This window comes from Carcharhinus amblyrhynchos, chromosome 17 (assembly GCF_965287045.1).
Source record: "Carcharhinus amblyrhynchos chromosome 17, sCarAmb.v2.hapA, whole genome shotgun sequence".
Lineage (NCBI taxonomy): Eukaryota > Metazoa > Chordata > Chondrichthyes > Carcharhiniformes > Carcharhinidae > Carcharhinus > Carcharhinus amblyrhynchos.
In genome coordinates, this window is record NC_137340.1 from 13,374,835 (window position 1) to 13,446,923 (window position 72,089).

General features: G+C 45.4%; 2 protein-coding genes, 1 non-coding gene and 2 pseudogenes across 4 annotated transcripts in view; 4 read left to right on the forward strand and 1 right to left on the reverse strand.

The window, feature by feature from the left end:
- The window catches only part of LOC145354181 (interferon-induced protein with tetratricopeptide repeats 5-like), a 5,058-nt gene extending 1,756 nt beyond the window's left edge, over window positions 1-3,302 (forward strand). Inside the window, exon 2 of the mRNA XM_080205255.1 lies at window positions 987-3,302. Coding sequence (XP_080061381.1) covers window positions 987-2,469 — 1,483 coding nt within the window. The 3' untranslated portion in view covers window positions 2,470-3,302. The remainder of the gene's footprint in view (window positions 1-986) is intronic.
- A 21,383-nt stretch (window positions 3,303-24,685) lies between these two features.
- On the forward strand, window positions 24,686-43,915 carry LOC145354565 (interferon-induced protein with tetratricopeptide repeats 5-like; annotated as a pseudogene). Its single transcript, XR_013888863.1, has 2 exons — window positions 24,686-24,770; window positions 42,395-43,915. The product of XR_013888863.1 is annotated as an interferon-induced protein with tetratricopeptide repeats 5-like (transcript).
- LOC145354274 (protein IFIT1 homolog B-like) lies at window positions 27,686-31,173 on the forward strand (annotated as a pseudogene).
- LOC145354614 (U2 spliceosomal RNA) lies at window positions 41,460-41,651 on the reverse strand. Its single transcript, XR_013888882.1, has one exon. It is a non-coding gene; the product is annotated as a U2 spliceosomal RNA (small nuclear RNA).
- Window positions 43,916-60,116: 16,201 nt separating the features above from the next.
- The window catches only part of LOC145354333 (antiviral innate immune response effector IFIT1-like), a 15,480-nt gene continuing 3,507 nt past the window's right edge, over window positions 60,117-72,089 (forward strand). The window contains exon 1 of the mRNA XM_080205503.1: window positions 60,117-60,197. Within this exon, the coding sequence (XP_080061629.1) occupies window positions 60,193-60,197 (5 nt within the window). The 5' untranslated portion in view covers window positions 60,117-60,192. The remainder of the gene's footprint in view (window positions 60,198-72,089) is intronic.

Genomic DNA, 72,089 nt, shown 5'->3' on the forward strand with positions numbered 1-72,089 from the left:
ACTCCCCCATCTCTTTTGTTTCCTCCTCTGTCTCATCTAAAACAACAATAATCTGAAATGCTAAGCTGCCAATCCGGTCCCTCCGTCAACCATTTCACTGTGATAGCAACAATATCATAATTCCATGCATTAATCCAGGCCACAGGTTCATCCCACTTAGTCGTAGGATCCCTACAGTACAGAAGGAGGCCGTACTCTCCACAACCCAAGCCAGGCCCTATTCCCGTAACCCCACTAGGGTCAATTTAGCATGGTCAATCAACCTATCCCACACATCTTTGGAGTGTGGGAGGAAACGGGAGATCCCGGAGGAAACCCACACAAACATGGGGAGGACGTGCAAATTCCACACAGACAGTGACCAAGGCCATAATTGAACCTGGGTCACTGTTGCTGTGGGGCAGCAATGCTGACCACTGTGCCACCATGCCACACTTACCTGTTGTACTTCTTGCTTTGAAGCAAGTTCAGCCCAAGCCTCCAGTCCTCCTGAGCTCAGAGTCCTCTCCCTACTGCTCTTTCTCTTAACTATATTTGAACTAGTCCCAAGCACATCCCAGTCTCTGTACATACTGACCTGCTCCAGGTCACATCCTCCTAAAATAGTACCACAAGCCTGTGGTGAACAGGTCCTAACTGGGACATTACAGTAATGGGTCTGCTCAGGGACCTGCTTTACAAAGGGCTCAGGATATGAATTCTATCTGGTAAAGTCATTACCAATCACCCAGGAACTAATACTCTACACATCCTACTGGGAGGTCAGTCAGAGATTCCCCATGTAAGGCTTGGGGTTTATCACAGTTATCAAGTAAATCCCTTCACTTTGCTGGGAGGTTTTGCTGAGATAATCATTGTGGGACCAGAGGTTTCAGGGACATTGAGTCCCAGAGTCAGGAGCAGCTCTTAGATAATAAAACTGGATGGAGGAGCTGGGAAATGGATCAGTGTGAGATGGATTTTGACGATTTTTGTTTCTGTTGCAGTGACCAAGAGAAGGATTTGTTGAAAGTGAAGCTCGATCAGCTTCAATGTCACTTCACGTGGGCGCCACAGAAAGAAAACATTGACTTGGACGATTTGAAGCAAAGACTGAAAGACTCAATACAGCTCGATGTGACATATAAAGACAAATCTTACAACCAACTCGCTTTTGTAAACTGTCTGCAAGGAAACTGTGAGGAGGCGATTCAAAACTTACAGGAAGCTGAAAAGATTCTGAGGGAGAATCATGAAGATGAATTTGAAAAAAGAATCATCGTCACCTATGGAAACCGTGCCTGGGTCAATTATCACATGGGACAACTGACAGAGGCTCAGTCCTACCTCGACAAACTGGAGAGGATCTGTCAACAATTTCCTGATGCCTCTCGGTATACAGCAATGATACCTGAAGTGTACGGGGAGAAGGGTTGGTCACTGCTGAGCTCTGCTGCTCAATATTATGAAGAGGCAAAGGAGTGTTTTATAAAGGCTCTGGAGGAAGATCCAGATAATATCGATTGGAATCTTGGGCACGCGACTGCTCTGTCTCGTCTGGAAACATTTTCTGGAACCCCAGAGAGTTACAAACCCATTCAATCAATCAAGCAGTTCAGACGTGTGCTGGAGCTCGATCCGGATCATGCTGAAGCCATGGTGCTGCTGGCTCTAAAACTACAACAGCGTAATCAAACTGAGGAAGCACTTGAATTAGTTGAAAAAGCATTGCAGAAATGTCCTGGTTTTCCATATGTGCATTGTTATGCTGCCAAATTTTACAGATTAAAAAGCGATGTGGAAAAAGCTTTGGATCTGTTGAAGAAAGTATTAGAAATTACCCCAAACTCAACGATCTTACACCATCAAATTGGTGTGTGTTACAGAAAGAAACTTTTGTCACTGAACAAAAATTCACCCAGCAAAAGACCGAGTGATCCTGCTTCTGAACAGAGAGCTAAACTGATTGAACTGTGTAAGTATCATTTTAAAAAGGCCTTTGAAACTCGCCCATTAACATCTATTAGACCACAGCTGGATTATGCCAGAATGTGTTCATTAGATGAAGACTATGCAGAAGCAGAGGGGATATACAATAATTTACTGAAATTGGAAGGAATACGTCCAGAAAATAGGCAAGAAATATGCACAGATTTTGGATTATTTGAATTGAATGAGAAGAAATCAGAGTCAAAAGCTATCACCCATTTTCTGGAGGGAATGAAAGTTAATTATAACTCAACAGAAAAGACAAAGTGCCGTGATAACTTGAAGATAATTGCAGAAAGACAACTTCGCAGGAATGGCAGAGACAGCGAGGCCTATCGTGTTCTTGGTTTAATGAACCAACTGGATGGGAAGAAGCGCGAGGCTATTGAAAACTTTGAAAAAGCCTCGGAGTTGGATCCTGACAATGAAGAATATCTAAGTGCTCTTTGTGAATTACGCCTTTCTATCAAGGCCGACAATGACTGTCCCAACAAAAGCTAAACCAAAAGATGAATGAACACTCTCAAATCTAAAGACAGCTTCACATGTATGGGCAGTATGGTGGCACAGTGGTTAGCACTGCTGCCTCACAGCGCCAGGGACCAAGGTTCGATTCCAGGCTCAGGTCACTGTCTGCGTGCACATTCTCCGTAACTGTGTGGGTTTCCTCTGTCTGCTCCAGTTTCCTCCCACAGAACAAAAATGTGTGGGTTAGGTGGATTGGCCACGCTAAATTGACCCCAGTGTCAGGGAGGACTAGCTAGAGTAAATGTATGGGAATGGGGCCTGGGTGGGATTGTGGTGGGTGCATCCTTGATAGGCTAAATGGCCTCTTTCTGCATTTCAGAATTCTATGATTTATGAATGTAATCCACTTCGCTTATATTCTGCTTAGAATGGAGTCTGTTGCTCATGTGTATAATTTTCAAATAAACTCATTGTAATTATTCTAAATCTCTGTGCTTCATTCGGAAACATTGACCACGCTGGTGAATTCACCAAATAATATTTGTTTCTGTCTCCCAAGTGTTGTTGCTGTGTGTGGAAAGATGTAGAGAGAGGGAAGACTAAAGGATATGAAATAGGTTAAAATGGGCTAAAAATAACTAAACACAATGGCAGCAGGTTCTGATTTTCTAACAGAGATTTCAATTCTATAATCAGAATTTAGGTGTTGAAGCAGCCAATACAATGAAAGGCTGGCTGAGACTGGATTTGTGTGATTGGTGTGTGTGAATGCTGACAGTTTGGTTCGTACAGTTCACATTGTATATAAGTGATTTTGAAGAGGAAAATAAAACATTGTGCCCAAATTTGCAGATGATACAACGCTGGGTGAGCTGTGGGGAGGATGCAGAGTTGCCTCAGCGTGATTCGGACAGGCTGCGTGTGTGGGCATGTGCATGGCAGATGCAGCATAATGTGGATAAATGTGAGGTTATTCACATAGGAAGACAGATCGTTACTTGAATGAGTGTAAATTGAGAGAGGTAAACACTCAACGAGTCCCTGAAGCCCACATGCATCAGTCGCTGAAAGTAAGCATGCAGGTTCAGCAGGCAGTAAAGACGACAGTGTGCTGGCCTTCACAGCAAGAAGATGTGAATATCGGGATAGAGATGTTTTTCTGCAATTGTATAGGGCTTTGGTGAGGCCACACCTAGACTATTGTGTGCAGTTTTGAAGTGCTTGAGGAAGGATATCCTTGATATAGAGGGAGTATAGCGAAGGTTTTCCAGGCTGATTCCTGGGATCATATGAGGACAGACTCAGTCGGTACGGATTATATTCACTGGTGTTTAGAAGAGTGATAGGGGATCTTATAGAAATTATAAAATTCTAACAGGGTTAGACAGGGTAGATTCAGAAAGAATGTTCCCAATATTGGGGGAGTCCAGAACTAGGAGTCATAGATTGAGGATGAGGGGTAAACCTTTTAGAACTGTGGTCAGGAGGAATTTCTTGTTGCATGTGTGAATCCACAACCACAGAAAGTAGCTGAGGCCATAGATAAAGCTCATGGGGCGAAAGGGATACTGGGGAAAGGGGGATCAGGATATTGAATTTGATGTTCAGCCATGATCATTTGAATGGCAGAGCAGCTCGAGGGGCTGAATGGCCTACTCCTGCTTCTAGTTTCTATGAATCTGATTTGAATACATTTAAATAGATTTGCATGTTATTAACCGGTCCCCTCGCCATATATTAACCTCCCGCCGTATATGTCAGCGCCACTTACTACAGGTGCACCAGACATGAGCCTGTGATGGGGGGGCCTCTCTGGAGGTGTGAAAGTAAATGTTGCCCATGGGGAGAGGAACATGGCTAGGTAGTTACCTGGCAACGGCCCCTGGCATTGCACTGTGACACAGATTGGCACTGCCTAGTTGTCACTGTGCCAACCTGGCAGTGCCAACCTACACCAAGGGTCGCACCTTGTGGAGGAGGAGGGAATTCATTTAGAATTGATTTATAGGCCGGGAGCTGAAGGATGATCAGGGAATGCCGGCAATGGCCATGGGGGAGCTGTGGGGTGCAGTTGGGGGTGGGGGTGGGGGGTGGGGGAGAGGAAGTGGGTGCCAGCTCCAACTGGAGGGGGGCAGGGGTCATTATTCAGGAGGGGGCAGGTGGAAAGTGCCGATGATTGATGGGGTTGTGGGGGGGATGATGAGGGTAGAAAGGAGCTGATGACTGTGGGGATGGGGAGAGAAGTGGAGAGTTGGGGGGTTCCAGCTCCAATCACAGGCTGAGAAGCAAATTTATTCCACTTCTGATCAGGGCACTCTTTAAACGTGGAGCCCGGTTTGCAGTGCAGCCGGTGTGTTGATGCCCATCCCCACCACCACCGCCGCATCCCCCAGGCCCCCACCCCCACCCCCACCCCATCCACCACCACCACCACCACCACCCACCACCACGCAGCATGACAATGTGAAACATGTCCAGCTGGCTTTGTTTTGATAGCGTGGTAAAATCTGGAGAGAAAACTGACCTGTTTCTCTGTTGTAAAGGCATTGACATGACATCACGTCAGCGCGGTGTCAACTCCCATTGGAACCAATACTCTGCCAAATTCTGATAAGTTTGTCCCCGTTGCTTCTATTCCTTGGAACTATTCTTGTAAACTTCTTCTATATTCTCTCCAATTCCTGTGGTGTAGTGCCTAGAAGTGTGCAAAATATTCCAGTTGACGTCCAACTAGTGTCTTGTACAAGTTCAGCCTAAAATCCTTGGTCTTGTACTCTATGCCCCTATTAATAAAGCCCAGAATACTGTACACTTTTTTTTAACTGCTCTCTCCATCTGTCCTGTCACCTTCAATTATCTGTGTGCAAATACACCTAGGTCCCTCTGCTCCTGCACCTCTTTAAGAATTTTATCCCCAATCTACACAGTCTCTCTCCATGTTCTTATTTCCAAAATGCAGCTCATCACACTCCTCCACATTGAAAACCACCTGTCACCTATATGCCCACTCAACCAATATCTTTATGTCCTTTCGAAGTTCTGCGCCATCTTCTTCACAGTTTACAATACTTCATGGGGGCGATTCTCCCGACTTGCTGCAGTGCTGGAGAGACATAACCGGAAGCTTCCCATTGGGCGTCATGGCCTCCTTGTATCTCCGGGCCCCGGATTTCTGGTGGTGTCAACTCTGCGCCGGGAATTGGTGCAAACTACTTTAAATATTAAGATCAGAATTTTAATCTCATTAGTGGGCCCGGGGCTGAAGTCTCAAGGCCCACAAGTCTCTTCCCTCCGACCAGGAGTGGTTCACTCCAGTGACAACAGCTCTCCACTAACAGGGAGGTCGGGGCTGGCCCAGAGACATCCGGGAGGCCAGCGTTCAGAGGGTTGGAGGGCCAGCTTTTGTATCTCATCCAGTCTTGGTGTTTTGTTAACTTTTGGTACTGTCAGTCTATTCGACACTTCCTCCTCATTAATTTTGAACCTTTTTAGGGACAGAGTTTACCCATCTTTCACCAGGCCCTGGGCAATATCTTGCTCCTTGATAATGACAGATACAAAGTGTTCACTTAATACCTCAGCCACACCCCCAGCCTCCATGTGTCTTTTAGGTACCTAATCATTGAATTATAATAGTTCCTAAAGTGCAGAAGGAAGCCATTTGGCCCATCATCTCTGAGCCATCTCTGACAGACCTTCCCACCCAAACCCAACTCCCGCCCCATCCTCATAATCCCATTCATTTACCCCGCTAATCCTCTGAATTTATACATCTTTGGACACTAAGGGACAATTTAGCATGGCCAATCTTTGGACTGTGGGAGGACCTGGAAGTAACCCACACAGGCACGGGGAGGTTGTATAAATTCCACACAGCCACCCAAGACTAGAATGGAATGGAACCTGAGTCCCTGGCACTGTGAGACAGCAGTGCCAACTATTGTGGCACCGTGCTGCCCATTGGCCTTACTCCTCCTTTTACCACCTTTTACACCTTAAATGTCTATAGAAAACTTTGGGATTCCCTGATATGTTCACTGCCAGTCTTTTGTCATAATCTTTGCTTCTCCAATGTGTTTTTTCACCTCTGAATCTTTTGTATTGCTTTAGTTTTCAGGTGTATTTTCTACCTGACACCAGTCACAAGTACACCTTTTCTTTCTTATCTTAATTTCTATCTCCTTTTTTTATCCAGGGAGAACTAGATCAGCTTGCCTTACATTTACCTTTTAAGTGAATATACCTTGACTGGGTTCAGAACATTTCTGATTGAAGGTAGCTCATTGATCAGCTACAATGTATCCTGCCAATCTTTCATTCCGGTCTACTTTCCCATTAAAAGGTCAGAAGTGGGAATGTCCACTGATGACTTCACAATGTTCAACATCACTTGCAAATCCTTGGAAACTCCATGTCTGAATGCAGCAAGACCTGGACAATACACAGGCTTAGGCTGACAAGTGGCAAGTAACATTTGCAGCATACAAGTGCCAGGCAATGACCATCTCCAGTAAGGATAATTTAATCATTGCCTTGTGACATTCAATGGCATCACCATTGCTAAACTCCCATGATCCTGGGGCTTAACCTTGACCAGAAATTGAACTGGGCCAGCCATATAAATACTATGGCTACAACAATGGGTCAGACATTAAGAATCCTGCACAAGTAATTCACCTCCTGACTCCCCAAATCTTGTCCACCATCTGCAAGGTACATGTCAGGAGTGTAAGGGAATACCCTCCACTTGCCTGAATAAGTGCAGCTCCAACAATATCCAAGAGGGTAAACACCATCCAGGACAAAGCAGCCTGCTTGATTGCTACCCCTCCCACAAACAGTCACTCACAAACACCCACCACCGATGACAGTGGCATCAGTGTTTATCATCTACAAGATGCACTGCAGGAACTCACTAAGGCTCCTTAGACAGCATCTTCCAAACCTGCAACCTCTTCCATCTAGAAAGTCCAGAGTAGCAAATACCTGGGAACACCATCAGCTGGAGGTTCCCATCCAAGCAACACACCATCCTGACTTTGAAGTCTATCGCCATTCCTTCACTGTCCCTGGGTCAAAATCCTGGAATTCCTAGCACTGTGGGTGTACATACACCACATGGGCTGCAGCAACTCAAGGCGGCAATTCATCACCACCTTCTCAAGGGCAATCAAGGATGGGTATTAAGTGGTGCTCTGGCCAGCAATAGTCCCATCCAATGAATGAATTTTTTTAAATGCTGCACTTATTGATTAAGTGAATAGGTCACAACGTGGTAGAATAAAAACAGAGAAATATGGGATCACTCCAGCTGACGCTGGATCCCAAGGAGAAAGCCAGGAGCTCTTGGTCACCCATAGGAAGGAGGAGAAGCTGGTGCATAACCCGGGACCGTTCACCCAAGTGACTCCGCGAATGTTCAGCTCATCTCAATCCCCTTGCTTTTGCTCCAGCTCCACAGGCTGAGCAGGGTGACACTGCCACACAACAGCAACCCAAAGGCAGGCTGCAAACTGAGCTCTCTGCAATGTAGTGAGCACATTGTGCAGGGTGCAACAAGCGCCCACAATGTGTGACACAGTCAGTGGGTTCTATTACAAGCCACTACCAGACCAGTTCACCATGGAGCCCTGGAAGGAGCCAGTCTCATAAACATTGAGGTGGCTGTGACTTTTTGCCACAAGAAATGGATGATCTCTAAAGTCCCTGTGGCATCAACTCCTGCCAAAGAGTGCATAAGTGAACAACTGGATCATTTGACAGGCCAAATCTTCACCAACCCTTGTTCTCGAATACCAGCAGGAACACAGAACATAGAACACTACAGCGCAGAACAGGCCCTTTGGCCCACGTTGTTGCGCCGACCAGTTAAAAAGCAATGACCCTCTAACCTAAACCAAACCCTTTCCATCCATAAACCTATCCACAGATCTCTTAAACGCCCCCAAACTAGGCGCATTTACAACCGCAGCAGGCAGGGCATTCCAATCCCTCACCACCCTCTGGGTAAAGAACCTACCTCTGACATCCGTTCTATAACTACCACCCCTTAATTTAAAGCTATGCCCCCTCGTGCTAGCTTTCTCCATCCGAGGAAAAAGGCTATCACTATCCACCCTATCTAAACCTCTAATCATCTTATATGTTTCAATAAGGTCCCCTCTTAGCCGCCTTCTTTCTAACGAAAACAACCCCAAATCCCTCAGTCTCTCCTCATAGGACCTCCCCTCCATACCAGGCAACATCCTGGTAAACCTCCTCTGCACCTTCTCCAAAGCCTCCACATCCTTCCTATAATGTGGGGACCAGAACTGCACATAATACTCCAAGTGCGGCCGCACCAGAGTTGTGTACAGTTGCAACATGACGCTGCGGCTCCTAAATTCAATCCCCCTACCAATAAACGCCAAGTCACCGTATGCCTTCCTAACAACCCTATCTACTTGATTCCCAACTTTCAGGGATCTATGTACACATACACCTAGATCCCTCTGTTCATCCACACTATTCAGAGTCCTACCGTTAGCCCTATACTCAACACATCTGTTATTCCTGCCAAAGTGAATTACCTCACACTTTTCCACATTAAACTCCATCCGCCACCTCTTGGCCCAGCTCTGCAACTTGTCCAAGTCCCCCTGTAAACTAAGACACCCTTTCTCACTATCTACCACACCTCCGACTTTGGTGTCATCAGCAAATTTACTAATCCACCCAACTATACCCTCATCCAGATCATTTATAAAAATTACAAACAGCAGTGGCCCCAAAACAGATCCCTGAGGCATACCACTCGTAACTGAACTCCATGACGACTACTTACCATCAACCACCACCCTCTGTTTCCTACCCGCCAGCCAATTCCTGATCCAATTACCTAAATCACCCTCAATCCCATACATCTGTTATTTCTATACCTCACTAATGCCTCCACTGATTTGTGTCACGCAATTCGTTTTAATAATGAGTCACTCAGGATCAAAGTGGTTTCTTTCAAAACTCATTCAGAATTCAGAATAAAGGACGTTTGATTCGAAACAACTTTGGATTAATTGTCGATACTGGGTGTGGAGCACAACAATAAGCTTCAGTGAATGCTGTAATTCAATTACATAATAGATTCTGCAAGATGCATAACATAAACAGAAAATGTTAAAAATATTCAACAGCTATTTTCCCTGAGCAGCGCACACACGAATCAAAGAACAATACAGTACAGGAATAGGCCCTTTAACCCACCAAGCAAGAGCTGATACACAGTTTCTATCTCTCTGTTCACCTCCCATTCATCAAAATACACCTTGAACGTTGCTAACATGCCTACTTCCACCATCTCCAGTGGCAGTGCATTCCAAGTACCCACAACCCACTGTATGAAAAGCTTTTACTGCACATCTGTAGTGGATAGTGTGGTGGGATGTCAGAAGTTGCAACAAGACTTAGATAGGATGCAAGACTGGGCGGAGAAGTGGCAGATGGAGTTCAACCCAGATAAGTGTGTGGTGATTCATTTTGGCAGGTCAAATGGGATGATGGAATATAATATTCAGGGTAAGACTCTTAGCAGTGTGGAAGATCAGAAAGGATTTTGGGGTCCGGGTTCATAGGACGCTCAAATCAGCTTCGCAGGTAGCGAAGAAGTTAAGAAGGTGTATGGTGTACTGGCCTTCATCAATCAAGGAACCGAGCCTAGGAGTCGGGAGACAACGCTGCAGCTGTCCAAGACCCCGGCCAGACCCCACCTAGAGCACCGCGCGCAGCCCCGGCTGCCCCACCACAGGAAGGATGCGGAAGCCACCGAAAGGGTGCAGAGGAGATCCACAAGGACGCCACCTGGACTGGGCGGCACGCCCCACGAAGATAGGCTGAGAGAGCTCGATCCCCCCCCAGAGAGACGGAGGACGAGAGGCGACCCGACAGAGGCACACAAGATGTTGAGAGGCATTGATCGAATGGATTCCCAGAGGCCCCTTCCCAGGGCTGCCACAAGAGGACACAGGTCCAGGGCACCGGGGAGCAGGCACAGAGGAGATGCCAGGGACAAGCCCCCCACTCTGGGGTGGTGAGTGCGTGGAACCGGCCACCAGCACCGGCGGCAGAGGTCAGCCATTATCTGTACACCCTGGGATCATGGAAAGCACCTCTAAGTGACCTCTCTTTGGGGCACTATCTGTGGCAATGGAGCAGGTCCTGCTACCCCTTGCTCTCTGATGTTTTCCTTCTGCCTCTGGAGAGCCAGGCACCATCATTGATGTTATCTCTCCAATCAAAGCACCAGAAGAATACTGGCCAGTTCAACAGACTCCACCTCTCCCTCATGAAAATCACTGCAAAGGTAAGGAGAGAGAGTTGACAGTTAACTTTTCTCTCCCAGAGTTCACCCTTTGCTTTCTCACTCTCGGTCACTGCGTCTCACTGGCCAGTGACTCATGCTGCCCACTACAGTGAGAACTTATCCTTCATCAGCTTCCAGAATGGGCAGGACCCCACACCAGCCTTGCCCCAAGCAGCCTCACCAAGTGGCCACAGCATTGGCCATGTTACCACATCCTGAACTTTCACGTAAGGCACAGGGATTGTCCCGCATGTGCTCAACCTAGTCAATGGGACGCACTTGCCAAAACACGCTTCCATTCCATGCACATCTGATGGTCAAAGTGTGCTTTACAGTCAGTGTGCGTTTGCTCACTGTCGAAAGAGGGCATATATGCTTGCCCACTTTGACAATGGAACAGGAAAACCATTGCAGTCACTGAATCTGGAGAGCAATGCACTAAAGATTAACTGCGGAATGGCAATCAGTGGCAATCACACACATCAATGCTGATTTAGTGGGAAAAATTCGATGAGAAATCGAACTATAGGGATGTTAATTGAATGACCTCAACTACAACGGAACGAATATGACTGATATGGTTCACGACCAGAGCTACCCTCGTCAGTCATAATCTTGCAGCCCAGATCCAACTGTCCCCCCGTTTCCAAACTCCATATCTTCCAGACTCAGCAGTTGTCGGATGCCTGATTGGAGATGACTATATGCCTGTTTTCCGATTATGGAGACTACGGCTCCCATGTCCACCCCCATCATCAAGGCATGCCCTGCCACCTGAAATTCCACTATTATTGGGGCAAGTTTTATTGTGACGATACGATTCAGTTGTTGGCTCTGGAAGAAGGGGTACCTGCCTCTCTCACTGTGTACAGATTATTTTGCATACTTCAGTTTTTGGAATGCAGCTGCAAGACCTGAGCTGCAGAGGATCAGGTCCCGGCAGTTTGGGTGGAGGGTGGGGAGAGGAGGGTGATGCCCCCTTTATAATACTGGTTCCGACCCCCCCCCCCCCCCCCACAGGTTTGAGGATTCTGTCAGTGCTCAGGTAGACTGGTGGGTGGGATCTGTTACTTCAGCCCAGCTCCAGGGACGGAGCAGCCTGACCAGAATTTCAATTTCTAGGTGTTACCGGCACCACAACCAATTTATTATGGAGATGTCACTGAAACATGTTAGATATCTGAATTCCAGAGAAGTGGACATGCCGGTGGTAGGGAAACTATTGGAGAAAATCCTGAAGGAGAAAGATTCTCTCTTCACTTGGAGAGATAGGCCGAAATTTTACCACCTCACCCACCATGGGAATTGGAGGGTGTGAGGGATGGACAATGGGACGTTCTGCTGTCCTCAGACAGGATTTTACAGTTTCAGGATGAGTGAGGCCATAAAATCCCATCCATAAAGTTTGAACAGGGATAATCAGCATGGCTTCATCAGAGGGAGGTCATGCTTAACAAACTTGATTACCTTTTTTGAGGTGGTGACCAGGTTGTAGATGAGGGTAGTGCAATTGATGTAGTTTATATGCGCTTCAGCAAAGTCTTTGACAATGTCTGGCATGGGAGCCTCATAAAGAAGGCAAAAGCACATGGGATACAGGGTGATTTGATAAACTGGATTCAAAATTGGCTTAGTTTTCGAAGACAGAGTGTGATGACAAAAATCTGCTTTAGTGTCTGGATGCTAGTGTCCCAGTGGCGCACCACAGGGATCTGGGCTGGGTCCCCTACTATTTGTCATTTAGATAAACAATAGTCAAATGGGCAGGCATGTGGCAGGTGGAATTTAACCCTGAAAAATATGAGGTGATACACTTTGGAAGACATTGTTTGACAAGGTAGTATTCAATGAACGGTACGTCACTAGGAAGTTCTGCGGGGCAAAGGGATCTTGGTGTGTTTATCTACAGATCTCTGAAGGCGGAATGGATGTTATTGGAGTGGTGAAAAACACATATGGGACACTTGCTTTTATCAATCTCTGCTCGTGTAACCTCACTCATTCCAGGTCCTGTTTATCCATTGCCTGTTCTTGCTGTTCTACACAGGTTTCCATTTCGGCAATGTGGATGGAGAAAGAATGGCTACAACAATAATTTGACAACAATAATGGCAATAGTGGTTTTAAAATGGCTAATCTGGTTGAAAGCTAAGAATGCTGGGATTTTTGGTCAACTTATAGATTAAAACCAAATGCAAGTCGTAAAGAGGCTCTGGTCTGGGAGCTGTGATTTGAAGCTTCCCAGATAAGGGAAGTTGTTTGCATTAACCGAGACATTGAGTCTCTGATTTATATGGCTGCTATGTGTGGGATATATATAATGAACTAAGCAATTTCACTGTAATTTCAAAAGTAATTTCACTGAATGTTCAAGTCATGTGATTGGTTTCTGGTGACACAGTTGGCTGAATCTTCTGGAAGTAAGTGGAGAATTATGGATAAAAAGACATGTGAGCCCTTTGTTTTGGAAGTAATAACTCCAAGAGACCAACCATCGCAACAAGAACTGTGCCCTGAAGGATGCTTCAGAGAACAAGAAGATAGATTCTACATTGAGGATATTTCTTGGCCAAGGTTGTCCTAAACTCAGTAGTATCTATCTTCAGTTGAATAGTTAAAGTTGATGTTTAGATAAAATTGGTGTTCAGTTAAAGCTAATATGCAGTTTAAGAGTTAAAGTTCAGTTAAAAGTTGATGTTTAGTTCGAGTTAAAATTCAGTAAAGAGTTAATGAGTTGCAACTGTTTATGTTTGAGTTGGTACTAGGAGCGTTAAATTAAAAAAAATTGAATTACTGGCCCTGTTTGTCTCATTAAACTGGAATGCTTGGAATGTGATCAAATTAAAATTAAACAACAACATCTCAATTTCACAATCTCATCTGGTTAGGAAGCAGAAAAGAAATCAGATCTGGTTAGTTTTGCTTAACAGGTTTAGGTTCTCTGTCAACGTAATGCAAGAAAAACAGCAAGGAATGCAGAAAGCTTCCAGCTCACTGATCCTTTAATCCATAATCAACAGACGTCTTAAGTAATAAAAATATTGTATTAAGAATTAAAATAAGAGTCAAACGTGGCGATTTCACCCCCTGATCTAAACAGTCCCGAGGGTGGGCCATCACCTGCCTCAGCTTCTCTGTTGCTGAAATCCTCATCCAAGTCTTTCTAATCAATGCACTCCTGACTGGTCCTCACTCATAGGCATGAAGTAATTCATATCATTGTTCCATACAAAGATATGCAGATCCGGTAGGTTGGGCGTGCTAATTTGCCCCTTTGTGACCCAAGATGTAAAGGTTAGGGAGATTAGTGAGGTAAATATGTGGGGTTAAGGGGAAAGCTTGGGTAAGAGTCGGTGCAGGCTCTATGAACCCTATTTTACCATTTTGATTCTAAGTGCTGGGCAGACTTAAAATAGATCAGGCTTTTAGACCCGCTCTCAGGCACCCCCCATACAAACTCACTCTTAAAAATATTAGCGATTCCAAATCACACTGTACAAGCTTGTGGACTGGGCTTAACCCACGGACAACCCTGCAGCTCCGATCGGTGCCTCCAATTGCGCATGTGCAGCAAAAAAATAAAGAATAACGCTCTCCTGCCATTTCCCACCCAGGCCATATAATGCCTCCCCCTGGCCCCCACAGTCATTGCCCCACAACCCCAACATTACTGCCCCACCACCCAGACCGATTGCGGGCCTCTCCCCTCCCCTCCACCAATCTCAGGTAGAGTGGTAGCAGATCTCCCTTTCCCCCCACTGATCTCAGGTAGAGTGGTAGCAGATCTCCCTTCCCCCCACTGATCTCAGGTAGAGTGGTAGCAGATCTCCCTTCCCCCCACTGATCTCAGGTAGAGTGGTAGCAGATCTCCCTTCCCCCCACTGATCTCAGGTAGAGTGGTAGCAGACCTCCCTTCCCCCCACGGATCCCAGGTAGAGTGGTAGCAGATCTCCCTTTCCCCCCACTGATCTCAGGTAGAGTGGTAGCAGACCTCCCTTCCCCCCACGGATCCCAGGTAGAGTACTCTGTAGGAATCACGCCACCATTTCTTTCATGGCTCCTTCTGTCTCCACAAGAGAAGACTGACCATAACACCCACTTTGAGGAGTAGGCGCTGGAGTTCTCGAGGGAAGGGGAGATCAGACTGTCAGCGACAGCATGGTCAGGCTGCCGTCAAGCACCTGTCATCCCTTCACTCACTTTGAAGGCAACATCTCGGGGGCATGAATTTTGGCTGCAGGGGCAAGGTTTAAAGGAGATGTACAAGGCACGTTTATTTGCACAGAGAGGCTAGTGGGTGCCTGGAACCCACTGCCAAGGGAGGTCGCAGGCACAGATAGGATAATGACTTTTAAGGGGCATCTTTACAGCTATGTGAATGGATGGGAGTAGAGGCATATGGTCCCCAGAGGGGTAGGCAAGCGGAGGCCTGCCAGAGGTGAGGACTGAACTGGCCACAGGCTACATGCTGGGCCTCTGAGATCACTTCTCCCTCAGCTGCTAGAGATGCAGTAACAGAGCCAGGAAATGCAGGAGGGCGTTGACGGCCTCACTGGACCAACTGTGAGGCCACTGGGAGGAGCCCCAAAGCTTTCCGGTGGACCAGCTATTGCCTGTCTTGCGTGGTTCCCAGGCCAACACTGCAAGGGTGGCATCTGCAGTGGAAAGCCTGGGGCAGGGGATCCTCGCCATGAGTGGCAGGATCCAAGCGATGACTGAGTAAGTGCAGGCCACAGCAGAGTCCCAGAGGGCCATGGCTGAGTCACTGCGGGCCACAGTTGAGGGACAGAACAGGCTTCTTGAGGTTTTGCAGCCCATGGCGGAGAGGCTCAAGAGCTTGGAAGAGACAAGCAGGACAGCGGTGAAACACAGCGAGCTACGGCAGCAGCCCTTGAGAACGTGGCCTAATCTCAGAGGATCATGGCTGAGGGGCTGCAGAGTGTGACCCAGCCTCAAAGAGAACGTGCTGCAGACATTGAGAAGTGGCCCCCAACTCAAGTTGCCATTGCAGAGGGCTTGAGCACCATGGGTAGGAAGCAGGTGGTCCTCCAGGGCTGGCAGTGCCAGGTGACACCAGAGCTTCTAGAGCTCATTGTAGAAGCATTGTCATCCTGTGGAGTGACCCAGGGGCCCACAGGAACCCCAAGGGAGGGCTCAAGCCCACGCCAGGGCCTTCCAGCCAGGAGACGGTGGCTGCGGCTACACCTTCTGACTTCCCTTTCCCTGACACCGGGGTATCTCAGGGTCATGGAAAGATTCCAGACACCTTGAAGCAGACCAGGGTCCTCAAGGTCCAGGGCCTCCAGAGGATGCCCACCACATGCATCACAGGCCACAGGGTGGGGTAGGCAGCTGGCCCCTCCACTTCCGATATATATTCTAGAGATTCACTGAGACGTAGTGGTAGGCCATGTGAGATTAGGAAGTTTTAGTTGCATTGAGATGGCATGGGTAAAGGGCTGCACTAGTTAGAAAGATATTTAAGCACTTTAACATTTTCTGTTCACAAGTTTTTGTGTTAGAATATCTTAATTAAACATCTTTGTTGTAATTAAATGTTTTTTTCGCCATCCAGCTGTGACTAATTTGTCACAGGTTTGTCTCGAATAAGAATCCTCTTCCATTGATGATTGCTGGAGCATTGCTTCATGTTGATGTCAGCTGGGGAGGCCCCTCCATGCTGTGTCACTGAGAAAAGGAAGTTATTGCCTCCCCTCCGCCACCTCACCCGCCCCAGGACCCTGTATGGCAATTTCAGATCCCTTACCCCCTACACAGATGTGGGCCCAGGTGCCAGCGTGCGTGCGGAACTCAGGTAAGAGTCAGACTGGTTTGCACCCGGGCATCATCATAATGGTCCTTAGTGAGTCGTCATCGCCCTCCTGCCTGCCAAAAAACTCACTAACACAAAGTACTCAGGCCCACCACTTTGCTGTGACAATGTTGCAGGAGATAGAAGGAATTTTGAGAGCGGGGGGGGAGCGATGGAACCCACAGAAAAACCCCCCTAGCAACTGAACTGCCTGTGATCAGGGTCTGCCTGGCCACCCTCGCATCCTCATTTGAGCTGCCAGCCCTTCAGCGCCTGGTTGGTGTTCCTCGGCCTGCTCTTCCTCCTCTTCCTCCTGCTGGGCAGCCTCCTCCCCACTGATGCCCAGCTGGTCAGCCTCCATGCCCTCCTCCTCCTCCTCCTCCAAGAGGTCACCTCTCTGGAGAACCAGATTGTGCAAGGCACAGCACACCAACACTACGCGGGAAGTATTGTGGAGCCCCTCCAGATCAGTCCAGTCAGCGGACTTGCACTTTGAGAGGCCCAGTGCACCTCTCCACTACTGTGCGGGTGGCTACGTGGGCCTCAGTATAGCAGGTCTCCGCCTCAGGCACAGGCCTTCGCACAGGTGTCATCAACCATGTCCGAAGCGGGTAACCCATATCACCCACGAGCCACCCCCGCAGCCTGGACTCCTTCTCAAATGTCTCCAGGATGTCCGAGCTCCTGACAATGAGGCTGTCGTGCTCGCTGCCTGGTGCAGACATATATAATGTTCATGTTACGGTCACACACTAGTTGAACATTCAGGGAGTGGAATCCCTTTCTGTTGCTGAATCTTCACCAATTCCATAGGGGGGGCCTTGAGGGTGATGTGGGTGCAGTCGATGGCCCCCTGTACATTAGGCATCCCCGCAGTGGCTGTGAACCCTGCAGTCCGGGTTCCTGATGGGCCTGGTCCAGGTTACATTTGATGTACTGCCCAGCCCGGGCACTCAGGCCTTCAGTGACCTCCCTCACACAGGCGTGCACAGCTGATTGGGAGATGCCACAGAAATCTCCGCTAGGGGTCCAAGAAGGAACCAGTCGCATAAAAGTTCAGAGCGGCCGTCCATTTGACAGCCACCAAGAGCGTGTGCCCCCTACTGGGACCCAGCAGCACTGCAAGACAAGAGATCAGTGCTGAAACCCGGGTCCGTGCGGCAAGTCAGACATTGGAGCCCCTACTGAGAAACAGCAACACCACCCCCCACCCCCCCACCCCCTGCACATTTGCAGAGCCACCACCGACCTGAGACAAAAAATGGAGAGGACACCCGTAAGCAGCAGAGAGCCATCAGACACTATGCTCTTACCTCCTCACTGATGGAGCGCCCGGTTTGGACTTTCATGGAGCTTGTCAGTTTTGCGCCGATTCCGGATTGGTGAACGTGGTGGTTAAAGGGGGGAGGTGCCGGTAAAGTTGGGCGTGCGACCCATTAATTGAATTTAAATGCATTTAAATGGCCGTCCCACCCAAAGGTCCCGAACACTCCATTTTCGGGCCTTGGTAAAGGGGGAACCAGCACGGAGACAAGCGCGGATCGCACTTACTCACCTCATGCCTGGCTTTACCAAGTTCTTGCGCCTGAAAATGGGCGCAACATGATGGTAAAATTGAGCGTTTTGGGTCGAATGGCCTCCTTCTGTGCTGTAGGGATTCTATAGTTACTAATTACACCAAGTCCTATCTCCCCTTTGTTCATTTGCCCATGTTGGCACCCATTCAGGCAAAGAAATTCATTTTTAAATTCTCATCGAGTCGGGGGCAGAAAACAAAGCAGTGATGGTTAGTTTTGTTTGGCAGGTTTCAGCTCCATACTGAGGGAGAAAATGAACTGCAGGCGATAACTCACTGATCACTATTCCCCATTAACTCTCAGTGAAGAGAAAGCTGAAGGAAATGAAGACACGTTATTATCCTTCCGATTAGGAATTTCTGATGATTGGAATTTTACATTTAAAGACTGGTGCAATTGCCCACAAGAAGCTCCCTGTTGACAGTGAACAGACATTCTGGAGAGTGTTATGGGGAGGGTGGGAGAAAGCTGACCATTATTAACAGGGGTTACAAGTTGAACACTGGGAGGGGTGAGTGCAGGGAAGGAGATTGGAACAATTAGCCTGATCTATACATGATTATTAATCAAGGGGTCATTCTTTTATTTTGGTGATTTTCTGCAACAGGAGGGCTTGGAAACTGTAGCCGCTCAGCATGGGTATGGGTGATGTTAGACATTTAGGGATGGGAGCACTTTTGGTTACAATTCTGGAAAATCACCTGACTCTGAATGGTATGAAGGTGTGGTTGCTGGATATGTATATAATAATTATGTTTGTTGGAAGAATTGAGCGCATCACGTTCTGTTCTTGCAACTGATCAGATAACAAAGTGAAGAAACAGCCTGTCTATTCGTCCAGATCATCATGGATTAAGACAGATTTTCTTGTGTTAATACTGTGTAGAGTCAGCTGTAGCTCAGTGCTGTCACTGCTGCCTCAGAGTCAGGCTGTTGTGCATTCCTTTCACTTACAGCAATGACACGAACATTAGGAATGCATTCAGACTTCCGATCCCCTCTATGTAATACTATTAACTCAGTGCATGTTCTTCCCTCACCCTGACAGCGCTCAGTAATAATCCAGGGAATCTTCCAACTGAACCCCCAGCCCTCCCCAGACAGTATCGGAGAGTTCACTAATTCTTCACATCACTGCTCTGAAATGAACCAAGCCATAGGGAGCCTGTGAGCTGCCAGCAGCCAGACAGGAGTCAGATATTCGCAGTATCCCAGAGGAATATCACAGCCCCTTCCTCACTGACTAATGTGGTGGAATCCTTTGAGATCATTACATGCACAGTGGACAATGGGGAACCGATGGATGTGGTGCATCTAGATTTCCAGAAGGCAGCTGACGAGGTGCCGCACCAAAGGCTGCTGCATAAGATAAATATGCAAGGTGTTACGGATAATGTATTAGCATGGATAGAGGATGGGTTAACTAACAGAAAGCAAGGAGTGGGGGTGTTTTTTCTGTTCTAGTGGTGTGTCTCAGGGATCAGTGTTGAAACTGTAATTGTTTACGATTTACGTGGATGATTTGGAGTTGGGGACCAAGTGGAATGTGTCAAAATTTGCAGATGACACTAAGTTGAGTGGCAGGGCAAAGTATGCAGAGGACACTGAAAGTCTGCACAGGGATATAGATAGTCTAAGCGAGTGGGTGAGGGTCTGGCAGATGGAGTACAATGTTGGTAAATGTGAGGTCATCCATTTTGGTAGGAATAACAGCAAAATGGACTATTACTTAAATGGTAAAAAATTGCAGTAAGCAGCTGTGTCAAGGGACCTGGGTGTCCTTGTGCAGGAATCACAAACAGTTGGTTTGCAGGTGCAGCAGGTAATTAAGAAGGCAAATAGAATTTTCTCCTTCATTGCTAGAGGGATGGAGTTTAAAAACAGTGAGGTTATATTGCAGCTGTATGAGGTGCTGGTGAGGCCACACCTGGAGCACTGTGTACTTTTTTGGTTTCCTTACTTGAGAAAGGATATACTGGCACTGGAGGGGATGCAGAGGAGATTCACTAGGTTGATTCCAGAGTTGAGTGGATTAGTTTATGAGGGGAGACTGAGTAGACTGGGGCTATACTCACTGGAATTCAGAAGAATGAGGGGAGATCTTATAGAAATGTATAAGATTATGAAGGGAATAGACAAGATAGAAGCAGGGAAGTTGTTTCCACTGGCAGGTGAAAATAGATCTAGGGGGCATGGCCTCAAAATAATGGGGAGCAGATTTAGGACTGAGTTGAGGAGGAACTTCTTCACACAAAGTGTTGTGAATCTGTAGAATTCCCTGCCCGTGAAGCAGTTGAGGCTACATCATTAAATGTTTTTAAGGCAAGGATAAATTTTTGAACAATAAAGGAATTAAGGGTTATGGTGAGCGGGCGGGTAAGTGGAGCTGAGTCCACGAGAAGATCAGCCATGATCTTACTGGATGGTGGAAGAGGCTCGAGGGGCCAGATGGCCTACTCCTCCTCCCAGTTTTTATGTTCTTATGTTCTAATTTCAGAGGGGTCTACGAGAAGCAAAATGCAAAGCAGAAAGAAAGAGTTGCGAAAAGATCTTGTAGAGGCAGAGCAATGAACAGTAGTAGAGAAGAGGAACATTGAGGCCAAAAAACACTTTGGCTAATGCTGAAAAACCAGCAGAACAGAGAAGTGAGGCCTGAGGGAAAGAATCCAGGGACAAGGGAGGTCCAAAATGTCCTTCTGGGGACCTGAAGAGAAATCCCACTCCTGTTCATTTGTTTCAGGTACAGAATCACTCCTGATTCTGGGCCGTAATCCATCCTTTGATCATTTCTCTGGTTCTTGGTGACTTCCAGATTTACCTCCTTTTTTAATGTAGTTAATTCATCACGCCTTCATTCACATGGAAAAACCTTCCACAGTGCACCCTCTACCTTTATCGCTCCTTCTTCAATATGCCTACCGAGATAAAGACCTGATTCTCTCTTTTTGTTACGTTGGGTTTGATCCATTTTAGTTGTTCACATTTCGTTTTCGGAATCATAGAATCACACAGTGTAGAAGACGCCCTTTGGCCCATCGAGTCTGCACTGGCAAGTGAGAAACACCGGAACTCCCACCTAATCCCATTTACCAGCACTTAGCCCATAGTTTTGAATGTTATGACATGCCAAGTGCTCATCTGGGTACTTTTCAAAGGATGTGAGGCAACACATCTCCACCACTCTCCCAGGCAGCGTATGTCAGACCGGCACCACCCTCTTGGTAAGAAGGCTTTTCCTCATATCCGTCCTAAACTTCCTGCACCTCACCTTGAACCTATGTCCCCTCGTGACTGACCCTTCAACTAAAAGGAACAGCTGTTCCTTTTCCACTCTGCTCTTGTCTCTCATAACCTTGTACACCTCAGTCAGGTCGCCTTTCAGTTTTCTCTGCTCCAGGAAGAAACAACCCAAGCCTATCCAACCTCTCACTATAACTTAAATTGTTCCATCCTAGGCAGCATCCTGGTGAATCTCCTCTGCACCTCCCCCAGCGCAATCACATCCTTCCTATGATGCGACGACCAGAACTGCCCACATTACTCTAGCTGTGGCCTCACTAAAGTTCTATGCAATTCCAACATGACTTCCCTGCTTTTGTACTCTATGCCTCAACTGATAAAGGCAAGTGTCCCTTTCTCATATACCTTTTTCTTCACCCTACTAACGTGCCTTCAGAGATCTATAAACAAAACACCAGTGTTCCTTTGCTCCGCAGGACTTCCTGGCATTATGCTGTTTATTCAACATTTCCCTGTCAGATTACTCCTTCCTAAGTGCATCACCTCAAACTTTTCAGGGTTAAATTCCACCTGCCACTTACCTGTTCATTTGACCATTCTGTCTATATCTTCTTGCACCCCTAGACACTCCGTCTCACTGTTAACCGCCCAGCCACTCTTTCTGTCATCCGCAAACTTAATAATCCTACCCTCCACATAGTCATCCATGTTGTTTATATGAATGACAAATAATAGGGGACCCATCACAGATCCCTGTGGTATGCCACTGGACACTGGCTTCCAATCACTAAAGTAGCCCCTGTCTCTTACAACTGAGCTGGTTTTGATTTCACCTTATCAAATTATACTGATCCCATGGAATAAAGATGATCTTTTTGCTGACTTCACTAAATTCTGTCATTCTAGCCACATAAAATGTTTCACTTATATCTTTAACTTTACTCTGGGGTGTTTAGTTCCACCAGGTGTGAAACATGTACAATATTGTTCATACTGACATTGAGAGTTTAACACATGTTGAACTCAAGTTTGAAAATTATATTTTGAACAGCTCAGCAACTGTTCCATGCTGTCACCCTGAACTATCCAGAAAACTGGTTTCAGAGACACTGACGCACTCTGGTACCAGGTGTCTGAACACAAGGCATGACCAGTGTTGGACACTGGGCCTCATAAATATATTTCTAACAGGCTGTGGACACCAACTGGGTGATGAGAGGAAGCTTCCCAAACACTGCAATGCCAGTTCTTGTCAGGCAGTGACCGTCAGCACGGTGCTAGGATGGATAGGGTAAGTGAGGGTGGGAGTGGTGGGTGAGGGCATGTTAATGACTGAGAGACTGATGAATAAGGACTGGCAGCTTATACAGCAGGAGATAATATGATCAGAGCAGCAAATATGGATAGAGTGGGATAGAAATTTGTATGGTAGCAGGTGGAGAAATATTCACAGAGAGCACATTGTGCAGAAGTCTGCCTCTCTTAAAGGCAGTCTGCCCTCTTCAAAGCACTGAATTGCAGGGGGCTGATGCAGAACTTTATTGCTGCGAATCTGATGAAACATCAGAACACCAAAAGGGTCAGATGGAATCAAGTGACCTTACGTGGGAGGTCAAGGATCAGTGAACATATCATCACATGACATGCTCTGTCCATCACAACTTTAACCTCTCATTCTCAATGCATCACACTCACAATATATTAACAGCTCATAACATCTCACCATCGCTTATCAACATTTCCCTTACGATTTTCTGCTTTTAGGCATCCAAGTATTATTGATTGCCCAGTTTCGCCAGTCCCAGCAGGACAGAGCAGAACAACACACATCAGCATAGCAGATCTGACACAGTCAGCACTGTAGGCTCAGACAAGTACAGGTGGAGGATCAGCGTGTGGGGAAAACCACCAGACATTGAGTGAGCTGCAAGCACTCATGTTTAGGGAGATGGCTCGTGTGTCAGCCAGACGGGGAGCTTGGAAACTGGTTCTGATGCAGGACACTCAGGGGGGATGAGGTGAAATATAGGGCAACACAGGTGAGGTTACTGACAGAGGTAATCAAGTGTATTAACTGTCTCCTGTCATTGTTAAGAAGCTTGGAGAAGTTCAGCTCCAATTCAACAGAGAGACCAACTCTAGAGCTTGTTCCTCTGGGCAGCCCCTGCTCCATATCTCTGTTACGAAGAACAAAGAACAACACAGCACAGGAAACAGGCCCTTTGGCCCTACAAGCCTGCGCCGCCCATTTTAACATTTAGTGAGTGCTTCATTCCCATCCTTCTTCTATCTACAACTTTTGTCTACGCTTCTTGGACTCCACAATAAAGGGGTGCACCAGATTAAGGGAGGTCTAATTTAGGGACAATTTGTTAACACCAATCAGCCTAAAAGCACGTTTTTGGGGTGTGGGAGGAAACCAGAGCACCCGGAGAAAACCCACGCAAGCACGGGGGAGAACGTGCAAACTCCCACAGGCACCGACCCAAGTCGGAGATCCGACCCAGGGCCTTGTATCTGCACAGCAAACAGTGATATGCTGCGGTCTGCAACTGCTGTCCCATATTGTAGCCCTTGTGTGGGCGGGTCACCTACTCCACTGTCTTTCTGTAAGGCTGTAGCAACATGCCCCGTCAAATCCCAAATAAACCACAACACCTCCGGACACAATCCACTCTGCATTCAGAGATTTTGTAATAGAGGAAATTATTCAAAATTCCCCTTGCTGCAAATTAAATACCTGGTCATTTACTCAATGCTAATGTTGGGCTTCACTTACAGCCGAACACAGGGTTTTTTTGTGAGAGTCAATTGATTTCAATAGATCGAATGTCACCGTGTGGTTCAAATCCACAAATACAATGTCAAGTCGCATAAAACTTGAGTGTTGCCAAGACAGCATGAGGTCAGAGCTTTACCGCACAGCAGGAGGTCCTCACATGGACACCAGTGCAATGACTGGATGCTCCGCAAGGTGGATTGGAGCTGATTGGAGTAGGTGGACACCCCAATTGGAGGGTCACTTATTTCAAAAGGACAATAGACAATGTTATGAATGTTCTGATTCACTGTCATAAAAAATATAGGAATAAATATTAATTAAGGGAAAATTACTTTGTTTTGATATTGTTGATTTTTAGCAGTTGACAAATTAACTTTTGGTTTCATTTCCCTGTGTCAAGTCTGATTCCAAAACAGAAACAGCTGATGTTGAATGGTGTGAAGGGTGTGGTTAGAGGATATATATGTGTGCGTGTGTGTATGTGTTTGTGTGTGTTGAAAGAATTGAGCACATTGCATTCTGTTCTTCCATCTGATCAGACAACAGAAGTGAGGAAGCAGCCTGTCTATTTGTGCAGATCATCATGGGGTAAGACAGAGTTTCTTGTGTTAATTCTGTGTATAGTCAGCTGTAGCTCAGTGCTGTCACTGCAGCCTCAGAGTTTGTGTCACTCCAGAGACTATAGCACATAATCCAGGCCTATTCCCAATGCAGTGGTGAGGGAGTGCTACATTGCCTGAGGTCCCCCATTTCAGATGAGATATGAAATCAAGGCAGCGTCTGCCTCTCAGTGACACTACACCAGAGAAAAGATAAGGATGTTCTCCAAATGTTTGGCTCTATATTTATCCCTTAGCTGAAATTGCTAAAACAAATAATCTAGTCAAGATCACATTGTGTTTTTGGGATCTTGCTGTGTAGAAGCTGGCTGACACATTCCCCATGTTATAATAGTGACAGCAAATCATTCACCAGAATGAGCACTGGGACATCCTGAGGATTGTGAAAGACATCATAAAAATTCACATCTGTCCTTAACATATTCTGTTGTTTAAAAACCACTCATTAAAGAATAGGGGTTAGTGTTGAAAAGTGTTCTGAAATAGAAATTAACTCATACACTCACCACTGGGTGAGAAAGGTGGTTCTGGATTTTACTTCTGTTCTAATAATCCAAAATGGAAGAGGAGGGAAAAGGGATGAGGAAGCTGAGTATCACATCCTCAGTGCCCAGAGCACCACCTGAGAGTTCCTTCCATCACTTAATATGTCTACAGGCTGACAGGGAGGGATAGTGGTCAGGTATGGGAAGCAGGCTGAATTGCTTCCCTTCTACCTGATGTATCACTAACCAGCAGGAGTAGTGTCACAGTACAAGCTGACAAAGTGGCAGAATGCTTATTGAGAAATGACCCAGCGGTGGGCAACTCTCCTTTTCTTGAGGAAGAAACGGAGAGCTCTGAGACCCTCCTGGTGGGGGATAGATGTGTAAGGTTACCAAAGTTTTGCCCGCCTGTGGTTGACAAGGCACTCAACTGGGTTTGACCCATTTCCCACATCTTTGCCCTCACCCCTTCCCCTCCCTCCCAGAACTATGATAGTGTTCCCCTCGTCCTCACTTTCCAGCCCACCACTCTTCACATTCAAAGGATCAGCCTCCACCATTTCTGCCATGCTGCCACCATGAAAGACAGTATCCCCCCACCCATTATCCAGCCTCTGTCAGCATTCCACAGGGACCACTCCCTCCGTGAAACCTCGTCTACTTTTCCATCACGTCCCACTGCCCATCCCCTCCTTCAGCACCTTCCATTGCAGTCGCAGAAGGGTATAACACCTTTACCTCCTCCCCCATCACCCGTTCTGGGCTCCAAACACTCCTTTCACATCCAGAAGCCTTTCACTCGCACCTCCTTCAATTTGGTTTATTGTATTTGCATTATTGTATTGTGTTCCAAGGCCATTTATTTAATCAGCTTGGCATTTTTGCTGAGTGCAAGGCTAATTACTCCAGCAGAATGAGGCCAGCCAATACAGGGAGCTGAGAAATCGGGCACAAACTTGATTTTTCGTCTCTCGCTCATATTTCCCAGCCCACTATGCTGCATGGCCAGTGCAGCAGGACAGGAAAATCCTGCCCATGAGTGGGTTGTCACTGGGCTCAAAGCTTCCCCCCATGTTGCATTATTGATCTGGGGTCTCTCAATCCCAGTTTGAAACAGAAATGCGCAGTGCAGCGTAAATTGGGGAGTTCTGTCACAGCACAGCAGAGTCTGGGGAAGGCAGAACATATCTCTATCTTATAGCACCATAAGACTAACAGTGCAGTCTTCAAGTACATGGATGGGTCAGTGAATGGAGGGGTAAGTGTGTGCGTGGATAGGTGAGTAGGAGGACGAGCAACAGTGCGAGGCGAGTGAGTTGGGTGAGTAGGAGGGGTAAATGGGCAGTGAGTAGGATGGGCGGGATGGGGAGGGGGGTAGGTGGTGAATGAATAAGTGGGTGCATGGATAGTTGGGTGGGGTCAGCGGGTGGGTGAGCGATGTCGTGGTCTGGTGCTGGGTAGGTGGGGGGGAGTCATTACAGTTCAGAAGGGCTAGTCAGGTCTTCAGGGTGGCACAGTGGTAGGCACTGCTGCTTCACAGCATCAGGGACCCAGGTTCAATATCCGGCTTTGGTCACTGTCAGTGTAAAGTTTGCACATTCTCTCCGTGTCTGTGTGGGTTTCCTCCAGGTGCTCCAGTTTCCTCCCACATTCTGAAAGCCGTGCTGGTTAGGTGCACTGACCCGATCAGGTACTGGACTGTGGCAACTGTGTACACAGTAACTTCACTGTAGTGTTAATGTAAGCCTTACTTATGAATAATAAATAAACTTAAAAAAAAGGTCTGGTTCATTTGGGGGGGGCCGGGGAAGCAGGAGGTGGGGAGGAGGGAAGGAGGGATGGGGGTTGTGCAGGGGTGGGTTCAGGCTAAAAGGATAGAGTGGGAGGGAGTTGAGGTGTGGTCAGGTGGTTGCAGGGGTAGTTGGGTGGTCTGGTTGGATTAGGTTGGAGGTTACTCAGGTGATTATGGAGATTGTGGGGTTGGACTGGTTTGGGAGGACAGAATGGCTGGGTTCAGTCAGGGTGGTATTCAGATGGTATGGTGGCAAATTGCATTGGGTCAGTGTGCAGTAGGATGGTTGGAGGTGAAGTTGGGATGGATCGGGGTGTAGTTGGGTGGTTAGTGGGTAGTCAGAAGGGTGATGTGGTGTCAGTTATGCCATTAATAGAAGTGTTAGGCTGGGTTTAATCTGTCTGACACTTCTTAGGTAACTACCCAGTCTAACTTCCTAAACTGCATCAGAGACACTCACGGAGGATTCTGGAGAGCAGTGGAATTACTGTGAACTGTAATTATGCCCGGTATATTTAAGCTTCTGATGTCTAATTCCCCTGGCTATGCCAGACCTTCTGTGAATGTCTCTGATGGAGTGGGATCTGATGCTGGGAGTTTGGTGAGATGACGCGAGCTTCCAGGAGTCAGGAGCTTGGCTCCAATTCACAGTAAGTGTGGGAGAGATTGATTGGAGGAGCAGTGAGCTGTAGGAAGGTGAGTGAGAGGAACAGGAGATTGAGCACTAGTACAGAATGGCCTGCCTGCTGAGGTAGTGACCCTGGTGGGGCTGTGTGCCAAAGATAGAAATGAGTGAGTGGGGAGAGAGGGTTTGAGAAGAGGGGTAGCTGATAGAAGGACTTGCTCAGCTTCAGTGTGGTCAATGATAAAGCTGTTCGCTAGCAAATGTTTTCAAAACACTCTGATCAAAACTTTGGTATTAAGTTTTCATCATATTGTTAAAAATGTAGTTGAAATATTTTAATTACTTTCAAATAAAGCAGATGGAACAGCAATAGCATTGCTAAATGTACCAAATCTGTTATCTTGTGTTAACCAAAGGCAAGGGTTAGAATTAATTCCAAGAATCAAAAATGCAAAATAGACAAGTAACAATTGTTGCTGAAGTGGATTATGAAAGATTTTGTTTCTCTTGCAGTGACCAAGAGAAGGATTTGGTGAAAGTGAAGCTCGATCAGCTTCAATGTCACTTTACGTGGGCGCCACAGAAAGAAAACATTGACTTGGATGATTTGCAGCAAAGATTAGAAGATTCAATACAGCTCGATGTGACATATAAAGACAGGTCATACAACCAACTCGCTTTTGTAAACTGTCTACAAGGAAACTGTGAGGAGGCGATTCAAAACTTACAGGAAGCTGAAAATATTCTGAGGGAGAATCATGAAGATGGATTTGAAAAAAGAATCATCATCACCTATGGAAACCGTGCCTGGGTCAATTATCACATGGGACAACTGACAGAGGCTCAGTCCTACCTCGACAAACTGGAGGGGATCTGTCAACAATTCCCTGGTCCTTGGCGATATACAGCAATGATACCTGAAGTGTACGGGGAGAAGGGTTGGTCATTGTTGCGTTTTACAGCTAAATACTATGAAGAGGCAAAGGAATGTTTTAAAAAGGCTCTGGAGGAGGATCCAGATAACATCGAATGGAATTTTGGCTTCGCAAGCGTCCTATCTCGTCAGGAAACACGTTCTGGTAACTCAGAGAATGGAGAATCCAGTGAATCAGTGTATCAGCTTAGACGTGTGCTGGAGCTTGATCCGGATCATGCAGAAGCCAAAGTGCTGCTGGCTCTAAGATTACAAGAGTTTAATCAGAAGGAGGAAGCGTTCACATTAGTTGAACAAGCGTTGCAGAAATCCCCTGATCTCCCATACGTGGTTCGCTATGCAGCCAAGTTTTACAGAGCAGAAGGAGATGCGGACAAAGCTTTGGAGCTGTTGAAGAAAGCGTTAGAAATTACCCCAAATTCTGCCTTCCTAAATCACCAAATAGGTCTATGTTACAAATGGAAACTCATTGCGCTCAATGAAATTTCAGGCAGCAGAGACCCTCGCGATCCTGTTTTTCAGCAAAAGGTCATACTGATTAATCAATGCAAGCAGTATTTTGGAAAAGCAATTATACTCAAGCAATCATTCATTATGGCAAAACTAGCACTTGCGGAAATCTGTGCAATGAATGAAGAATATTGCGAAGCAGAAGAGATCTACAAAAAATTACTGAGATTGGAAGATATTACTCCAGAAAACAAGCAGGCAATATATTTACAAGTTGGGAAATTTGAAAGGTATCACAAAAGATCAGAGCCCAATGCCATCAAATATTTTCTGGAAGGATTCAAAATCATGCATGACTCAAAATCACGAGAAATGTGTCGCACTAACTTGGTGAAGATAGCTGAAAAACTACTTTGCAGGAATCCAAGAGATATGAAGGCATTTTGCATTCGGGGCATCATGCATATGGTGGATGGCAAGGAATGTTTTGAAAAGGTTTTGGAGTTGGAACTTGGCATTGAAGGTTAATTATGTTCTGCCCCTGAGTTAAGCAGTTCCATCCAGGCTTACAAGGATTTTCCCAACTAGAAAGGTTGGGTGGAGAATATTTTCACTTATTTCCTGTGGGACTTGCTTTCAAATTCACATTTTATTCATGCATGTATAATTTTCAAATGATAATCTTTCTGCAAATCTTTAAAATCTCGGTGCTTTATTCAGAAACACTGACCACATTGATGCACGATCCAAGTAGCAAATTATTTACTTAACCTTTGACCTTCTGCTGCTGTATGTGGAACTGAACAAAAAGATGATTTTGAGAGTAAGAGTTAATTGAGTCAATTGGACAGAACACAATGGTTGTTATGAATGTTAGGAGTTGTTTCTATAATAGTAGACAATACATGGGCCTGATTTTAACTCCAGATCTATTTTTGTTGGGTGTGTAATGAGGGGATTTAGAACTCTCGCTACAGAAGCCAGGCTTGGGGAATTTTAAAAGCTGAGTTTCATTCTTGTGCCATCAGTGTACCTCTTGCCTACACAATGTGCATGGAGCTGAGTTGAAGGGGATACTGGAACGGTCCCATGCTTTGGAAAGAGCAAGTCCATAACAGACAGTCTCTAAACTTTCCTCCCGGGGCCTGATGGGGAACTTGTGCCCAAAGGAAAGTGAAACACATCCCCCTCTTGACATCCTGATTCTCTCAGAGCTGCTTCAGCCTGTTGGAAAAACTGCAGCAGCCTCCCCACCATGCCAACAAGGCAATCGGGGCCCAACAATGCCACCACAACCCAGTCCGTGTTTGTTAATGAGAGCCCCATGCACTTTAACCAGTTTCCACCAAGTGGGCTGATTTAAAATCACTTCCATCAAATTCTAATGCAATCTGGACATCTGGGAGACAGGTATAAATGGATGGCCAAATATAGACAACATATCAGAGTTTTCTAATGATCATTATCTGTTTAGTGTGTTTGATGCAGTCTGAGCGTATGATTTATACTCTGCTGATGGTAATAACGGTGTAATAACAATATCCAATCCAGCCTGTAGTGCGTATAATAAAACCACTCTGCCACTCTATCTCTCACTTGCTGCCTCTTCTCAGGAAAGTTGCCCATTGGGTGAAAGGCTTTCCATATGTGACAGTGGAGAAAGGGCCAACAGTCAATGCAGCCCCTTCAGATAAAGCAACTGCTTCATTCTGTTGCTCTGAGGATTTGCTGACAGACGCTCAGACTCCCATCCACAGCGTTCATTCAGATCGCAGTTTCTGTCACTGGGAGTCTCCCTGACCTGTAACTTGTCAGCTTCACCAACTCTTCATCAAACCATCCCAGACCCTCACTGGCCAAAACACAGAGCAGCTCGGACAATGCCTGGGAAAGACCATTTTCTACCGACTGTCACCATCTCACTGAAGGGGAAAGCAGTAAATGGGGGAAGGCTAAAGGATATAAAAATGGGTTAATTGGGTTAATAATAATAACATAATGGCTGCAGATACTGATTTTATAAACAATAATTTCAATTGTGATTGTCTAATCTGAGATGGAATGTTAAAATAGCTAATAAATGAATCTGTAACTAAGATGTGAACTGTGTTGTTGATCTGAGTGAATGAGGACAGTTAATGCTGCAGAATACGGTGTGGAAAATATCAGCAAAATAATTTCTGGTGATGTTTATGGTCACTTGTCATCATTTAGGGTACAACATTTCACTCATTTCATTCTGGGCAACACGCAGCAACCATTTCCATCTGTAACACAGAACTGACTGCTGGGCTGTTCTGGAAAACGTAGGCAGATGTACATTTGCACCAAAATGCAGTTGAGGTGACAGTCACAATATGATACAATTGCTGAGCTAGGTGATGTATGGCTCTCAGAGGCAGTGTAATTCTCCTGTGACAGCATTGCCCCTGAAGGAAGGAGTTAATGTACCTCTTATCCAAATCTCTCTTTCAGTCATTCTTTCTCTTGTTTAATTTTTCCTTCTTCCTTTCCCTCATCTGATCTTTCTGATTTTCTCTTATTTCATTTAAAAAATTAAAATTTAATAAAATATAGATCTTTTCTCATTTTCTCCACTGTTTCATTTTTCCACCTTTTTAAAATCTCGCTTTCCGTCTCCCCTTCCCCCCACTTTTGATCTCCCCTCTCCCTAATCGATTTGGCACATTTTTTCATATATTCTCATATGTATATTTGTATATCATAATATATTTCATATATTCCCATACATTTCTCATGTCGTCCTTTGACACTCTGCTAACCTTTGCTCGGCCATTCTGATCTCTTAATGGGCCGCCATTGGCACCCTTCTTAGTCATGATCATCACCATTGACATTCCCTTTGTCTTTTTAGAGTCATAGAGATCTTCACATGGAAACAGATCCTTCAGTCCAACTTGTCCACGCTGCCCAGTTTTTACCACTAAGCTTTTACCATCAATTGTCTGCGATTGGCTCATATCCCTCTATACCCATCTTACCCTTATAGCTGTCTAAAGACAAAATTATACCTGTCACTGCTGCTATCTCTGGTAGCTCATTCCAACCACTCACCACCATCTGAGTGAAAAGTTTTCCCCTCTGGATTCTTTTGTATCTCTGCCCTCTCACCTTAAACCTTTACCCTGAAGCTTTAGACTCCTCAGATAAAGCTTTGGAGAGTCTATAGTCCACAGACTTGAGTCTAGAGTCTTCGGGAAAGGATGTTGACTATCTACCTTACCTATGCCCCTCATTATTGTGTAGACCTCTATAAGATCAGCCTTAAGCCTCCAATGTTCCAGTTTATCTAGCGTCTCTTTATAATTCCAACCATCAAGTCCCGGTAGCATCCTAGTAAATCTTTTCTGCTCTCTTTCTAGTTTTGCCTGTGACATCTTTGTCGATCCTGCTCCCCACCGCCACTCTAATAGTATAAAAAGCATCCTATTTTCTGTTGTCTTCAGCTCTGACGAAACATCATCCTGACTCGAAACGTTGGCTCTATTCTCTCTCCCCAGATGCTGTCAGACCTGCTGAGATTTTCTAACATTATTTGTTTTGTTTCACATTCCAGCATCTGCAATAATTTGCTTTTATTCTCTTTTCTGTCTCTTTAATCCCTAGGATTCTTTTATTTCTCTTTCTTGATCTTCCACATCTTCTCTTCTACTCTCGGTCTATCTCATTTCTTTTTCTCACTTTTGCTCTCCAGTCCTTTTTGTATTTTTCTCCGTGTCACATTACACTTTGCACTAATTGCTTATATTGAATTAACTGCTAGAGGATGTGGGCAAATCAGATATAATTACAACATTTAAAAGACATTTGGATAGGTACATGGACAGGAAGTATTTAGAGGGATATGGGCCAAACTCTCCCAACCTATGGTTAGCACTGCTGCCTCACAGCACCAGGGACCCGGGTTCAATTCCTGGCTTGGGTGACTGTCTGTGTGGAGTTTGCATGTTCTCCCCGTGATTGCGTGGGTTTCTTCTGGGTACCAGTATTATAACTGGTTTCCTCCCATGGTCCAAAGATGTGTGTGTTAGGTGGATTAGACATGCTAATTTGCCCCTTAGTGTCAGGGGGATTAGCAGGGTAAATGCATGCGCTTATGGGGATAGGGCCTGTGTGGAATTATGGTTGGTGCATTCGATGGGCTGAATGGTCCCCCTCCGGATTGTAAGAATTTATTCTATGATCTATCTATATCCATTTGTAAGGTTCTTATTTCCTCATTGCAACTTATTGCCCACCTACTTTTGTGTCATCTGCAAATTTGGCTATAGAGCCTTCAATCCCTGCATCCAAGTCATTAATATTCACCCTTTCCATCCACAACGGATGATCTTTCTGCTTTGTTATGTTTCAGTTCTCCCTGATTACTCATGTGCGTGGTGGAGGAGAGGGAGCTGGCCAATTTCTTTTGCTTTAATAATGATAGCCTACAATCAAATCCAGTCCTAACCCCAACTCCAACTGGGCCCTGGGCCAGCAGCATTGCTGTCAGGATTTTCTGGTTTTAAAACTCACACTCCCTGCCTCTCTCACTGGACAGAGTTTATTTTGGATATTTCAGTTTTTGGAATGCAACTGCAAGGGCTGAGCTGCAGAGGATCAGGACCCCGGCAATTTGGGCGGAGGGTGGGGGAGAGGAGGGTGATGCTCCTTTTATAATGCTGGCTCCAATCCCCTCGGGATTGAGGGTCCTGTCAGTGCTCGGGTAGACTGGCGGGTGGGATGCGTGGCTTCAGCCCAGCTCCAGGGACGGAGCAGCCTGACTAGAATTTCCGGTTCTAGGTGTTACCGGCACCACAACCAGTTTATCACGGAGATGTCACTGAAACATGTTAAATGTTAGATGTCACTGAAACAGCTGTTCTTAAAAAAGAACTAATTTCCTTGTTGGATGGTAGGAGCCGGAGTGACTCTTCCGGATCTGACTGGAGACTTAGTGAATCTCTCTTGCCCAGGAGTAACCCTTCATAATCACATGGCTATCCTACTGGTTACCCTGAAGTGCCCTGGAAGTTGGATTCAGAGACACTGACAAGCCCTGGTCTCTGAACATCTAGCTCACAAGGCTTGACTGGTGTTGGATGTTGGGCCTGATTGGCATAGTTCTGACAGGCTGTGGATCACCAACTGAGTGATGAGAGGAAGCTTCCCAAACTCTGGAATACCAGTTCTTGTCAGTGACCCTCAGGATGGTGCTGGGAAAGATGGAAGTTGTGAATGGGACGGGAGTGGGGTGGGGTGGGGTCGGGGGGAAGGGGAGTGTCGGTGTCGCATGGCAGTGATTGAGAATGCGGACTGGCAGAGTTTGTACAGCAGAAGATAATGTAAACAGATCAATGGGGAGAAAGTGGAATAGAAATTTATCCACAACGTTTCTTAAACACAGGGGTCTTGCTTCATGCTTGCTCCATTGCAAAAGTTATGCAGATATTCAGCATGCAGATTTGGTGTTGTCTTGCATTCCCTTACGGTAGCACTGATCAAGCAGGGTCTGTGTTGCTGCCGATGTGTGGGCTCAGCTGGTGTATGCTGTGGGAGCTGCTGCGTTTGGGTATGGCGCAGACAGCCTGTTCTTCCTGAAGGCAGTCTGTTCTCTGAAAAAGATTTTTAGTATGACAGCATCTCCTGCCCTAACATCCAAACAATTGGATGTCCTGTCGAACGTGCCTGCGAACAGAACCTCGTCTGCAACCATTTCGGCCCAAAATTGAAAGGGGGCTTCTGATGGCGACAACTCTCAACTCCCCTTCCCGCACAAGGCCAGAAGCTGATTATGTTCAGGTTTTCCCCACATCTAGGTACTCCTCCCACCAGCTTAATAACTTGAGACATTAGCGAAATTATTCCAAAATATCTTTTACTATGAACTGAGTACCTAACCCTTGAAATAACACTAGCACTGGACCACATTTACAGCTGAACACCAATGACAAGTCAATAGGTTGAAAAGACCCAAGCCGGAATTTCCCAACTCTTCACGTGAGCGGGATTTTCTCTTCCCGCTGCAGCAAGCGGAGATTTGTCTCGCCTCCAAACTCTCCATCCTTGCTGCAGCAGGACTGTGGTGTGAATGGGTGGGGGTAAGATGGTGCCCCCTGCGTCGTTACAAATAAACTCCAATTTAGCCATGGGGCTGAGTGTTACCATGACAACATGAGGACAGAGGTTTCTAGTGGTGGCAGCAGACCCTGTGTGAACATCTATCCAATGATGGGGTGTCAGGTAGGGTAAACTGGGAGTGACTGGAGCAACCACCAGTTGGAAGATCACCAACTTCCAAAGTACCATAACCATCAGTGTCACAGGCTAGAATTTCATACTCAGCAAGTCCCAAACAATACGTGAATAAGCATCAAGCAGGGAATGTGCATTTTGATGATGTTGGTTTTCTGCACCTGATGAATTTACCTTTTGGTTTCAATTCTCTGTTTCAAATATAATTCCATTGAAACCACTGAACTTTGAATGGAATGAAGAATGTGTTTGGTGGCTGTGTATAAATGCGTGTGTTGCAAAAACTAAGCACACTTAATTCTTGCAGCTGATCTGATAATAGAAGTGAAGTGATTGAATATGCTGACTATTCACTCAGATCATCATGAGGTAGGACAGGTTTTCTTGTGCCACCATTGTGTAGAGTATAGTCAGCTTCCTGTAATCACCAGTTTAAAACACTAACACAATACTGATATGGAGAGAATGATCTTAGATTAAAGAATGTACTAATAAGAGACCGTCAGTGTAAAAAACAATTTGTTTTATCAACAAATCATGGAATCCTACAGTGCAGAAGGAGGTCATTCGGCCCATCGAGTGTGCATCAACCACAATCCCACCCAGGCCCAGGTTATTTAGTAATGATCACATTGTGTTTTTGGGAACTTGCTGTGTAGAAACTGGCTGACACATTTCTCATATTATAGAGTCATAGAGGTTCACTGGCCTTTAGCCCAACTTGTCCATGCTGTCCCTTTTTTCAAAAATAACCCTAAGCTAATCCCACTGGCCTGCATTTGGCCCATATCCCTCTATACCCATCTTACCCATGTAAATGCTTTTGAAAAGACAAAATTGTGCCCACCTCTACTACTACTTCTGCCAGCTCGTTCCAGACACTCACCACCCTCTATGTGAAAGAATTGCCCCTCTGGACACTTTTGTAACACCATGCATTTACCCTAGACAGTCACCTGACACTAAGGGGCAATTTAGAATAGCCAATCCACCTAACCTGCACATCTTTGGACAGTGGGAGGAAATCAGGGCATCTGGAGGAAACCCACGCAGACACAGGGAGAATGTGCAAACTCCACATGGACAGTGACCCGAGCTGGGAATCAAGCCTGCGTCCCTACATTATTTCTCACTTAAAACATGTATTTTGAATTTGTAAAGCAGGTGCAGATTGCTTTTAGAATACATTTTGTAAAATTTCAGCCAAACAGCGAGATACAGCAGAATTTGATGGGATGAGACAGTTAGATAGAGCCTGCATTCTGTGAGACAATAGTCTTACCGAATGCAGCCACCTTATCTGCAGTTGTTGGGAACAAAATGGCTACCAATGCCAGCTTGATAAATAGAAGTATACAGCTCAAAGCTGATAAAAGAGGTGCAAGGCAGACGTAAGGGTCACATGCGTTTGAGTCTGTGGGAATATTGCCTTTAACCTTTGCTGTCCAGCGTCCTATGTAGCTAGGCAACCAGGGGAGGTTATATCTGATACTTTAAGCTAATGAAATCCCATGAGGCCAAGGTGAGACTCATAATTGGCTGGAATTGATGACAGGATGAGTTATTGACTGATTTGTATACATGTTTACTGGATCATGCCTACCAGAAAGGTGGGAAATACGATTTTGAAAAAGTACAATTGCCCTCACGGAGACTTGGAACTTTAGAGTGGTTATTGGGTTTGTCAGAGCCTCCTAGTGGGGTGCTAAGCCATCTAATATCATTCTCCCATTTGATCGATGAGTCAATAATAGACACATCTTTGAATCAGAACACTGATTCACGAGTAGTATACTTAGCTTAAGTTTTAGCAATACACAGCCTCAGAAGAAAACCCCCATCAACACAGCTATAACTCAGTGCTATCACTGCTGCCTCAGTGGCATAGTGTTGTGGGTTCATAAGACTCCAGAGACTTGAGCACATAATCCAGGCCTACTGTCAATGAAGTGGCTACATTGCCTGAGATGAGAAATACAATTCAAACAAGGTCTGCCCTCTCACTTGGGCTTTGAACATCCAGTGGCACTCCAGCAAAGAAAATATAGAGTGGAATGGTCCAAGTATCCATATTTATCTCTTAGCCAAAATCACTAAAACAGATTATTTAGTAATGATCACATTGTGTTTTTGGGAACTTGCTGTGTGGAAACTGGCTGACACATTTCCCATATTATAGAGTCATAGAGGTTCACTGGCCTTTAGCCCAACTAGTCCATGCTGTCCCTTTTTTCAAAAATAACCCTAAACTAATCCCACTGGCCTGCATTTGGCCCATATCCCACTATACCCATCTTACCCATGTAAATGCTTTTGAAAAGACAAAATTGTACCCACCTCTACTACTACTTCTGCCAGCTTGTTCCAGACACTCACCACCCTCTATGTGAAAAAATTGCCCCTCTGCACACTTTTGTATCTCTCTCCTTTCACTTTAAACCTATGCTCTCTAGTTTTAGACTCCCCTAAGTTTGGAAAAAGATATTGACTATCCAGCTGATCTGTGCCCCTCATTATTTTATAGACTTCTATAAGATCACCCCTCAGCCTCCTACTCTCCAGAGAACAAAGTCCCAGTCTATCCAACCTCTCCTTATAACTGAAACCATCAAGTCCCGGTAGCATCCTAGTAAAACTTCTCTGCACTCTTTCTAATTTAATAATATCCTGTCTATAAGAGACACCAGAATTGCACACAGTATTCCAAGTGTGGCCTTACCAATGTTTTGTACAATTTCAACTCCTGTATTCAATGATCTGACCAATTGTAATAATGACTATAATTTAAAAGTGATTCATTGACAGGAGAGTGCATTAGGATTGAGAAATTGTCTATCAAAATGCAAGTCTTTCATTGACATAATATCCTTTATATGATGCTAATTAAAGCAGAGGGGTCAGTGTCAGAAAGTGTTCTGAAATAGGAGTTAACTCACAAATTTATCCCTGGGTGAAATTTTCTTAGTTTTCCCTCTGCCAGAAATCCCAAAAAAATGGGGAAAATGATAAATGGGAAGAGGAAGATGAGCATTGCATCCTCACTCCTCAGAACACCACTGTATGGAGAGAACTACAACCACCCACTTGCTGGGGGGTGGGCAGTGGAGGGCATTCAGTGGGAAATGGACCAAAGTCCCTTCCTTCCAACTGGTGTATCACCAAACTGTTATCCGGCTGTAAACGTAAATCCTTTCCAGGTATTTACAGGTACTTATTTTAGTGTAACAAACTAAAGGACAGGAGTCAACTCAAATTCACTTAACACTTTAAGTACCAATTCACAACAGTTGCAGCACTTCAACTCATTTCAATTTAACTTATTTCATTTCAATTCTCTGACTCTAATATTTAACTCTGAAGTTTTAACTGAAAATGAATACCATCCCAGTTTGAGCGAATTGGCCAAGTCCATTCCTGATGAAGATTCTTCTGTGTGGTTCTTTGACTTCTCTGAGAAGGTTCCTTCAGGGCACGCTTGCAATGATGGGCCTTGAAAATAAAGGTTGAGACCCATTAATTTGTCCCCAAACTTTCCAAATCTTCCAAAAGGTTCTCTGGCACTCAGCAAATGACATCACCAGAAACCAATCACAATGTTCAATCACAACCAGTACTCAAACATAATGTTTATCCCTAAGTGCACATAGTCTCAACCATATATAGACATGGCAGCAAACCTTGGTGCCAAACGGTCTGGCATTATGCAAATAACTGCCCATATTTGGTCAACACAGGAAGTGGTCAAAGCCCACAGGACAAGTTACAACTTGCAGCAGCCTTCTAACCTGCATCGGTGTTTCACCAACATTCCCAACATGCTTGTCTCTCATTGTCACAATTGATCTCACAGCTAATATTATCATTGTTATTGTTGTTGTTATTGTCCATCTGACACCAAACAAACCAGGGTGGGGTGGCAGCAAGGTGGCAAAGCAACAGAATGATCCTTGGAATTGCCCACAGCAGGCACCTCTCCTTCTCTCCTGTTCCCAGTCACGATGTTTATATGAAGATAAAAGGGAAAATTACCACAGTCAATCATGACCATAGGCTGCTGTCCCACTTTGAGGGGAAGAGCTGACTAGTGGTGATGCATCCTGAGAACCACCGCAGCTCAGGCAAGAGACAAGGTTGAGAAGCTGAGCCTTCATGAATATAAACACTGGCTCACTCAGTGGTGATCAATAAAATGCCATTGTTAATGTTCGGAATGCCTCTTTTCCTGTTGATAGTGGCACTGCCTCTTCCTCAACGTGTAATGTTGTGACATTACAGTTGCTCTGTAATGTCACAACTCCCTGGTTGGCAGTTCTGACTCCCAGAAATGTACTTGGTCTCGACAAAGCAGGGTCAGACTGTGAAGTCCCACTTCTCCTGCCGCAGAGATCAAACTCAACGTGAGGGAAGATAAAACATTAGAACAAAGTTATCAGTGCAAAAAGTGTCCTGAGATATGGGCCCCTCCCCAATGCTTCCTCAGTTGAAAAGCAACTGGACAATGCTGAAATTCTCCAGCCTTCATGGCAAGATTTTCTGGTGCAAATGCAGTGAACGGAGATTTGGCTGAATGCTGTGTCCTTGCTGACAGCAGTGATGGGGCGTGAATGGCTGGAGAATTACAGTTTATATATCACCCAATTGGGTGATTCTTAATTATTAATCAAACAGCCTATTCCTTACATTCACAACACCTTTATTAATATGACATTAATGGAAATAATGTTCGATTCCTAGGGGCCGTAGGTTAATTTTGGAAATTGTCAGTGCTTAGTTGAATGCATTTGCTTTTGGTTTCCTCCACTATGAAGGTCAACGCAAAACATTGCTTAACCATTCCTGTCATTTCCTTAATCCCTGTTTTAATTTCTCCCGGCTGTGCCTCTGAAGCAGGTTAAATGATTCAAGATCCTAGTTTAAACCATTCTCCTCTAAGCACCTCTTTTTCCTTTGCCACAGAATTCCCAATCGCACCAAATTCCTTTATCACTCTTTAGGTCTGCTCAGCGCTGAGTTAGCAAACTATTGTGTCAAAAAATGCCGATTGTCAGAAGAAAGCAGAGTAATAAATCAGGGGTGTCATCGTACCAGCCTGCCATGCCAGTCGATCAACGTGGTGAGCCAGGAAGACAGCATGAGAAGCCAAAAATTGCTATCTCCCAGCCCTGTTTTAGCTGCTTTTTCTGGGTTTTACGCCCAAAAAAAAGCACGAATCTCATTCCTAGACTGCCCACATCTCCATATAATAATCAGGTCCAGCATGGCTGCTTCCCTCCTCCCAGGATGCTTTACATCCACGATCATCCTCAACACTGGTACCTCACAAGGCTGTGTTCTCAGCCCCTTACTATATTCGTAATACACCTATGACTGTGTGGCCAAATTCCCCTCCAACTCGATTTTCAAATTTGCTGATGAACATTACCGTGATGGGCAGGATCACAAACAATGATGAGAAGGAGTACAGGAAAGAGATAGAGAACCTGGTGAACTGGTGCGGCAACAATAATCTCTCCCTCAATGTCAGCAAAACGAAGGAGATTGTCATCGACTTCAGGAAGCGTAGTGGAGGATATGCCCCTGTTCACATCAATGGGGATGAAGTAGAAATGGTTAGAGCTTCAGGTTTTTAGGTTTCCAAATCACCACCAACATGTCCTGGTCCCCCCATGCCAATGTTTTAGTTAAGAAAGCCCACCAATGCCTCTACTTTCTCAGGAGACTAAGAAAATCTGGTATGTCCAATTTTTACAGATGCACCATGGAAAACGTTCTTTCTGGTTGTATCACAGTTTGGTATGGCTCCTGCTCTTTCCAAGACCACAACAAACTACAAAAGGATCATGAACGAAGCCCAGTCCATCATGTAAACTAACATTCCATTTCTTGACACTGTTTACACTTCCCGCTGCCTTGGAAAAGCAGCCAGCATAATCAAGGACCCTACACGCCTTGGACATTTTCTCTTCCACCTTCTTCCGTTGGGAAAAAGTTTTTTTTATACTTTATTCCAATTCAGTCCAATCAAATCAAATCCAATTCAGAGTCCCAACAAGTTGAGACTTTCCCGATCCAAGCTGACAAGACAGGGCTCTCACCGCCTGTCTGGGGCTTGATCTACATGATCCAAGCTGATTGGAGTAGGTATAGCTCCTCCTCCAAGGCTTGATCTCATTTGCATCTTAGCCAAAAGGCCGAAATGCTGCTTTAAAAAATTGCTTCAAATGAAGCTAAAATGTAACCTAATGACTTCAACCAAGTACAGCATGTCGATACTACACTTGATCTTAGCCAAAAGGCCGAGGAGAAAGATACCAAAGTCTGAGGTCATGTACCAACCGACTTTCCTGCTGCCATCAGACTTATGAATGGATCTACCTCACATTAAGTTGATCTTTCTCTACACCCTAGCTACGACAGTAACACTATATTCTGCACCCTCTCCTTTCCTTCTCTATGGACGGTATGCTTTTTCTGTGCAGCATGCAAAGAACAATACTCTTCACTGTATACTAATACATGTGACAATAGTAAATCAAATTAAGTCAAATCAAATCAAATCTCACTGTCAAGACGTCACGCTGGCAAAAATCACTACTGTTCTCCAGTGGTGGAGACCAGGCACTGTGGCCATGCCAGAGGAATTCAGAGGCAAATGAAGTCCTTGGGTAGTCAGGGGCATGGCAGCGCAGTGCCCACCTGGCCCCCTGGGACTGATCACCTGGTACCCTGGCAGTGGTTAGTTGGACACTGTAAATGTGCCAGAGGCAGTGCCATGGGATGTGTCCTGAATGTGGGTGGGGTAGTAGATCCATTACACAAATTATATTAACAATGATTCACTTGTAATTTCAGTATTGACAGACACTAAAGCAGCGTCCTGGTGTATAAATTGATTGATGTGGTACAACATCATTGCTAAACATGTGTACTGTATCACTTAGGGTTAACCATAATAGCCTGGGTTAAAATTAATTCCAAGAATCAAATGTGAAGAATGGACAAGTTACAGTTGCTGCTAAGGTGGATTATGAAAGATTTGTTTTTCTTGCAGTGACCAAGAGAAGGATTTGTTGAAAGTGAAGCTCGATCAGCTTCAATGTCACTTCACGTGGGCGCCACAGAAAGAAAACATTGACTTGGACGATATGAAGCAAAGATTAGAAGATTCAATACAGCTCGATGTGAAATATCAAGCCACATCTTACAACCAACTCGCTTTTGTAAACTGTCTGCAAGGAAACTGTGAGGAGGAGATTCAAAACTTACAGGAAGCTGAAAAGATTCTGAGGGAGAATCATGAAGATGAATTTGAAAAAAGAATCATCGTCACCTATGGAAACCGTGCCTGGGTCAATTATCACATGGGACAACTGACAGAGGCTCAGTCCTACCTCGACAAACTGGAGAGGATCTGGCAACAATTCCCTGATGCCTCTCGGTATACAGCAATGATACCTGAAGTGTACGGGGAGAAGGGTTGGGCATTGCTGAGCTCTGCTGCTCGATATTATGAAGTAGCAAAGGAGTGTTTTATAAAGGCTCTGGAGGAAGCTCTGGATAATGTTGATTGGAATCTTGGATATGTGACTGCTCTGTCTTGTCTTGAAACATTTTCTGGAACCCCAGAAAATAAAAGGCCAGGTGAATCAATGAAGCAGTTCAGACGTGTGCTGGAGCTCGATCCGGATCATGCTGAAGCCATGGTGCTGCTGGCTCTAAAACTACAACAGCGTAATCAAACTGAGGAAGCACTTGGATTAGTTGAAAGAGCATTGCAGAAATCCCCTGACCTTCCACATGTGATTCGCTATGCTGCCAAATTTTACAGATATAAACGAGATGTGGAAAAAGCTGTGGATCTGTTGAAGAAAGTATTAGAAATTACCCCAAACTCTACCTTCTTACACCATCAAATAGGTGTGTGCTACAGAAACAAATAGTCTAAACTGATAAAATATCCAGACAGCAGAAGTCCTCGCAATGCTGCTCTTCAACAAAGAGCTAAACTGATCGAACTATGCAAGTTTCATTTTCAAAAGGCTGTTGAAAAGCGATCATTAACCTCTACTACGGCACACCTGGATTTAGCAGGAATCTGTTCACTAAATGAAGAATATCAAAAGCAAAGGAGATCTATAACCATCTCCTGACACTGGAGAGTATACATCCAGAGAGTAAACTGGCAATATGTTTACAGGCTGGGTTATTTGAACTTAATCACATGAAATCAGAATCGAATGCCATCGCCCATTTTCTGGAAGGAATGAAAGTCAATTATGACTCAATAGAACAGAAAAGGTGTCGAGAAAACTTGGAGATGACAGCAGCAAGACGCCTTCGCCAGAGTCCGAGAGACAGCAAGGCCCTTGGTGTTCATGGGTTCCTGCACCAGCTGGATGGGGAGAGACGTGAAGCTATTAAATGCTTTGAAAAGGCTTTGGAGTTTGATCCTGACAATGAAACATATCTAAGTGCTCTTTGTGAATTACGCCTTTCCATCGAGGCTGAAAATCACTCTCCCAGTGAAAGCCAAACATATTTTGGAAAGTGTGCTGAAAGCCCTGACCTATAAACAGATTTAGTCAGCTACATTTTCATTTATATTCCAATGGCTCCTTTGTTCCAATGAGTATTTGTTCATGTGTTTAATTTTCGAATAATAATCTTACTGTAATCTGTGCTTCATACAGAAACATGAACAAGAGTGGGAAACCTACTATTTATTTTCCCATCCTTAGAGCTTTTACTGAGTATGAAAAGGACAATATTACCTAAGATTTGGGGAATTCAAGATAATTGGACAGTCACAATAATTCTTTATGAATTACACAAACTTGTTTGAAGCAGTAAGAAAATTAACATGGGCCTGATTTTAACTCCAGGTGGATTTTGGGTGAGTGGTGAGGGGATTTAGAAACTGGTTGGTTTCTGTAGATTCTGGGTCTGGGGATCAGGACAGAGTTGGCAGCGCAGTCGGAGCCCAATGATTTCACCGGAGCTCAGTCCATGTATGTTAATAAGGATCCACGCACTTTGGGTGGGCAGTTTAACCCAGTTCCCACCAGGTGGGTAGATTTAAAATCACCTCCATCAAACTGTAATGTAACCTAGATAACTGGGAGATAGATATAAGCTGATGGTCAAATATAGATTAAAGTATGTTTTGTTTGCATCTTCATTTGTTTCGTGATTTTAATGGGAAAATATTCTAGCTGGTATTTTAAGCTTCAGTGAACTCTGTGATTTATACTCTGATGGTAATAACGGTGTAATAACAATATCCAATCCAGCCTGTAGTGGGTATAATAAAACCACTCTATCTCTCACTTGCTGCCTCTTCTCAGGAAAGTTGCCCATTGGGTGAAAGGCTTTCCATATGTGACAGTGGAGAAAGGGCCAACAGTCAATGCAGCCCCTTCAGATAAAGCAACTGCTTCATTCTGTTGCTCTGAGGATTTGCTGACAGACGTTCAGACTCCCATCCACAGCGTTCATTCAGATCTCAGTTTCTGTCACTGGGAGTCTCCCTGTCCTGTAACTTGTCAGCTTCACCAACTCTTCATCAAACCATCCCAGACCCTCACTGGCCAAAACACAGCAGCTGGGACAATGCCCGGGAAAGACCATTTTCTACCGACTCACCATCTCACTGAAGGGGAAGTAGTAAATGGGGGAAGGCTAAAGGATGTAAAAATGGGTTAAATTGGGTTAAAAGGAATAAAACATAATGGCTGCAGATAATAATTTTTAATTGTTATTGTATTGAATGAGTTTGAATGGTAAAATAACCAATAAACTGGAATTGTGGCTAAGACTTTGTGCTGCAAACATTTTCATGAACAACATTTCATTCTGGTAAGAAAAATGTGCCATGACTTTCTCTGAATCTTCCAAGGATATTTGGGACTTTGTTGTGTGCAAATTGGGTGCTGCATTTCCCATATTACAACTACACTTTGAAAGGGATTTATTGCGGGAAGATGCATTGGAAGATCTTGGGCATTGTGAAAGGCGCCACAGAAATGCAACACTTTTTTTTCATCTAATCTTTATATGATGCAAATTAAAGCACAAGTGTCAGTGTTCTGAAACGGGAGTCAAATCACATTCAACACTGGGTGAGAAACACGATTCTGGATTTAACTCCTGTTCTAATGGTGGCAAATTTCCCAGAAAAAAAACAATCTGCCCAATGGGCGGGAAAAAGGGAGCTTTTCCTGCCAGTTTTTTTGGGGTGTGCTTAGTTGAATGAATTTAAAGCACTCTGTGCTTTACAGAGTCCGTCGAGGGACTCATGGTAACAGGCCTTAATTCGTCCCGATCGGCCGGAATCAGTGCGTTGGGCGGGCCACTGAGAATGCACTCATCTCTCAATAGGGATGGCCCCCTCTCCCATCTCCAGCCTCCCAATGTTATCCCTGATCACCCCCTCCTTCCCCCCCACAACCCTGATGGTCAACTTCCCCAACTACCCCTCCCCTAACCATCTCAGATCGCTGGTTTCCCTGGCCATGTACCTGATTGCTGGCCTCCCTGACACTCCCTGAACCCGTGCCCCCCAACCATGGCCAGCTCCAATCGCCCCACCCTTCCTCCCCCACCTAAGCAGAGTGCACAGTGAGTCCCTCCCCCCTCACCACCACCAATTGTACCCTCCCCCACGTAGATCCCACTCGTTCAGACCCCACACTGGCCCAGTGGTCAGTGCCAGGCTGGCACTGCCTAAGGGACAATCCCCCACCCCATTCTTACTTTCGTGTTCAATTCATCTCATAATAAAGAATAACATTTCATTAGCCGTCTTAATTACTCACTGTAACTTACTATGAGCCATGTACTAGAACACTTAAGATTTTGTGATTCATGCTGGAGGACACCTGGATCCCTCTCTACCTCTGAACTCTGCAGCCATTCTCAATTAAATAATACACTGCTTTTTTATTCTTCCTGCCAGACTGTACAACTAATTTTTTGCTCACTCACACAAGCTATCTATATTTGTCTGCAACCTCCTTATGTCTTTTTCAGAACATACTTTCTGACCATCTTTGTGTCATCTGCAAATTTAGGTACTATGCCATCTCCCTCCTTGTCACAAATCATAAAATGCTGAGGCCCCAGAACAGAGCCCTGTGGGGCTCCACTCATCACATCCCGACAATCAAACAAAGACCCATTTCTGCCCACTCTGTTATCTGCCAGCCAGTTCAATCTTTTATTCCTGCCAATATGTTACCCCGTATACTGTCAGCTTTCATCTAATACAATATCCTTTTGCTTTTTCACAAACAAAAGCAGAGGCATAACCAAGTTCCAACTGCACTGCAGTGTAAGACAGTACAATAAATACTTTGTACCTGTATTGGTATAGTTACCGCAAAATACAACACCTGCAAAGATTTTTTAAAAGACCTGGCAGCAACAAGAGCTTAAGAAGACGGCCAAGTCAACTGCATCCAAACCACTACAGCCTGTAGTGGCCACACGTGTGTTGACACTTTGCAACCAATTAATAGTTAATCAATAATTAGTACAAGAAGAAAATAAGCAGCTATGGACGGTAAAGTAGAATTAGAATTTGCTGTCTGCGATTAGAAATAACCTGGCATAAGGACAGAGTGAGAGTTCGAAAGAAAATCAGTTCTTTGAAATAAAAAGCTGATGGGAGCACACAGTAAGAATTTCGGAGAGAGTTGGGATTTTAAAAAATAAGAACTAGAGTTCCAGCGAGAGTCAGGACTTTGAAAAGTGCAAAGGTCATAGATATCACTGAGCAGCTCCAGAACATTCTGCAGCCAGGACAGAATTGGTGGTGATCTGGACACTGAGAAACTCAAAGCTCTCGGCCATTTCCACTTTGTCTCCATTGATGTAGACAGAGACATGTTCCACTTTATGCTTCCTGAAGTCAATGACTATCTCTTTTGTTTTGTTGACATCGAAGAAGAGATTATTGTCGTCGCACCAGTTCACCAGACTCTCTATCTCTTCCCATACTCTGTCTCATCATTACTTGAGATCCATTCTACTACGATGGTGTCATCAGCAAACTTGAAAATTGAGTTGGAGAGGAATTTGGCACATAGTCATAGGTGTATAAGGAGTATGACAAAGAACAAAGAACAAAAATCAGCCCGGGAAACAGGCCCTTCGGCCCACTGAGCCCGCACCGCCATCTCAACACCACCAGTCCCCCTCTCCACCCATGACCCTGTCTAATGTTTGATGGCCATCCAGATTGAGGGAATCTGATTTAGGGACAATTTATTCCTGCCAATCAGCCTAACAGCACATCTTTGGGGTGTGGGAGGAAACCAGAGCACCCGGAGAAAACCCACGCAAGCACGGGGAGAATGCGCAAACTCCCACAGACACCGGCCCAAATCCATGTGTCTGCGCAGCAATCAGAGATAGTCACTGAGCTGTCGTCTTGCCCAGTATCTGGTCCAGTTTAGGCACACACAAACGACATGAAGCACTAGGCCGATCTCGAACGACCAAGAGCAGCCCCAGTACGACCCATCGCTTGTATGCCCCTCGTTGGACACGAGGCGGACCGACTTAAAACCTGTGAATGAAAAGAGCAAAAACATTATTATCATACTATACCCATTTACATTACCAGGGACGCCCCAATGCTAATGACCCTTATTTAAAACAATCTCCTATATCCACCCATCTCCAACCCAGTCATGTGCCTGTCTAAGTTACTCTTAAATGACTCTAGTGTGTTTGCCTCCACCACCTTACTTGGCAGAACATTCCATACCTCCACTACCCTCTGTGTGAAAAACCTCCCTCTAATATCTGTGTTATACCTCTCCCCCCTCACCTTAAGTCCATGGCCCCTTGTCCTACGTGTCTCTATCATAGGAAATAGCTTACCTCTGTTTACTCTATCTATAGTAAAAAGTCTGACAACACCTATCTATACCCTTCATAATCTTAAATACCTCTATTAGATCCCCCCTCAGACGCCGTCTTTCAAGGGAAAAGAGCCCCAATTTATTCAATCTTTCCTCATACCCCAGTCCTTCCATACCAGGCAACATCCTGGTAAACCTCCTCTGCACTCTCTCCAGAGTCTCCACGTCCTTCCGATAGTAAGGCGACCAGAACTGGACGCAGTACTCCAAATGCGGCCTAACCAACGTTCTGTACAACTGCAACATTAGACTCCAGCTCTTGTATTCTATACCCCTTCCTATAAAGGCTAACATACCATAAGCTTTCTTCACCACACTCTCCACTTGCACTGCCACCTTCAAAGACTTGTGCACTTGCACCCCCATGTCTCGCTGCGATTCTATACTCCTTACGGGCTTACCCTTTACCATATAACTCCCCCCTACATTATTCCAGCCAAAATGCATCACCTCACATTTATCCAGATTAAACTCCATTTGCCATGTATCTGCCCAATCAACCAGCCTATCAATATCCCGCTGTATTGCCAGACACTGCTCCTCACTGCCCGCCAATCCAGCCATCTTGGTGTCATCAGCAAATTTGCTGATCACACCACCTACTCCCTCTTCCAAATCATTTATATACACTACAAAGAGAAGAGGTCCTAGTACTGAGCCCTGCGGCACACCACTAGTGACAGACGTCCAGCTAGAAAAGGACCCCTCCACTACTACTCTCTGACTCCTCTTTGCAAGCCAGTTCTCTACCCATCTAGATACCTGACCACATATCCCATGAGCTTTAATCTTCTGTACCAACCTACCATGAGGGACTTTGTCAAACGCCTTACTGAAATCCATATAGACGACATCAGTGGCTCGTCCTTCGTCGGCTGTTTTTGTCACCCCCTCAAAGAATTCTACCAGATTCGTAAGGCAAGACTTCCCCTTGACAAAGCCTGCTGCGTATCCTTAATCAGATCGCAACGCTCTAAGTGCGCATACATCCTATCCCTAAGAATCCTCTCCATCAACTTACCTACCACTGACATTAAGCTCACCGGCCTATAGTTACCCGAGTTATCCCTCCTACCCTTTTTAAACAACGGTACCATGTTCGCTATCCTCCAGTCCTCTGGGACTTCACCTGTGTCCAAAGAAGAGACAAAGATTCGCGTCAGAGGCCCAGCAATCTCATCTCTCGCCTCCCTAAGCAGCCTAGGATAAATGCAATCGGGCCCCGGAGATTTATCGGTTTTAATGCTACCTAAAAGCCCTAACACTTCTTCCCTCGTAATCGATAGATCTTTCAATTGGTCTACCACTCCCTTGATGACTGTACCAGACATCAAGCCCCTCTCCTTCGTGAATACCGACGCAAAGTATTCATTCAGGATCTCCCCCATTCCCTCAGCCTCTAAGCACAATTCCCCACGTCTGTCCCTGAGAGGACCGATTTTACCCCTAGCCACCCTTTTGTTCTTAAGATAGGAGTAAAACGCCTTTGGATTCTCCTTAACCCTACCTGCCAAAGCCATCTCATGCCCCCTCTTTGCTCTCCTAACTCCCCGTTTGAGATCCCTCCTACTCTCTCTGTATTCCTCCAACGCTCTCTCTGTTCCCAGCTGCTTAGACCTGACATACGCCTCTCGTTTCTTCCTAACCAGGTCTTCTATATCTCTAGTAATCCACGGTTCCCTAATCCTACCTTTCCCATCCTTTCTCCTAACCGGCACATGCCTTTCCTGCACCCGTTGCAGTTTTCCCTTGAAAGACTCCCACGTGCCTAACGTGGTCTTGCCTTCCAACAGCCTATCCCAGTCTGTATCCCTAAGCTCCTGCCTAATCCGGCTGTATCTAGCCTTCCCCCAATTTAGCACCCTCCCCTTAGGACAGCTCTCATCTTATTCCATTTGTATCCTAAAGTAGACGGAATTGTGGTCACTATTAGCCACATGTTTGCCTACCGCAACCTCAACCACCTGACCCGGCTCATTTCCCAGAACTAAATCCAGTATCGCCCCCTCTCTAGTCGGGCTATCTACATACTGTCGCAAGGATCCTTCCAATACACATCTTACGAATTCCTCCCCATCAGACCCCCCAGCTCTAGGCACCTTCCAATCCACCCCAGGGAGATTAAAATCTCCCACTACAACAACCCTGTTCTTCCTACACTTATCCAAAATGTCCCTACATATACCCTCTTCCACTGCCCGCAGGCTATCGGGCGGCCTATAGTACACTCCTAGCATAGTAATGGCCCCCCTTCCTATTCCTCAACTCTACCCACAGAGACTCAATTCCCAACCCCTCCATGTTATCCTCCCTCTGCACCGCTGTGATCTGCTCCCTAACTAAGAGCGCCACTCCCCCTCCTCTTTTCAACCCTCCCCTATCATGCCTAAAACACTTACACCCTGGAATATTTAGCTGCCAGTCCTGCCCCTCCTTTAACCACGTCTCTGTCACTGTCACCACATCTAAATTCCTAGTGTAGTAAGGAGCTGATGACACAACCTTGCAGGATACCAATGATTGTGGAAGAGGTGTTGTTTTCTATCCTTACTGATTACAGTCTGTTTGAAGAAATCATTCGGAGATGGGGGATGAAATTGCTCTGCATTTGGGAGCTTCTGTTAATGGTGACCTTTATTGTTGTAGGTGATTTCACCTCTTTGTTAAGTTCGGATATAAGAATTTTGATTAATACAACCTTATATTAGATGCAATACCTTTATTGAGAACCTTAACTAAATTACTTCATAAATAAATCATACAATTAACCTTCAGGTCAATCTGGGATGGAATGTGGGTCTTTCGGAGAGATCCTTAACTAAGATCGTCTTGCTTTATTCACTGAGATTCTTTCTATCAAATGAGCATCTTATTCCTGATACACACTATCATAGAGATATTAGAAAGAGACCCTTCAGCCCATCATGTCTATGGCAGCTATCAAGCACCAATATATTCTAATCATATTTTCCAACACTTGGTCTATAGCCCTGTATGTTATGGCATTTCAAGTACTCATATAAATGCATCTTAAATGTTGTGCTTGTTCCCACCTCTACCACCCTTTCAGACAGTGAGTTCCAGATTCCCAACACCTTCCGGGGGCAAAGGATTTCCCCAAAATCCCCTCTAATTCTCCTGACCTTTATCTTAAATCTATGCCCCTGGTTATTGATGCCTCTAGTAAGAGGAAAAGTTTCTCCCCATCTATCCTATATTGTACTATCGATCAGGTCTGCCCTCAACCATCTCTGCTCTGAGGAAAACAATCCCAGCCTAACCAGTCTTTCTTCACAGCTGAAACATTCCAGTCCAGGCAACACCCTGATGAATCTCCTCTGCAGGAATTTCCTTTTTAGTCCAATTACATCCTTTGCATAGTGTGATGACCAGAATTGCACTCAGTACTCTAGCTATGACTTGATGAGTGTTTTATACAGCTCCATCATAACTTCCCTGAACTTATCTTTTATGGCTTGGTCAATAAAGTAAGAAGTCTCACAACACCAGGTTAAAGTCCAACAGGTATATTTGGTAGCACAAGCCACTAGCTTTCGAAGCACTGCCCCTTCATCGGGTGAGTAGGAGTTCAGTTCACAAACAGGGTATATAAAGACATTTATGCCCTGTTTGCAAACTGAAATCTCACTCACCTGATGAAGGGGCAGCTCTCCAAAAGCTAGGGGCTTGTGCTACCAAATAAATCTGTTGGACTTTATCCTGTCGTGAGACTCCTTACTGTGTTTACCCCAGTCCAAGGTTGGCATCTCCACATCTAGGTTAATAAAGGCAAATATCCATCAGTCCTTCTTGACCACCTCCTCTCTCTGTCCTGCTGCCTTCAGCGATCATTGGACATGCAGACCAAGGTGCCTCTGATCCTCTCAACTTCCGAGCATCCTACTATCCATTGTGTACGCTCTTAGAACAAAGATTAGTACAACTCAGGAACAGACCCTTCAGCCCACCAAGCCTACACTGACACATGACACCTTTCTCAACTAAGGACCTGATGCCACTGGGTGGTCCATATCCATCTATTCCTTGCCTAATCATGTATTTGTCAAGATGCCTCTTAAAAACAAAAAATGCTGGAAAATCTCAGCATGTCTGACAACATCTTCGAGGAGAGAACAGAGCCAACGTTTCAAGTCTAAATGCCCCTTCATCAGAGCTATTGTTGCTATTGTATCTGCTACTATCACCTCCTCTGGCAGCGCATTCCAGGTACTTACCACACTGTGTGTAAAAACTTGCCTCTCACATCTCTTTCAAACTTCCCCCCTTTTACCTAAGAACTCATGTCCCCTAGTAATTGATATTTCTACTCTGGGAAATAAACTCTGACTATCCATTCTTTCCATGCCTCTCATAATGTTGTAAACTTCTCTCGAGCGGCCACTCAGCCTCCAACGTTCAAGTGTAAACAAACCAATTGTGTCCAAACTCTTCTCATGGCTAATACCCTTCCAACCAGGCAACATCCTGGTAAACCTTTTCCGTACCCTCTCCAAAGCCTTGCCTTGTTAGTCCATCCAGCTCACACTTTTCAAAATAAATTCCATTTCTGTTTTTCCCATCTAACCAGCCCATCTGTTAATCTCTCTTAACTTTTGCATTCTAGTGATAGTAGTTTGTTTTTCCTTTTATCAGTATGGTCAGAATATGTTTGTTTATCATCACGGTGCACTGGTGTGTGTCCAGCCTTTTCTTATCTGTGAAATTAGCTTGCAGCACTCAGCAATTTCATTTTACTGTAAAGAGTTTATTCTGGCCTTGTGAGACAGAGGAAATTTGGTCAGTTTTTAAATTTGGTCAAGCTACAACCAAATATCCAGCCGTGATCTGTATTCTTTCATCGGCATTTAGAAGAGCAACAAGTTCCTAGATGTCTAATGCATCCTTCATAACTATTCTTTACTAGACTAATACTAAGTTGTCTTATGAGGAAAGGTTGGAAAAGTTAGGTCTGCATTCACTAGAGTTTAAAAGAATGAAATTGAAGCCTTTAAGATCCTGAGGGGTATTGATTGAGTGGATGTGGAGAGGCCGTTTGCACTTGTCAGAGAATCTAGAAGTAGAGGGTCATTGTTTAAAATAAGGGGTTGCTCATTTAAGACACAGCTGAGGAGAATTTATTTCTCTCAGGATGCTGAGTCTCTGGAACTCTCTTCCTCAACGGGAAGTGGAAACCGAGACATTGAACATTTAAAGGCAGAGCTGGATAGGTTCTTGATTAACAAGGGTAGACGGGAATGTGGGATTGAGGTTAAATACAGATCAGCCGTGATCTACTTGAACAGGCTCGAGAGGCCTATTCCGGCTCCCAATTTGTAGGTTCGCATGTACACGAGTGCAGGCATTTCTGCCAGTCCTTCGCAGGACACCTCAGGTGGAGGAGGTGGAAGTGGAGGAGGAAAGGATAAGGCAGCAGGAATGGCTTCACTCTTGGTGAGTTGTCAGTAGGTCAGCACTCAAAATGCTGAGTTACCACCTCCACATCACAACTGTACCACCACTCCCTTCTACTGCCACTCCACCCCCCTCCCCATCCCCTATGCCTACCTCCTTTCAATCCATCCACTGTGAGGCCTCACAGCATTGCCTTGGCCAAAAATTAAAACTGTCACAAAAGAAAACTATTCCATATCAATTTTACCCAACAAAACCTCCAAAGAAAGCAATACTCATTACCAAGTACACTCCCTTAGTGCGAGTCTTGCTGCTCCTGCACTGTGCTAACCCAGTGCCTGCAACATGATGTTGGAAGGGAGAGACCGCAGATGGCCTTGGGGTAGCAGGCTGGGCTAGCTGACCGACCAGCAGACATCAGTGAGGACTCTGGTGGGGTGACAGTGTTGGGAGCATCTCTCAACTGCTACTGCCCCCGCTCCTCTAATCTCCACGCCCTCCCTCTCCCCACACCACCCCCACTCCCTTTCCTGGGTGATATCTCTGCAACGCGAGTAATCTCTGGAGAGCGGATTGCTGTGAGAGCCAGCAGCTCCAGCCATAACGGCAGCTGTCTCCGAGCCTCTATGGGACAACAAGCTCGACCTGCACAGTAGCAGAGGGCCGCGAGTCTCTGAAACTCCTCCTCAAAAGGCATTGAAATCTCAGTGATCTCAGTCCGGCTTTTGACTGCAGCAAGCGATGTTGGGTGGTTTCTGTCTGGGGCTGCAAAGAAAACAGAGATATCGGCCAGAAGGCATGTCAAAATGGTTCCAACTGTAAATACCATCATGGAGCTCGCCACCACTTTCATAGTGACTGGCTCTCGTGATCTGCGCAAAACCATGTGGAATTTGGATAGGGATTTCACCGTGCTCTTTGACAGTGACTGACTGCTAGGCCGGACAATGCATTCATGGTCTTACTGTGCACAATCATCAGTATTCTCCTGCAGAACCTGACTGGTCAGCTGACAAACAAGCTATCATTTCATTTTGTCTGGCCTGGCTGTGACCCATTCACACTCACTCCCAGATCTTCTGGACACACAGTGGGCATGTCTGAGCAGATAGCTATGGATGTCAGGTTAAGTATTGTGACTGGAATCTGGTGTAGCTCTCATCTGTCATCATGAGGCTGCTGCTATAAAACCAGAAGACATAGGAGTGGAATTAGGCCATTCGGCCCATCGAGTCCACTCCGCCATTCCAATCATGGCTGATATTTTTCTGATCCCCATTCCCCTGCCTTTTCCCCATAACCCCCGATCCTATTATTAATCAAGAACCTATCTATCTCCGTCTTAAAGACACTCAATGACCTGACATCTACAGCCTTCTGTGGCAAAGGGTTCCACGGATTCACCACTCTCTGGCTGAAGAAATTCCTCTTCATCCCTGTTTTAAAGGATCGTCCCTTTAGCCTGAAGTTGTGCCCTTTGCTACTGGCAAAGCGATTGATATTAAGTAACCAAAAGTAGAAATGCTGCTGGGAGAATTGGGATGATGGAGGGAGGCAGGGAGGTCCACAGTCAAACTATATGCAGCTTGAACTTCATTCCAGAAGGTGAAGTGAGAGTGAGGTGGGATTGAGAAGGGACATGAAGTAGGGATATGCCACCATCCAGAATGTCCTTGTTGACACTGGATACAACAACTGCAGTATTAGCCGGCCTCATGATGTGGCACTATTATCTTTCCAGTTTATTATTGTTCCCAGTAGTTAAAGACCAGCTTTTCTTGCAAGGAGGAGGGAAGAATGTCAGTGGGTGTGTTGCACTGTGTTTAGGTAATGTGTTTGTTGTAACTGAATAGCTACAAAGTTGGGAGTGGTAGAGTGGCAAAACTTATTAGTCACAAGCAGGCTTACATCAACACTGCAATGAAGTTACTGTGAAAATCCCCTAGTTGCCACACTCCGGCACCTGTTTGGGTACAACGAGGGAGAATTTAGCATGGCCAATGCATCTAACCAGCACATCTTTCATACTGTGGGAGGAAACCGGAGCTTCCGGAGGAAACCCACTCAGACCTGGGAAGAATGTGCAAACTCTACACAGACGTGACCGAAGCCAGGAATCGAACCTGGGTACCTGATGCTGCGAGGTAACAGTGCTAACCACTGTGCCACCCCAAGGATGTGAGGCCGGTGGTTTCTGTAAGTGTGTTACAGTGAGGCAAGTATTTTAATGTTAGACTTGATTACTGATGTCTGAGTGATGAGTGTGTGCGTGCATTGAGCAGAATTGTGGTGAGTAGGAGATATCTTGTGAGGATATATTCACTGACCCTGACCACATTCAACTAGTTCTGAGATAGCTCCAGACTCAGGAATAAAAGGATAAGGGCAGCAGATACATGGGAACACCACTACCTGCAAGTTCCCCTCCAAACCATGCATATAGAAACTGGAAGCAGGAATAGGCCATTGAACCCTTCGAGCCTGCTCCACCATTCATTTTGATCATGGCTGATCATCCAATTCAATATCCTGATACCCCCCCCCCTTCCCCCAATATCTGTTGATCCCTTTAGCCCCAGGAGCTACATTTAACTTCTTGAAATCACGCAATATTTTGGCCTCAGCTACTTTTTGCAGTCGTGAATCCACACATCCACCACCCTCTGGGTGAAGAAATTTCTCCTCACTTCAGTCCTAAAAGGTTTACCCCTTATCCTCAAACTATGACCTCGAGTTCTGGACTCCCCCACCATCGGGAACATTCTGTCTGAATCTACCATTCTGACATGGAAATATATCTCCGTTCCGTTGCAGTCGCCAGGTCCAAATCCTGGAATTTCCTCCCTAATGGCATTGTGGATCAACCCACAGTATGTGGACTATAGCGATTCAAGAAGGCAGCTCACCACCACTTTCTCAGGAGCAACTAGGGATGGGCAATAAATTCTCATCCAACACCACCAAAGGCAATAAATTCTGGCCAGCGAATGACACCCAGGACCCACTAATGAATAAAAGAAAATAGATCCCTGAATCCTGGAATGGATCTCAGAATCCTGGAATAGACTCCAAAATTCTAGAATGGATCCCAGAATCCTGGAATTGACCTCAGGATCCCAGAATGGACCCACCTGGCATCTATTCCTATCCCTTCTCAGGCAGTATGTTGATGGCATCCTGTCAACCAGTAAGTACATGATCCCTTTCCTCGTTCCCACCTCTATCAACACGTGAGTGTTGTCAGTTGCCTGCTTGTGTGATAATTAACTCTGTCACAATAACTGAGAGATACCCAACTCTCCACAGGCAATGAGTAGGCTTGTCAAGACTTGGCTGACACTCAATGTCCTCCCTCTGAGACTGTTAGTGTGGAAATGGTTAAAGTTCTCCTTCAGGAGACTTGTCTGCACTTGGTCCTTTAACCATTTCCACACTAACAGTCTCAGAGGGAGGACATTGAGTGTCAGCCAAGTCTTGACAAGCCTACTCATTGCCTGCGGAGAGTTGGGTATCTCTCAGTTATTGTGACAGAGTTAATTATCACACAAGCAGGCAACTGACAACACTCACATGTTGATGCAGCAGCCACTGAAATCTGATATCATTCAGTCATTACAGCATAGAACAAGACCATTCAGCCCACTGAACCCTGACTATCTGCACAGGAATTCAATCAGTCCTATTCACCATAACCCTGCAATTTTTTTTATCTCAAGCATCCTTCTATTTTCCCTTTGAAGTCATTCATCATCTCCACTTCCACCACACCCACTCCACTCTGAAAGCTCATGATCCCAAATAAACCTGTTGGACTTTAACCTGGTGTTGTGAGACTTGTTACTGTGCCCACCCCAGCCCAATGCTGGCATCTCCACATCATGACCACCCTCAAAGGCAGCGAGTTCCAGATCATTACCACCCTGCATAAAAAAAGATTTTCCTCACGTCCCCCTGCACCTTTTTCCCAAAACCTTAAGTCTATGTTTCCCAGTCTTTGTATCATCAGCTAATAGGAACAGCTTCCCTTGGAAGCTTTGTTCAAACCTGTGATAATCTTTTCAATCTCTGTTAAAAAGCCTCAAACCCTTTGCTTCATGGTGAACAATAGCTTCTCCGACCTAATACGGTTGAGAGGAACCATTCTGGTAAATCTCTCTTCAGTGAACCTTTTGAAAGTGTGCTGACCAGAACTGGACACAGTAATATAGTTCTAGCCTCAGAGAGCTTTATTCAAGGTTTAACACAACTTCCCTGCCTTTGTGTACATCTCAGTCCCAAAAAGCCAATGTGTTATTCTGTTAGTGTGCCCCCCAATTTCTAGACTCCTATAGTCGCGAGCCTCTCTCAGGAGCCCTCTAAGGGTTATGTGACCTGATCACCCAATGGGGCTGGAACGTGCAAATCCCAGGGATGAACACAAGCTTTTACCATCAGAACTGAACCTAGGGCTGGATGGAAAAGGCACATATTGAAGAACTCCATACATAGTTTGATTTAGTTGATAAATAATTATTGTCGTTAACTTTGTGTTTGCCAATCATTACAATTATCAGACTGGTGACGAGGAAGATGCAAGTATCTAAAATCGTAGTCAGAAGTGCAAAGGAGACCCTGTTTGAAACAGTCCAATATAATCCCACTCGGCTCCAACCTGCAAAGAGGATATCAGCAACAGGGGAGACCATGGCCTAGTGGTATTATCGCTAGGCTATTAGTCCAGAAAGTCAGCTCATGTTCTGGGGGATCCAGGTTCAAATCTCACCACAAAACTATTGTCGATCATCAGGAAAAATTAATCTGATTCACTAACGTCCTTTGAGAAAGGAAATCTGCTATCCTTACCTGGTCTGGCCTACATGTGTCTCTAGATCCACAGCAATGTGGTTGGCTCACAACTGCCCTTCAAGGGCACCTAGGAATGGACAATAAATGCTGGCCAGCCAGTGATCCTGTGAATGATTGGATTAGATTAGAACATGCGTATTTTGTCAAGTTAGAGCTATTTGATACAAATTCTGAAGACTGGATACTGAATGTGGAGCATTTGTAATTTTTTTCCAGGCTAATGGAATAGAGGGGAAGGATAAGAAGAAGGTTGTATTGCTTACTGCATGTGAGATCCAGACATATAATTTAATGATAAGTTTAACATCGCTAAATGCCCCTGAAACCAAAGCTTTTGCCGAGCTAATTAAGGGGCATTATTATCTCAACCTTCAGAGAGCCCCAGGAGAAACAATAGCAGCCTTTGAGATGGTCGAAGGTGCAACACCTGCCACTTTACCTCCTCCCTGCACACTCCCAGGTCCTAAACATCCCTTCTGGGTGAAACAGTGCTTCACATGCACCACCTTCAATCTGGTCTATTGCATTTGCTGCTCCCAGTGCGGTCTACTCCACATCAGAGACCAAACGCAGACTGGGTGACCGCTTTGCTGAACACCTTCGGTCTGTGTGTAAGCAGGACCCAGACCTCCCTGTCGCTTGCCCCTTTAACACACCACCCCGCTCTGCTGTCCACATGTCCGTCCTTGGCCTTTTGCAAAGTTCTAGTGAATCCCAATGCGAACTGGTGGAACAGCACCTCATCTTCTGATTGGGCACTCTGGACTGAATATTGAGTTCAATCACTTTAGGGGATGAACTCCCTCCCTCCACTCTCACCCCATTTCCATTTATTTTATTTCATTTTGTTTCTTCTCATTCGTCCGTTTTTATCATCCTTATTTCTCATTTCCATTTTTCCACTTCTCCATTCCCGCTCTCCATCTTGCGCCTTGTTTCTCGTTTTAATGAAAGTCACTCTGATTCCTCATTAGAGGTTCTGACAATATCTCAATCTCACCTGTATGGGACTGGAAGTGTCCTTGTTGACAATTTCATGTTCCTGGTCTCATGTTCCCTGCCCTTCTCACTATGTAAAGATAATCTAGTGTGTTTAACGTTTGAATACACCTGGGCGGAGTGGGGAGCAAAGGATCAGAATCACGCCTCTTTGGACTCAGGGTGAGTGGGTATATCCTGGAGGTGACTGCTCTCTTTATACTAATGTCCCTGATTGGGGATGATGTCACTGCTTGGGGAAATGGGGGTGTTGGGGTGGGAGGGGATGTGCTGCCCCAGTCTGTTCCAGTGACTGAATTTTCTTACCAACACTGAGGTCAATTTATCCTCGAAAAGCCACTAAAGAATCTCAGATCTGTCGATTCGTGGTGGGAATATGGTAAACAGTTGAGGTTAGTCAAACAGGCTGGGCTTATTGATTCTTTCTGTGTTGGCGTACGTGTCCAAGGTGTCAATAGGAAGCTTGGCGATCTGTGACATTACACGTAGCTCATGTTTTGAAACCAGTGTTTTTGGAGATAAGACAGTGATGTATAGGTTTATATCACACTTTCAGTTTCTGTTCTCACACTCCGGATATAAATAATCAGGAAAGGATGACACATCAAACACTCTTCATCACCTTGGAGGTAAAGTTGAAGAAAGAACTCAGCCTTCAATCAGCATTATGAGGTAAATAAGGAATTCTATCTGTATTAGACTTTTAGATATGTAAAGGAGTTTGTTTCTGAAATACAATTGCATAAATTATTCAGTTGTTGAGTGGGATTATCTGTCACATGAGACCTACAGATTAGTGTTTATGCTGCACTGAGACTAATGATTGTCAGAAGTAGTAAATCACGAAAGGTAAATCTACTAATAACATTGTATCAGGTAATAGTTTAGGTAAAATCAAGCTTAATTACCATTCAGACTTTACAGTAAATACAAAAATAAACTTCAATTCTAAACTGTTGCAATGTGGAATCAGGTATTCTGTAAGTGTCCTCAGGGAGATATTCGGGATCATGACTGCCTGGAATTATTAACCAATGGAAAACTGATAGTTGCAGTTCATCCTGCTGATGAGACCCCTCACTCCTTTTGGTTATCGCTCGAGGGCGGGTAGAGGCAGTCTCATCTTCAACCATGAGAAGTCTCACAACACCAGATTAAAGTCCAACAGGTTTATTTGGTAGCAAAAGGCACTAGCTTTTGGAGCGCTGCCCCTTGGTCAGGTGAGTGGAGAGTTCTGATCACAAACAGGGGATGTAAAGACACACACTCGGTTTACTTCCAGCAGCGAAGGCGTTGTGTGTGTGGCACCAAACGGAGTGTGTGCTTTTACATCCCCTGTTTGTGATCAGACCAAGGGTCAGAGTCTCCCAAAAGCTAGAGGTTTTTGCTACCAAATAAACCTGTTGGACTTTAACCTGGTGTTGTGAGACTTCTTACTGCGTTTACCCCGGTCCAAGGCCAGCATCTCCACATCGCGTCTGCGGGGGTGGGCCAGGCAGGAGAGCCTCCTGGGGTTGGGGGGGGGGGGTGGTTTGGCCTCGGGGGCGCCCTGGCCCTTACCCCCCTCCCGCGCGGGGGGAGGGGGTGGGTCTCAGTCCGACACTTTCGCCTGGCCGTTTTGCCCAAGCCGGGTCAAGTCGATCTGGATCTCTCTGGGTTAAAGAGTGGCCGCCACCACCGAGGGGCACGGCACACACGTCCGGTTTGCATGCTGGCAACTCCAATGGTGACACACGCACACACACATACACAGCGCCAGCGCTGCTGGAAGGGCTTCGCAGTTGGTGCCACACACACAGCCCAGCAGGGGAGGATGTCTTTGCAGTCCGATGTGAAGATGCCGGCGATGGACTCGGGTAAACACAGTAAGAAGTCTCACGGCACCGGGTTAAAGTCCAACCAGTTTATTTGATAGTAAACTCACAAGCTTTCGGGGTTTGCCCCTTCCTCAGGTGAGTGGAGAGTTCTGGTCTCAAACAGAGCATGTAAAAGGCACGCACAGTTTACAGATTACTGATTAGAATGCAAGTCTTTACAGCTAACCTGCTATTCAAGTCTTAAAGATGCAGACAATGTGAGTGGAAAGAGTATTAGGCATAGGTTAAAGTGATGTGTATTGTCTCCAGACAAGTGTTCGCCCTTCAGCGGTCACGGGCATTCAGCCTCTGATCTTCGGGTAAACATTCTCCAAGGCAGCCTTCACGATACAGGACAGCACAGAGTCACTGAGCAGAGACTGATAGCCAAGTTCCGCACACATGAGGACGGCCTCAACCAGGATCTTGGGTTCATATCACACAATCTGTAACCCCCATGGCTTGACTAAACTTGTAAAATCTCACTTACCGTCCTGTCTGGAGACAATACACATCTCTTTAACCTATGCCTAATACTCTTTCCACTCACATTGTCTGCATCTTTAAGACTTGAATAGCAGGTTAGCTGTAAAGACTTGCATTCTAATCAGTAATCTGTAAACTGTGCGTGCCTTTTACATGCTCTGTTTGAGACCAGAACTCTCCACTCACCTGAGGAAGGGGCAAACCCCGAAAGCTTGTGAGTTTACTATCAAATAAACTGGTTGGACTTTAACCCGGTGCCGTGAGACTTCTTACTGTGTTTACCCGAGTCCATCGCCGGCATCTCCACATCGGACTCACATTTGTGGTGGGTAAGTTGTTGGAAGGTATTCTGAGAGACAGGATCTACAGGTATTTAGAGAGGCAAGGACTGATAAGGGGCAGTCAGCATAGCTTTGTGAGTGGAAAATCATGTCTCGCAAATTTGATTGAATTTTTTGAAGGGGTAACCAAGAAGGCAGATGAGAACAGTGCAGCTGACGTTGTCCACATGGACTTTAGCAAGGCCTTTGACAATGTACTGCATGGTACTTTGTTGCATAAGATTAAATCCCACAGGATCCAGGGTGAGGTAGACAAATGGATACAAGATTGGCTTGGCGACAGAAGCCAGAAGGTGGTTGTAGAAGGTAAGTTCTCAAACTGGAGGCCTGTGACCAGCGGTGTGCCTCAGGCATCAGTGTTGGGTCCACTGTTATTTGTCATTTATATTAATGATTTGGGTGAGAATATAGGAGGCATGGTTAGTATGTTTGCAGATGACACCAAGATTGGTGGCATAGTGGACAGTGAAGAAGGTTATCTCAGATTGCAACAGGATCGTGATCAATTGGACCAGTGGGCTGATGAATGGCAGATGGAGTTTAATTTAGATAAATGTGAGGTGATGTATTTTGGTAGATGGATCCAGGGCAGGACTTATTCAGTTAATCGTAGACCACTGGGGAGAGATATAGAAGAAAGAAATCTAGGAGTACATGTTCATAGCTCCTTGAAAATGGAGTCACATGTGGACAGAGTGGTGAAGAAGGCATTCGGCATGCTTGGTTTCATCAGTAGAACATTGAATACAGGAGTTGGGACATCTTGTTGAAGTTGTACAAGACATTGGTAAGACCACACTTGGTCACCCTATTATAGAAAGGAAATGACCAAACTAGAAAGAGTGCAGAAAAGATTTACTAGGATGCTACCAGGACTTGATAGCTTGAGTTATAAGGAACACTGGATAGACTGGAATTTTGTTCTCTGGAGCGTAGAAGACTTATGGGTGATCTTATAGAGGCCATAAAAAAAATGAGGGGCATAGACCAGCTAGCCTGTCAATATCTTTTCCCAAAGGTAGGGGAGTCTAAAACTAGAGGGCATAGGTTTGAGATGAGGGAGAGAGATACAAAAGGGTCCAGAGGGACATTTTTTTCACACAGAGGATGGTGAGTGTCTGGAAAAGCTGCCAGAGGTAGCAGTAGATGCAGGTACAATTTTGTCTTTTAAAAAATGTTTAGACAGTTACATGAGTAAAATAGGTATAGAGGGATATGGGCCAAACATGGACAATTGGGACTAGCTTAGTCATTAAAGAGACATGGACAAGTTGGGCCAGAGGGCCTGTTTCCATGTTGTAAAGCTTTGTGACTCTATGACTCTACTGCTGCCTATTTCTGTGACTGCTGCCATAGAGTTCTGCTGTCTGCTCCAATGTCTGTTCTGCTGCTTCAATCTCCTTGTCTCCCATTCTCCTCTCATTAGCAAGCGCAATAAGGGGCAATAAATATTATTAACTTGCGCAACAAATACGCTTTTAAAATACAAAGTCTTTTTTTTCCTAATCCCCTCTTCTATGTCTGAGAGTATTTGAGTATAATGAAATGTAGTGGACTTTTATTCATCTCACATGTTTTGCATCTAAAGCGTGTTACAGTCTGCAAAGTGTGTTTTGATGTCTCCGTCACTGTGATATTGTAGGAAGCACAGGTGACAGGTTACACATAACAAGCTGCACAAAGTGATACTGACCGGGTGGTCTATTTTAGTGATTTTGATGAAGGATAAATATTTGTCAGGATAATGAAAATATTCATCTAAGAGGCTAGGAGGAGCTCTGTTTAAATGACACATCCAAAAATATGCTGAGTCAAACCATGTAGCACCTCCCTCAATGTAGCACAGCAGTTTAAAATATCAGAGTCTCAGGAGTGAGACAAACACTCAACCTTCTGACTCAGGTAAGAAGGTATGTGACTGAGTGTTCCCAGTCACATACCTTGGAGAACAGAACATAAGAACATAAGAACATAAGAAATAGGAGCAGCAGTAGGCCAACTAGCCCTTCGAGCCGGCCCCGCCATTCAATAAGATCATGGCTGATCTGTCGTGGCTCAGTTCCACATTCCCGCCCTCTCCCCATAACCCTTAATCCCCTCTCTTATCAAAAACCCATCAACCCGCGTCTTAAAAATATTTAGCGAGGTAGCCTCCACCACTTCAACGGGCAGAGAATTCCAGAGATTCACCACCCTTTGAGTGAAGAAGTTCCTCCTCAACTCCGTTCTAAACCGCCCCCCCTTTATCTTGAGGCTGTGCTCCCTAGCCCTACTGTCCTTTCTGAGCGGGAAGAGTCTCTCTACCTCTATCCTATCCATCCCATTCATCATCTTATACGTCTCAATGAGATCTCCCCTCATTCTTCTAAACTCTAACGAGTACAAGCCTAATTTATTCAGCCTCTCCTCATAGCTCAACCCCTTCAACTCTGGCATCATCCTAGTAAACCTCCTCTGCACTCCCTCCAAGGCCAAAATATCCTTGCGTAAGTACGGCGACCAAAACTGCACACAGTACTCCAGCTGCGGCTTCACCAATGCCCTATAGAGCCGCAGCAAGACCTCCCTACTTTTATGTTCAATCCCCCTCGCGATGAAGGCCAGCATCCCATTCGCCTTCCTGACCACCTGCTGCACCTGCAAGCTGGGTTTTTGCGACTCATGCACAAGGACCCCGAGGTCCCTCTGCACAGTCGCCTGCTGCAGTTTTTCTCCACGCAAGTAATAATCCTTCCTACCATTATTCCTACCAAAGTGGACCACCTCGCACTTGCCAACATTAAATTCCATTTGCCATTTCCTGGTCCATTCGCCCAGCCTATCTAGATCCTTCTGCAGACTCTCCACACCCTCCGCACAATTTGCCTTTCCGCCAATCTTGGTGTCATCCGCAAATTTCGACACCCTACACTCGGTTCCCTCCTCCAGATCATCTATATAAATGGTAAATAGCTGAGGCCCCAGCACCGACCCCTGGGGCACTCCACTAGTCACCATCCGCCAATCCGAATAGCACCCATTGACCCCCACTCTCTGCCTCCTATTTGACAACCAGTCCTCTATCCACGCTAACACCCTACCCCCAACTCCATGCCCCCTGACCTTCTGCAATAACCTCTTGTGAGGTGCTTTGTCAAACGCCTTCTGAAAATCAAGAAAGACCACATCCACCGGCTCTCCTCTATCCACCGCCCTAGACACAATGATTTACTCCATTTCTGGCATCCTATGCATCTACTGCCTACCTGTTCAGCTATTTCAGATAGTTCTTCCCTAATCCACAACCCCCTATCCTGTGCACCAGACCTCCCCACCCTCTCTTCTCCTTACGCTATCAGCAACAACAGAATTGTGCACAACCACTCCCTGTAATCTCATGGCCTGGCATATCTTCCATCCCACCATTAACAACAAACCAGGGGATTAACCTTTGTTCAATGGCGTGTACAGGAGGACATGCCAGGAGCAGCATCAGGCATACCTACAGATGAGGTGTCATCCTGTTAAAGCTACAACACAGGATTGCTTGCATACCAAACAGCATAAGCAACAAATAACAGACGGAACTGAGTGATTCCACACCCGATAGATCAGACATAAGTTCTGCAGCCCAGTCACATCCAGCCCTAAATTGTGGTGGACAATTAAACAACTCACTGGGGGTGAAGGCTCCACAAATATCCCCATCCTTCATGATGAAGGAGCCCAGCACATCAGTGCAAGGCTGAATCATTCTCAACAATCTTCAGCCAGAATTGCCATGGTGGATAATCTATCTCGTCCTCCTCCTGAGATCCCATCACAGATGTTAGTCTTCAGCCAATTCGATTCACTAGACAAGACACCAGGAAATGGCTGGAGACACTAGATGTGTCAAATGTTACGTGTCCTCACATTATTCTGATACTGAACACTTGTGCTCCAGAACTTGCCATGTCCCTAACCAAGCTGTTCCAGTACAGCTACAACACTAGCATCTACTGGGCAATGTAGAAAATTACCCAACTGTGTCTATACTCAAGAAACAGGACAAATCCAACCAAGACAATTACCGCCCCATCAGTCTATTCTTAATCATTGGTAAAGTGATGGAAGTGATTATCAATGGCACTCGCTTAAGACTAACCTACTCAGTGACCCCCAGTTTGGGTTTTACCTGGGTGATTCAGCTCCTGACCTCATTACAGCCTTGGTTCAAACATGGACAAAACAGCTGAATTCCAGAGGTGAGGTGAAAGTGACTGCCCTTGACATGAAGACGGCAGTTGACTGAGTATAGCATGAAGGAGCCCTAGCAAGACTGGAGTCAATAGGAATCAGGAAAACACTCCACAGGTTGGAGTCATACCTGGCACAAAAGAAGATGATTGTGGTGGTTGGACATTAACCTTCTTGGTTCCAGGACATCATTGCAGGAGTTCCTCAGTAATGTCCCAGGAACAAGCATCCTCAGCTGCTTCATTAGTCACCTTCTTTCAGTCATAAAGTCAAATGATTGCACAATGTTCAGCACCATTTGCAACTCCTCACATTCTGAAGCAATCCATGTTCAAATGCAATAAGATCTGGATACTAACCAGGCTTGGGCTGACAATTGGCAAGCAACATTCATGCTACACATGTGCTAGACAAAGACCATCTCCAACAACAGAATCTAACCATCGCTGCCTGGAATTCAATGGTATTACCATTGCTGAATTCCCCACTATCAACATTCCTAGGGATTACCGTTGACCAGAAACTGAATTGGACTAGTCATATAAATTCCGTGACTATAATAACACGTCAGAGGCTAGGAATTTTGCCTTAACTTAACTCCTGACTCCCCAAAGCCTATCCACCATCTACAGGTCAGAAGTGTGATAGATGAGTGCAGCTCCAACGACACTCAAGAAGCTCATCACCAGCCAGGACAATGCATCTGTTTGATTCCACAAACATTCACTCCCTCCAACAATGTAACAGCAGTGCCATCTACAAGATGCATTGCAGGAACTCACCAAGGTTCATTAGGCAGCACCTTCCGAACTCATGACCACTACAATCTAGAAGGATAAAGGCAGCAGTCACATGGGATCACCATCAACTGCAAATTCCCCTCCAAGCCACTCACCATCCTGACTTGGGAATATATCACCGTTCCTTCACTGTTACTGAGTCAAAATCCTGGACTTACCAACTTCCACAGGCGGGGTGTGCCCGTATCTCCAAGATCGTATTGCTTCAAGAAAGCAGCTCACTGCAAACTTCTCAAGGGCATCCAAGGATGGGTAATAAATTCTGGTTTGGCAGCTATGCCCACATCCCTTAAATGAACAAAGGGAAAACCCTACCCCTTTAACTAAGCTCTTAGTCGCATATCCTAATATCTTGTTATGAGATGTTTTGTCAATTTTTGTTTGCAAGCACTACTGGGGGGGTCTTGTTAAAGGATATAGGTAAATGTGGGTTGTAAACTCTCAATGTGTGCTGCTGTAGATTAAGGTGTTGTTCAAACTGTGAAATATTAATCACTACTTTTTTTTATATCAGAATGCCTTTACAAGCTGAAATCTGATCTTTAAACCAAACATCCCGGAGGCCCAGGAAACAAAAACACATTTTGATTTCCAGTGCCCCAGTTGATTATCCAACCCTGTAATGGCATTTTTGTCTCTTGTGACCTCCTGCCGATTATCATTTCAGCCCAACACTCTTTCTGAATGTCAGTCCCCAGAGACAAGCAGCAACATTTGGGTGTGCTGGCCACAGAATCAACAATGTTCCTTTCCATCATTGGGGTAGAAATTTGCCTGGAAATAGTTTGGCCTTGTCACTCTATCCTCCGGATTCCACAGCCACTGTCCGAACTAAATCCTCTACAGCAGCCCATCTCCAATGGTAGAAAAAATGCACTGACAACATTCATAGAATCATAGAATCCTACAGTACAGAAGGAGGCTATTCAGCCCATTGTGTCTTCACCAACCACAATCCCACCCAGGCCCATAACCCCATATATTTTCCCTAGCTAGTCCCCCTGACAGTAAGGGTCAATTTAACATGGCCAATGCATCTCACCCGCTTAACATCTTTGGACTGTGGGAGGAAACTGGACCAACCTGAGGAAACCCATGCAGACAGGTGGAGAACATTCAGACTCCACACAGACAGTGACCCAAGCCAGGATCTTTGGCGCTGAGAGACAGCTGTGCTAACCATTGTGCCACCCATAGATATTATAGAGCAAAGATCTGAAAACTTGATAAAATTGTGCAGAATCAATTGAATAGAGCAGCAGATGGATAATGATAATGAAAATGAATTGTTCCATTGTTCATTGGTTCTTTGAAAGCCATTTCCTGCTGCCAAACTAACAGTAGTCCTTTGATAATCTTTATAATGAAATGAAAATAACTGATTTACACAACCAGGAAAATATCATCATGTTTATTTCCCAGTTCAGACAAATTTGAGCAGCAGAATTGTAGGATTTCCCTGTCTGCAGCCTTGCTGTTCTCCACATTTTCCCAACCTACCTGTGACAATGCCGGCCAATGACAGGCCGGAATATCCCATCCTTATCAAAATCCAGGCAGATTCACACTGGTACTATGTACGCTGTAAATCAGCAATGGCACTGGAGGCACCTTCCCATTCTGACCTGTCTGATAACTTTCTATCTAATCCTGGATTGTCAAATGCTTTGGGGTGATTCTGAGTGAGGGGTATTCAGTCACGTTCCTATTGATGGAGCTCCACATCATTGCCCCTTCAGTAAAACCCAGGCCAAATATCTGAACATGTGGGTTCTCACATTCTGAGCAGGATCACTATTGCAATAATACATCAGGTTGAAACTACGGTCCACAGGAGTTTCATCTGAGCCATATTCCGTGTTTCACCTGGTTTCTGAGTCTGAAATGGTGCTTACGTGAATTGTACCTCTTACACATTCCAGATACCAGCTTTATGACCTCATCTAGCCCCTCCCTAACCTTGTGACCTCACCACCCCCTCCCCCACTCTGTGACCTCACCAGCCCCTCCCACTCTGACTTCGCCAGCCCCCCTCCCCCACTTTACCTCATCAACCTCCTTCCCCATTCAGCGGCCTTATGAACACCCCGACTCCATGATCTCATCAATACCCATGACTCCATGACCTCATCAACACCTGGTTCACAATTTGCCCTCCCCTCTCCATGACCACATACACTGCTCCTCTCTCTGTGACTTCATCAACACCCTCCCAACAATTATTCCATGACTGCACCAGCTCCCAAGTCCTTACTCCATTAATTTACGAACCAACGTCCCCCAGACTGTGACCTCAAATCAGCCACCCTACTGACTGCTGATACCCTCTAACATGCAACTAGTAATGTTTTGTGCAATGGAGAAAGGCCTTTGATAGTAACATCATGAGCAGGGGGGAATCATACAGAGGAAGTGCCTCCAGCATGTGATTGAGACACCAACCATGTTACATTTGGCTGTTGGCCTTGGATGTGTGTGATTCCCTGTGGCAAGAAAATCCCTCATAAAATTATAGAATCTCTACAGTGCAGAAGGAGGCCATTTGGCCCATCAAGTCTGTACCAATGACACTCCCACCCAGGCCCTATCCCATAACCCCAAATATTTACCCTGCTAATCTCCTAATACTATAGTCAATTTAGCCTGGCCAATCAATCCATCCGACACATCATTAGACTATGGGAGGAAACTGGAGCACCCGGAGGAAACTCAAGCAGACATGGGGAGAATGTACAAATTCCACACAGACAGTGGCCTGAGGCCGGAATTAAACCCAGGCTCCTGGTGCTGTGAGGCAGCAATGCTAAACACTGTGCCACGTGCCACCCTGAACTCCATTAACATGGTTAACTCAAACTCCCAAGGTGTAACCGGGAACTTGATTTACAATTCATTGTTGCTGCACAGATTTCCCAGGATCGAGGAACATAACAATAAAATGGAGGTGGGAACTGGCAGCTCCACAAGCTAAGTATCTTCTTCAGCACTCCTTGTGGGGCCAGGGGTAGCAGAGATGCTCCTTCCAGGCCTAACAAGAAAGCGTTTGGCCAGTTTTATCTTGATTGTTGACCACACCGCCCATCACAGCTTCGATCTCCCCTCAGCATCACTGCCTCTGCACTTCCCTGTAAATACTGAGATCTCGTGGACTGAGGGGCCTCAATTACCACACGGGTGCAAACTACATATGACTTTCTGAACATGTGGGAACCTAGCATTACAGCAAATCTGATAGCTCTCTCATTCTGGCTCTCATGCATTCTAGTTTTCACAAAGAAGTTCAGAGGCCTTTAAGATCGATCAGTGATGTCTATTATAGCCCGACAGTTACATGGGTAAGATTGGTAGAGAGATAAGCCAAACACAGACAATTGGGGTTAGCCTATTGGCAAAACCTGCCCAGCATGGACAAGTTGGGCCAAAGGGACTGTTTCCATGCTGTAAACCTCCATGAGTCTATAGATAATATATAACTATAAAGGGATATGTACAAAGTGTATCCCAGCATACAAGCTAATTCCATGCTGATTGCTACACAAGTCTCCATCATGTCTGTCCCATGTTGACTATCATGTGACTCTCTACATCACACTGTATGCGGTACTGTTCTCCAGTCCCACATTAACCCTTGCAATGCCAAACAGCCCTCTGTCATGGGCTGTGAGGGGTAAAGGCATTGCATGGCCACTTGATCCAGTGGGAAAAAGCTGCAAACGTCAATAAGAATCCACTGAGAATTCCTGAGCCTCCTGTATTACTGCATCTCGGTAATGTCCAGGACACTGATCCTCTCTCTGCTGCAAAAACCTGTGTCGTGGTGGTGGTGGTGGATGGGGGGGAGTAACATGTGGCTGAGGAGAAGGTAGCTGCTCTTCATGTCATTCAGGCTGGTGTTGTTGCTGCTGCTCCAACCCAGAGGTCCAACAAACATCTCCCATGCTGCAGTGAAGACTGACAGCACAAAATGCAGACTAAAGTGAGGAAAGTCTAAAGTAGCAGAAATGTCCTCAACGTTCTGCAAATTACCAGCAAATAGTGAACATAAGTACTCAGCAAAGGTTCTGCACACAAAATCTGTTCATTGAGGGAAAGAGAGAACTGCTTGCAACATTATGTAAAGGCTTTCAGGTCACAGTTAACTGTCCTATCAAACTCAGGCCTCGCAGCCCCTCTTGTGCACTTGCCTTATTGTTATTGAGCTTTGCACAGCTCAGGGAATCCTGCTAAAGGCAGGATACAGGGCTGCATCTACCGTCAACTGATCTTTGTCATCACTGACCTAACTGCTGCATTGGGCTGTCCCACACGCCTCCAGAGCAGCACTGCTTAAATGTGGGAGGCGATGAGCCTTGGCAGAGTTATAACACATCAGCATATTTGAACATTTAACCAACCACACGCACTCATCGCCAGCTTTGCAGCTGTAAATTCTGCCCATTGTTTGATTTCATCAGGGGGTAAATTCCCTGAACTAGCTTAGAGAGTCTTCAGACACGGCCTGCCAATGTGCGATTAATGTGGCTGACAAAATTCGGCAGAAATCTTAATCATAACACATCATTAAACAGAAGCCTTACACCACAACCCTGAATTTCTTTGTCTCCAGCTCCTTCCGATGGCATCTGCAACATTTCACTATCTAATACGCACAAATGCAGTTTCCAGTTGACTGATGTTATGTTTGCTGATGAACGTCCACTTTGCATGTTAGTGAGTTCTCGACAAAGTAGCAACTAGACTCAGGAACCCAATGTCACAGTACAAAAGATAAAAATTTATTAAAGACCAGTGATCAATGGGAGAAATTAGCCTGATGACCACAGATACAAAATATCTGGATTTCTTGAACAAGTTCTGAAGTTC